Source organism: Podarcis raffonei, chromosome 1, assembly GCF_027172205.1.
Source record: "Podarcis raffonei isolate rPodRaf1 chromosome 1, rPodRaf1.pri, whole genome shotgun sequence".
Lineage (NCBI taxonomy): Eukaryota > Metazoa > Chordata > Lepidosauria > Squamata > Lacertidae > Podarcis > Podarcis raffonei.
This window is the reverse complement of record NC_070602.1, coordinates 120,522,848-120,586,604: the sequence shown is the minus strand read 5'-3', so window position 1 is coordinate 120,586,604 and position 63,757 is coordinate 120,522,848. Positions and strand designations below refer to the sequence as shown.

General features: G+C 44.4%; 1 protein-coding gene across 2 annotated transcripts; it reads right to left on the bottom strand.

Annotated features, from left to right (window-relative positions):
* Positions 1-11,584: 11,584 nt before the first annotated feature.
* Positions 11,585-60,925, bottom strand: NAB1 (NGFI-A binding protein 1). Of its 2 annotated transcripts, XM_053360409.1 has the most exons (8): positions 60,673-60,925; positions 47,480-48,313; positions 32,529-32,662; positions 31,600-31,651; positions 21,923-22,039; positions 15,058-15,199; positions 13,429-13,578; positions 11,585-12,258 (listed from the first exon to the last, which is right to left on the bottom strand). In XM_053360409.1, the coding sequence occupies exons 2-8, from the start codon at positions 48,296-48,298 to the stop codon at positions 12,167-12,169; spliced, it is 1,506 nt and encodes a 501-aa protein (XP_053216384.1). In that variant the 5' UTR covers positions 48,299-48,313; positions 60,673-60,925; the 3' UTR covers positions 11,585-12,166. The 2 variants fall into 2 exon arrangements, with proteins under 2 accessions (XP_053216384.1, XP_053216386.1); XM_053360411.1 differs by lacking the exon at positions 13,429-13,578.
* Positions 60,926-63,757: the final 2,832 nt, after the last annotated feature.

Genomic DNA, 63,757 nt, shown 5'->3' with positions numbered 1-63,757 from the left:
GCCCTCTCAGCTTGGCGCTCTGTGTGTGTGGGATCTGTTGTTTGTTATGGATGCTGAGACTTGATAGGAGACCTCTATTTATCTCAAAGAGCTACAGTTTCCAGAGCTGATAGGCAAAAAGGTTTCCCTGGTAAACCACTCTGGAAATTGGACAGCTGTGAGTCCAAAATGACTCCCAGGTTGCGCACCTGGTCCTTCAGGGGCACAGTTACCTCATTCAGGATCAGGGAGTCCTCCACACCTGCCCGCCCCCTGTCCCCCAAAAACACTACTTCTGTCTTGTCAGGATTCAGGTAAGCAGTTGTTGTTTTGCTGCATTACATAATTTGAGATCTGTATTGAGTAGCAAACCCTTCGCAACATACAAATCCATTCTCTCTGGAAGAGTTCTCTTTTTATATAATTGTCATTAAAATTTCCGTTTTACATTTTAGCATATTCATTTAAACAACCTTAAAATATCAATGACTTCCCTTCTTCTCTTTCCATGGTTCATTTTGAATAACATAAATCCCTGCATGTTTTATATAAACTAAACAACTCAGTATTCCATTATTACAGCCATCAAAACTTATTTACACTGTTGAATTTATCTTAGTGCTGTCAACGTTTCCAAGTATACATAATTTCCAATCTTTCCAATTTCCAAACATCTTCCAATCTTCTCTAAATGTTTGTTCTTCTTGTTTTCTTGTTCTATATGTTAGATCTGCAAGCTGCGCATATTCCATCAGTTTAAGTTGCCATTCTTCTTTAGTTGGGACCTCAGTCATTTTCCATTTTGGGGCTAACAAAACACGGGCCGCAGTAGTGGCATACATAAATAGCCTTTTTTGAGACCCGGGAATTTCAGTCTGAATTATCTCCAGCAAAAAAGACTCTGGTTTTGGGGGGGGGGAAAGTATTTTTGAACATTTTCCTCAATTCATTGTAAATTATTTCCCAATACTCTTTTACCATTTTACAAGTCTACCACATATGAAAAAACGTACCCTCTACCTCATGGCACCTACAGCACTTTTTTCAGTCTTACACATCTTAGCAAGTCTACTCGGAGTTAAATAACACCTGTAAATCATTTTCAGGTAGTTCTCCTTCAGGGAATAACATGCTGTAAACTTCAGATCGCTCTTCCAAAGTTTTTCCTAGAACCTTGGGAGGGAGTAGTCCTGTGCCCTCCTTTAAACACCCACCCCCAACTTTATTCACAGACCCTCCCTGTCTTCAGCAGCTATTTGTGTGCCTCGCAAATGCCCATCCGAAACGACTGTGGGGAGCAATGAGATTCCACCTACATGAACACCACTTGGCATCGTCCTACGTGCTTGTTCCTGAGTGACCCTATCAGTCAGTGAACACCAAAAGTAATACAAGAACAGCTCTGCCTTCCCAGGATCCCGTGGGTGGGTAACACAGCACTTTTTGAAGCAGCTGAACTCGAAATGTATGAAGTGTAAACTTTTAATGGCAGATAAATGAGTCACTGCAGGATTTCAAAATGTGCAAATAGGATGCACCTCCTAATTCAGCTCCTCTCAAATAGCTTAATACTAATTTGTTGAGAAGTACTTACGAATTATGACAAGAATCCTCCTTTTTCTTTCTTGCCTTAAAAAAACCTCACAGGATTTTCCTGCCTTCTGAAAGTGGCATATATATAGTTAATAATTTTTCTATATTTTGGGTTCAGAAAGTAATCTGTTTACTTCTAAAATGGTGACTCGTCTTCTTCCGAGGACAATAAGAAAATGGGGGGGGGGGATTAATGCAAGGATTTAATTGAATTCAGGTTCTGTCCCCTTCTCCCCCTGCCAAAGCAATTATCTCTAATTTTCTACATAGCAAAGAGAATTAAGCCATTCTGGAATCCCAGAAGTAAGAAGAAGTTTAAATCACATATAATTTAGAGACACAATAGACTTAAGAAATAAATTTAAGATATTTAAGACAGCAAACACAATTCAATTAGCACCACTTATGTGTGACTAAAAGAGGAAAGACACAAATGTTTGAATGTCTGCGTTGAGCTGAATGGAGAGGTGCCGATGTATATGTGACACTGTTTGGAAACTGGATTGTAGAAAATGGGCAAATCTCAGCTTGACCCGGTGACTTCTTTATCCAAGTCACTATATTTATATCAGCCAGTTGAAAAGAGCTCAGGTTGTTTCAAATACAGAAGTTAATAATGAGTAGGCACAGATGCCTAGCTATATGCTTCAGAAGAATATTGTGACATGCCACCCCAATCTCCGCTGAGTGGCTTCGCAAGTTCCCTGGGGTTCCAGGCACTTATCTAGAGTTGTGGGAACATTAAGGCACAGTGGAGGGAAGTGTCTTTAAGAAATATGGTTTATTAATACATATTTACACATTGAAATGTGCAGTGGAGGGGTGCAGAACGTTATACCCCAGTAATGTTTTTCATTGCTACCCAAGATGCTCCTGGCCTGCCCAGCAACTAGTGGCCTTTGTTCTCCTTTTTCTTCCCAGCACACCTCTTGCCAAGAAGGCAAGCCCTGTATAGGGAAGATTTTCAACGTTTAATGTTTTGTTGTGTTTTTATATATGTTGGAAGCTGGCCAGAGTGACTGGGCCAACACATTCAGATGGGCATGGTATAAATAATAAATTATTATTATTATTATTATTATTATTATTATTATTATTATTATTAATTGAAAATGTAAAATACACCTGGATGGTTAAGTCTAGTCAAAGGCGACTATGGGGTTGTGACGCTCATCTAGCTTTCAGGCCGAGGCAGCCGGCGTTTGTCCACAGACAGCTTTCCGGGTCATGTGGCCAGCATGACTAAACCGCTTCTGGTGCAACGGGACACCATGATGGAAACCAGGGTGCACGGAAACGCCGTTCACCTTCCTGCCACAGTGGTACCTATTTATCTACTTGGACTGGCGTGCTTTCGAACTGCTAGGTTGGCAGGAGCTGGGACAGAGCAACGGGAGTTCACTCCGTCATGGGGATTCGAACCGCCGACCTTCTGATCGGCAAGCCCAAGAGGCTCAGTGGTTTAGACCACAGCGCCACCCGTGTCCCTACATTATTATTAAGGACGTCCTTATATTTATTGAAAAAATGCTGGAGGGTATGCTCTTTTGCACAGACCTGAGAACCTTATAAAATGTGTAAAATACCTGGCCATCGTTTCATAATGGCTAGCGAGGCTGATTTATGTAAGCCGGCCCAGGGATTCCTTGTTTGGCACAGTTCTGTAGCTTGAATTTTCCCTTCCTAGCCTGCTCCAGTATTCTGACATTCATTAATTTCTTGAGTTCAGGGGGGGGTCTCCCCTGTCAACTTATAACCATATCCCCCTCCCATTTTTCCCCATTTCCAACACCTAGTGGGCCAGAATGCTCCTATTCTTAGGTGTGCCATATTTTGCATGCTTGACACAGCAGGTAGGAGGAGTGCATGGGGGAATGTATACTTTCTCACCACTGATTCACCGCAGCACAAAAGGATCTAATGTTTCTCTATGTCTGCCCTCCTCCCCCTGTCTCAAGAGTCATCTGCTTGACGAAACAGAAGACACTGCGGCAGTTGTGCTAAATTTGAAGCAGACTAGCATACATCAATTAATTGAACAGGGCTTCTCCTCTGTAGGCTGATTCATAAAATAGGATAAAGAGGGGGAGGGGAACCCTCCCCACATGGGTGCAGCTATTTGCACACAGGTTGTTGTTTTTTTAATTTCAAATATGAATTACTTCCCACAGAATGTCCCAAAGCCAGTGTGAGAGCCAGTAGTGGTCTGGATTAAACCTGGCAGACTAGGGTTCTAGTTGCAGTTTCTTCTGAGCAATGAAAAAATCAGGTGACCTTGGTCCAGTCACCATCTCTCAGGTAAAGGATCCCTGGACAGTTAAGTCCAGTCAAAGGCGACTATGGGGTTGCGACGCTCATCTTGCTTCAGACCGAGGGAGCCGGCCTTTGTCCACAGACAGCTTTCGGGGTCATGTGGCCAGCTTCTGGCACAACAGAACACCGCGATGGAAACCAGAGTGCACGAAAACGCTGTTTACCTTCCCGCCGCAGCGGTACCTATTTATCTACTTGCACTGGTGTGCTTTCGAACTGCTAGGTTGGCAGGAGCTGGGACAGAGCAACGGGAGCTCACCCTATTGCGGGGATTCGAACCACCAACCTTCTGATCGGCAAGCCCAAGAGGCTCAGTGGTTTAGACCACAGCGCCACCCGCATCCCAAACCTACCATGTAATTTGTATGTGGATAAATGACAGGATATATATGATATAAATTTGGCAAAGGGCCTTCAGGAAGTCTCCTTTCGAATGCGGTGTGGAGAGTCGGAATCTCTTCTGATTTGTTTATTTTAAAAAAATTATATGCCACTGTTTGTCAAGAGACTCTGGAATTCTAGGTTCTACTACAGAGTGGTTTAAAACCACATAATAAAAGACATTCCAAAATCAGATATTGTGTGTGAGAGAGAGTACAGCATACCTATTTCTGCAAATAGGATGCTTTATGTTGTTACAGGGTCCCCCAAAATAACCTGGGTATTTATTTTATTATAAATTCCATTTCTTGCCTGCCCTTCGCCAGGCTTCAGCAAATCAAAAATACATCAAAGCAAACTACAGTGAGAATAGGGGTCAGTGTAAGTGTGTCAGAAACCTCACAATGAAGGTACCAGAGACATTTTTGTGGGGAGGGGATTCCACAACTTAGGGGCTATGGAGAAAATGTCCTCTCTTGCGGGGACCACCCTCTTCTCTGGGCATTTAAGGGCAATGGAGGTACAAAGAGGGCCCCCTTTCTTGATGTTAACACAGTAACAATTTCCCTACAGATTCTCAAGGATGCTTCCATTTGCAAAGGTCCACTTTCCCAGGTTTTATTTCCCACCTTTTATTAGGAGACAGATATAGATAATGGGTTGATGAGAGCATGCTTGTAAACCAAGCAATTACAACTGAAAGTGTAATTATAACTGAGCCAGAGGGCCAAGAATTCCAATTATTCCAATTAAGTATTCTATGCAAGTTTTATTTAAGGATTAAGATGCCTGGTTGTGGGTTGTATCTTGGCAGTTGCGTGCATTTGTGTGTTGGAAATGTGTGCAACCGTCTTCACTCTTCTGCTTAATTACTAAATGATGAAACAATAGGCTATGTTATGGTAAGTTCTGCTTCCTGATTAAAGTACACAAAAGGGTTACGTTCTGTGGGGCTCGGATGGGTGCAATCCTATGCGTGTTTATTCCGAAAAATAAGTCCCACTGTGTTAATTGGAGATTATCCCTGGGAAAGTGTGCATAGGATTGCAGCCCTTTATCTTGCTAGAAATCTTGTTGATGGCAGCTTTTATAAGGAGTCAGCAGGAACTGGAAAGAGGATGTTATTCTCTCAGCTAATGAATGGTTGAGTAAATCCTTCTAAAGAGGGAAGATGAATAAGATAACTTGCTTCTACTGCATGTTGTGGGGAAAAATAAATCCATTTACTGGCAGGTGGTGAGGATTGAAACCAGTTTTTAATCTGGAGTATGGAGTATTTTAGCGGGACGCGGGTGGTGCTGTGGGTAAAAGCCTCAGCGCCTAGGGCTTGCCGATCGAAAGGTTGGCAGTTCGAATCCCCGTGGCGGGGTGCGCTCCCGCTGCTCGGTCCCAGTGCCTGCCAACCTAGCAGTTCGAAAGCACCCCCGGGTGCAAGTAGATAAATAGGGACCGCTTACTGGCGGGAAGGTAAACGGCGTTTCCGTGTGCTGCGCTGGCTCGCCAGATGCAGCTTTGTCACGCTGGCCACGTGACCCGGAAGTGTCTCCGGACAGCGCTGGCCCCGGCCTCTTGAGTGAGATGGGCGCACAACCCCAGAGTCTGTCAAGACTGGCCCGTACGGGCAGGGGTACCTTTACCTTTACCTTTATGGAGTATTTTGCTATGTAACCTACAGTACAAGTGATGGCTTCTTGTTTCACCTGGCCTGTTCTTTTTCAGAAATCTGCAACCTTGCGAATGTTACAGGTTCCTAAACTCCCCACTCCCAACCCACAGAGCACTTGAAAATCACTAAGAGTCTTGGTGGACCCATTTAACGATTTCTCCGCATGTTGTAGCAATAGTCATTCTACAGAATCCAAATTGTAATACAGTTGTACCTCAGAAGTCAAACGGAATCTGTTCCGGAAGTCCGGACTTCCAAAACGTTTGGGAAGCAAGATGTGGCTTCCGATTGGCTGCAGGAAGCTCCTGCAACCAATCGGAAGCCGCGATGGACGTTCAGGTTCCAAAGAATGTTCACAAACTGGAACAATCACTTCCGGGTTTGCGGCGTTTGGGAGCCAAAACGTTCGTCTCGCAAGGTGTTTGACTTCCGCGGTACGACTGTACAATAAAATACAATATAAGAAACAAAAGAAGCAACAAAAAGATGATTGAAAATCCTTATGAATATTCAGTGGGATGGAGGTGTTGTCTCTCATCTTCAGCTACAATTCCATAGACGTGTCGTGGACCACATGAATGAAGCTCACAGACCACTGGTTGTCCACAGACCACAGTTTGGGAGCCCCTGTTCTATCAACCACATTATCCTGCACTGGTGAACTCTCTAGTTTGTTTACTCCTTTTTAAATAATTTCAGAATAAGATTACCATTCATACAAGACAAACCACCTGGTCTCCTACCCTTCCATCTGCACTTCACCACAGGTAACCCTCCAGACCTGAGGATGGACAGGCAGTGGAATTTAATAGCGGAGGAAAGTTTTGGATAGATGCCAACACTTACTATTTACCAGCAGTTTCTTTTTTCTTGTATTTTACCTTGGAAAACTCAAATATTAAGATAATAAGGAACAAGGCAACTGCTTACCCAATTTTTTGTTACTAATGCCCAGGTACCAAATACCTTACATAGTGCATCAGACAAAGTGGGCATTGACACATATGAATAATTCGTTTTCCCTTTATATGCATTTTTTAAATAAAAAAAGTAATAAATCTCATATATTCCCTCACTGCAAGAAGTGAGGTTACAGGGAACCAGGCAGAGGGCCTCCTTGGTAGTGGCACCTGCCTTGTGGAACACCCTCCCATCAGATGCCAAGGCAATAAGCAACTATCTTATTTTTAAAAGACGTCTGAAGGCAGCCTTGTTTAGGGAAGTTTTTAAATGTTTAATGCTGTATTGTGTTTTTAATATTCGGTTGGGAGCTTCCCAGAGTGGCTGGGGAAACCCAGCCAGATGGGCGGAGTATAAATAATAATAATAATTAAAGGGATTGAGTGGGGAAAGTGGGGCATACATTTTAAAGGAGGAAAGGGACACACAGGCTGATTTTGTAAAATGCAGGGGGAAAATGACAGCAAGATTAGAACTACCAATAACTTCTGGTGTTTGCAAATCTGCAGTTCTTGGGGGGGGGGGTGGAAACACAGTTCCTAAAAAAATAATACTGCTAAACCAAATGACCCATATGTTGTACACAGATTTCCCCACAAATATACCTTTAAGAAAAAGAACACAAGCGAGCCAGGTAGAAATTATGCAGCATAAAAATTACATGCCAGCATTTCTACCGTTGTATTTATGTGCATAAATCCAAGTATAATTTATGCATCCAACGTTCTGTAGAATCAGAGTCTGACTATGTAAATAAAACTGAACTGTAATCCCAAGCCATGTGAGATGTATTCATTGAACGGTACTGAAATTGGAAATATCAAAGCCTTAAACTGGTACCTACTTACCTTTTTACCTGGCGGGTAATCAATTTTACTGGAACCATGCCCATTGTGGCTGACAAAGCCAATGTTCCAGGAAAATATGGTCCTCAAAAACCTAGTGCCATCCCCTGGGAAGGATAGTTTGTTATGGGTACTTAAGAGTTGTTAGGGAACCGCTATTCCCTTCAGAGAGCTATAGTTCCTAGATTCCCCTTGGCAAAAGGACTGATCGTTAAGACACTGGGAATGTTTGAGGGCAGGAGGGAGCTAACAAATTTCAGAACCCTTAATAAACTACAATTCCCAGGATTCTTTGGGGGAAACCATGACTGTTTAAAGTGGTATGATACTGCTTAAAATGGATGGTGCAGATGGGTGTTACAAACACTTACGAATGTGCAGAGACAACTTGTGCCCGTGTTCAGTGTAACATGTGAATAGTCGTAAACTTCAAATTCACGCTCAAGTTAAGCTTCTCCCCCACCTTCTTTGCGCCAACACTGTATGGAAGTTACTTGCTCCTCAGTAACAACACAGAGCAAGGCACATCAGGAAAATCTGTGCTATCTGACGCCATAAATAGTTCATCTTCAGCTCGAGCCCAGAACTGAGTACCGTATTTTTCGCTTTATAAGACGCACCAGACCACAAGACGCACCTAGTTTTTGGAGGAGGAAAACAAGAAAAAAAATATTCTGAATCTCAGAAGCCAGAACAGCAAGAGGGATCACTGCGCAGCAAAAGCAGCAATCTCTCTTGCTGTTCTGGCTTCTGTGATAGCTGCGCAGCCTGCATTCGCTCCATAAGACGCACACACATTTCCCCTTACTTTTTAGGAGGGAAAAAGTGAGTCTTATAGAGCAAAAAATACGGTAGTTCCCGTAAACCGGTATGCAAACCAGAATTACCAGAAGAAACAAGGACAAATATGCAGTCTTTATTACTCCTGTAGCAGAATTACCTCTTTTTTCCTTCTGTTTAAAGTAAGACAAGGGGAGGGAATTCTTTGCCAATGAGACTTTTTATTTTGTATCCAACGAGGCACACAAACGCAGACAGACAAGAACACAAATGCAGACAAAGATCACACTTTGGTCAAAATAACCCTGCTGAAGCTAACAGCCAGGCTTCCTTAATATCCCGCCCCCCATTCGAAAGTTATAGAGACAAGACTTTTTTCTGCCTGTATTGCTGACAATCGGTGAGTCTTAATTATTAGCATTCTAGAAGAAGCCTGTGTACTGATTGCAAGATAGGCAAGATCTGCATCTTGGAAACGTCGTGAGGTAAGTCAGAAGGGCGTGTGATGAAATCAAACGCATCTGTGCATGGCAGGAGAGGGCATTTTGCATGAATCTCTCTCCATGTGTAAAGTTCTATAATTCATGAAGCAGCCCAAGCTACAAGGATTGACTAGGCTTCTAGTGAGATGAGTTTACCATGTGGGAGAAAGGGGTAAAGGTAAAGGGACCCCTGACCATTAGGTCCAGTAGTGGCCGACTCTGGGGTTGCGGCGCTCATCTCACTTTATTGGGCGAGGGAGCCGGCGTACAGCTTCCGGGTCATGTGACGAACCAGAGCAGCGCACGGAAACGCCGTTTACCTTCCCGCTGGAGTGGTACCTATTTATCTACTTGTACTTTGACGTGCTATCGAACTGCTAGGTTGGCAGGAGCTGGGACCAAGCAACGGGAGCTCACCCCGTCGGGGGGATTCGAACCGCCAACCTTCTGATCGGCAAGTCCTAGGCTCTGTGGTTTAACCCACAGCGGTACTTCCAGTTTCCCATGTGCTCTCTGAGGTGAATGTACTGTGTGCCCTTCTGTACCCCTGAAATCAGCTCTTATTTCTACAGTAGAAGAGGGGCATGGAACTTCTGGCCTTCCAGAACTACAACTCCCATCAGCTCCTAGCGAGCTTGGTGAATAGCCAGGGATGATGGGATTTAGCATACAGCAACATCTGGACTGTCAAAGGTAGGTAGGTAAGATGTTTAAGAGTGCCTTTCAGTGTTTCCCGAACTTGGGTCTATGGCTGTTTTTGTACTACAATTCCCATCATCCCTGACCACTGGTCCTGCTAGCCACGGATTATGAGACTTGTAGTCCAAATACAGCTGAAGACACAAGTTTGGGGAACACTGCATAGCTGCTTCAGCTTACTTTGTTAGGATTTTTTTTAAAAGGTTGTTTAACACACAAAACAAAATGCAAAAGCCCTGCTTATTGGGACTGAAATGATTTGCAGGACTGTTTTTTTTAAAAAAGTAAAAGTACCTTAGTACTTACAACACAGCTGTCTCAGGTCATTTACAACTGAAAATAAAAAAATAGATCTGTACCACAGATTTAAATTTACATTACATTGGCCTTTATAAAACAAGATGCTATATACTCTGGGTAAGTGGTATGTGCTTTCTTTGCTTGTAATTACTGTCAGAAATTATGAAACTGCTCAGATATCTGCTACTTGAAACCTTAGTTAACATGAAAACATACGTTATTAATTCACAAAACAATAAAATGACCCAATTTTAAACTACACATTAATCCATCTGTTTTGATCCATTAAGCTGAAGATTCTACTCTGTTGAATACATTTCTTCGTCAGTAAAGTAGTACAACAAAATTCCAAAAACAGTATTTTCTTCCTCTCTTTTTTTAAAAAAAGATTCCCCCCCCCGTCTATAATATTAAAAACATGTGCACTGGTGTTTCTACTATAAAGCTTTGCTCCACAAATCAAGTGATAAACAGTTATTAAACACATTTTACAATGATACCAGATAGTTGTGTGGACATGTCACCTTACACTTTACACAGAGTTTCAATATGGCATATGGAATGACTCGGTAAATCACTATTACACGGAGCAAAATCTTCAGAGATGAAGAGCAATATCCTATTATGGCAAATCGACAAGAACCGGTGGCGTTTTCATCACCCCCCTCCGAAAGTACTATAGGCAAATTCAGCACTTCAAAAAAATAAATAAATTATAGTTTTGAAAACCCCGTTTTTAAATGCAAACACACGATCCGAAGGAATGAAAGAGAGGAGGCTATTATTAGGTAGGTCCACATGTCACAATGATGTTGTGCATAACATGCAGACACCACATTGAAATACCCCGGAAATGTCTCTGTATTAGCCAGTTGTTACATTATGGACAAAATGGCACCCTTAAGAATCGAATCATCCTGCACAGCAAAAACTCCTCCAGAAAATAAATAATGAGTACAGTTGTTTATACATACATTTCCGTGAGACTGTAGCCAATATGCTGCCTTCTAGTTTTTGCTGGACTAATCCCTGACCATTGACCTTGCTCCCTGGGATTTAGGAGAGCTGCAGTCCAGCATTTTCTGAAGCATCAGATTGGCTACACCTGCTGTATGTGGTTTATATTATATTATATAGGAGTAAGCTACTCCTATAACAGTAACGTATTCCTCCTCTTATTTCTCCTGTGAGTATTGGTTGCTTCGGACAATACAAATTTCTTGCAGTGCTTTCCCAACTCTTCTGTTATCTGGAACATTCTGGCTTGAGAAAATGAGAACGACTCTAAGGATCATTCCAAAATGTTGCCAGCATTGCAGCAGTTGCCCTGGCAGGCTTAACCAGAGTGTCTTAATAAATGCAGGTGCATTTGTTACCCTGTTTGAAGTGTACAATATGAAGCAACAGTGTGCTGCTGCTTCTACCCATAATTCCCTAATAGCGGACAGGAACACAATGTAGATAAATACAGAAATGTGTCCAGGAAGTGCTTGAGAATGACCTTACATCAATAAGCATAAAAACGCCAGTTATCATACAGTCAGCTCTTGCGAGTGCTATTTCCCTATAAAATCGTATGTAATTGGTTTTTGTTTTTTGCTTCTAAAACTTAAAACATTGAAAACCTGCTGTTAAAATGCTTTCTTAAGAAGCTGTTCTCCCCTCCTTAGGTCTTCTGTCCAACTGCTTCAAAGTAAGGATTTTTCTTCTTTAAACCCACCTCAGTTATTGTTATATCTCTACATTTAAAGTAGACATTGAAAACTTCAAGTAAAAATAATGGCAGCCACATCTACTGGACGTAATACAAATCTATGACACCTATTAGTTGTTGGGGTTGTGGGTCTGTGTGTTTCTAAACTTTTAAGTTATACAAATACACAATACATTCTTAAATAACAAGGGCCCACAGTATTATGAGTTTGTGAGCCTTTCCCAAATTACAAAGCCGCTTTTTCATTTCATAAATGTTTGCACCCACTTCTCGTTGCAGCTGCAGTTTTCAACTGGTTATTTCGTACGTCAGTTCCACAACATGACAGTCCCAGTCCTTAGGCTTTGGCTATGAAATCGCTTATTTCAATGAGGCAACGCTGGTTATTAAGGCATGTTTCCGTTTCTCATTCAATGTTTTATTTTAACATTTTTTTTAAAAAAAGGGAGCATGGCTATCTTGTATCTTCTGGCTCTGTCTTTATCACCTTCCTTTCAAGGCTGTTGAAAGCAGAGTGAGGAAAATCTTTTAAGATACCAAGGCCTTCTGCAACAACAAAATGGATTCCTTTTAGAAAAATATCGACCCGAAACAACAGTGTTCTTTTCGACCAGTTGTAGTCAATAGACAGCATATAAAATCTTACACAAATGTACCCTTGTAGTACCAAACAGCAATAAATTCAGTTAACCACTAGGCAATATCTGTTTGTCGTCGTAATGTACTACCAGCGGTTTACGACAGTGTAATAACATAAAACCAAACAATAAGATTATAAAAAGTTATAAGCAAAAAAACAAAATTATAAACAATACTGATGTGGCATGCAGTTCTAGCACCCCATGTGGTTGGCCTTGCAGATATTTCTACTGTGATATAAACCCTGAGGCATGCTGGAGAAATGGAGAAATAACATTTGAATGAGGCCCGAAATATCACTAAGCACTTAAAAGGCTATACAAGATGCCTGAGAATCATTTCCCCTCTCCTGAAAGAAAGTGCCCCACAAATTTCACACGGTAGAGGTGGCCCCAAGACATTCCAGAAGGACACTGACAAACTGGAACGTGTCCAGAGGAGGGCAACCAAAATGGTCAAAGGCCTGGAAACGATGCCTTATGAGGAACGGCTAAGGGAGCTGGGCATGTTTAGCCTGGAGAAGAGGAGGTTAAGGGGTGATATGATAGCCATGTTCAAATATATAAAAGGATGTCACATAGAGGAGGGAGAAAGGTTGTTTTCTGCTGCTCCAGAGAAGCGGACACGGAGCAATGGATCCAAACTGCAGGAAAGAAGATTCCACCTAAACATTAGGAAGAACTTCCTGACAGTAAGAGCTGTTCGACAGTGGAATTTGCTGCCAAGGAGTGTGGTGGAGTCTCCTTCTTTGGAGGTCTTTAAGCAGAGGCTTGACAACCATATGTCAGGAGTGCTCTGATGGTGTTTCCTGCTTGGCAGGGGGTTGGACTCGATGGCCCTTGTGGTCTCTTCCAACTCTATGATTCTATGATTCTATGATTTTGGCACCTGAGGTAAACCATAAAATGGTGTCCCCTCACCAGCAGAAAAGAGGGGATGAGGGAAGATCTACATCTGAAAGATCTCCATTGGGATCTGCTGCCCCTGTGAAACCTGCTGCCTGAGGCGGTCACCTCACCTTGCCTCATGGGTGGGCCGGCCCTGGTCATAGTTGTTATGAGCAGGAAAGATTTTTACCTGAAGGCTGTGACTTTGCTTCAGCACTGGCGTACAATCTGCTCAAGTCACTGCAGAGAGGCTTCACGACGTGAGGCTCATCGTCTAATGAAATGTGAGGCATATGCCTATTTGGTAGACTCGACATGCGTAGATTTAAAGGCCTTTCCCCTAAAATATATTGACAAAGAGATATCCATTCAATACTATAACCGAGAGGTAGTCCACGCACAGTCCTGCTAATGGTAGCCCCAACAGCCCATGTCACCATGATATGATCATAACTTAATATGATCTCTATTTTATTAATTTGTATGTGCTTTCGTGTGTGTGTTTTTATGTTGCCGTTTTCCTGATTTTAGTGTGTACAGTGGAACCTCGGTTTCCGAGCACCTCAAAAGCCAAATTATTCAGAACCCGAACACCAAAAACCCAGAAGTGAATGCTTCCGTTTTCAAACGCTCCTCAGAAGTCAAACGGCTTCCAAGGCGAGTTTCTCCATTTTCTCCATTGACTTTGCTGACCACCCATTGCGCCTTGGTTGTCAAACGTTTCTGAAGTTGAACAGTCTTCCCAACGGATTACATTCGACAACCGAGGTTCCATTGTATTTGTTTTCATTTTAATGATCTATTGCTGTCTTTCAGACTCTACACCACTTAAAGATTTTTGAAATATTTGCACTCAAGTGCCTCAAAGTGACTTACATCGTAAAAACAAGACATTGCAAAAGGTAGAAAGGTAAAGGACCCCTGGACAGTTAGGTCCAAAGGCGACTATGGGGTGTGGCACTCATCTCGCTTCAGGCCAAGGGAGCCAGTGTTTGTACACATACAGCTTTCTGGATCATGTAGCCGGCATAACTAAACTGCTATTGGCACACGGAGGACTGTGACAAGTGCCAGAGCACATGGAAACGCCCTTTACCTTCCTGCCACAGTGGTACCTATTTATCTACTTGCACTGGTGTGCTTTCGAGCTGCTAGGTTGGCAGGAGCTGGGACAGGGCAACTGTAAATAAATAAATGTAAGCCCAATCCATTCCAATTAACTTTATTGTACTAGCCACTGGCCATGGCAAATCTGAATCAAAAATAAATATAAGCAAAAGGCTTGTTGTGCCAGAAATTATGGACTATTTTTAGATCTCCGCATCTCCCTTACAGTTCACTGTCCAGGGTCTTCTTTTGGGGAAATGTAAGTCAATAAACAATATCTCAGAGCTGTGGTAGCCCCTGCTCCTCTCTCAATCCTAAGGGCAACTAAAAAGTCTTCCACCCATGTGGCTTGACTACTTCCATATGGCGTGTGGCATGGAAACATGAAGCTCTTTTCATAGCAGCCATTGTAGGCATGGTCTGGAACTAGCAAAATGCTTGCGAGATCATGTGGATGACCCAAGCCAGGTGGGAACAACCGCAGGAGAGGCAACCACGAAGGAATCTAGGTCTCAGAGGGTTTATTTCTCCTAACACAGTATGTACACAGACTACATTTCTGCCCCCACAATATTCTCCCAAGAAATCATTAACCACAGGAAATTTCATTTCGTCATCATTTAGCAATCGTCGCTGTTGCACCAGTCTCACAAACGCTGACAATTCTAAAACAGATGTGTGATGGCAAATACATGCCTGGAAGCTACTGTACCTTGCCCAACACCATAATCCGATGTCAAGCCATTGGCACAATGCTCTTCTGAATTTTGTCTGTAGAGGCCCGTGGAAAGGCGTCTCTCCAAGCCAGCTTGGCTGCAAAGGAACTCCATCTGCTTGGCCATCATCTTCTCAGGCTGCAATTGAGACAAAGGCAGATTTAGGGACTTGCCACAATCACAATTACAATTACTAAGTACAGTCGTTTTACACCAACCAGACGCCAAGTGAAGTACTGTACACCGAAATGGCATAGTCTCGGCCAGGAATCCTACGAAGGCTGAATTATGGAGGGAGGAGACTGACAACCAGCAGTGGAGCTGGTGATCTCCAAGCAAAAAGAAATCAGGGAGCCAGCAAAAGGTAAGGATGACAGGATCTGAGAGTCGTTGCCTAGTTATTAATCCCTCTCAATGCTGACTGATAAAACACTCCAAAAAAGCAATCATAATGTGATAGTCAGGATTCTTTTCTTTTGGTGTTGTACCAGCACTCGGGAACACAGGTAAAACACAGCACAAGAAGAATCTCAGTACACTTGTACATCTGGTCACATCATGGTTGTTGGGTTGTTGTTTTTGCAGACTTGAGAGAAAATAACAATTAGCTGAAATCTACAGCAAGCTGCTTCAATTCAGAATTTGATTGGGGGAAATTCTCAAAGTTAATCAGAATTCACTACTCTGTTCCAAATTTCTCCCTCACATCCTACTGGGGTACCAAAATCAAACAAAAAACGGAAAGGAAAACAAATCTACAGCTATTTTCTTCTTCTTTTTTTTTACTAATCTTTTTATTGATATTTTGGAAACGACATCAAACAATACAAAAAAGAAGACTGAAAAGAAGAAAAGCAAACAAACAAACAAAAAACAACAACAACTATAAACATAAAACAAACAAACCAACATAACATCACTCAATTGACTTCCTTCCATCTCATTTTAGGCAAAATAAACTCATAGCTTATCTGCAGTTGTATTATATCAGCTCTTTACATCGCAGGTTTTAGATTCCACCCACTGTGATTTTGGTAATACCTAGATTGATTTCAATGTAACTTACAAATTTACTCCAGTCGTTCGTAAACTTAACGATTTTTTGATGCCTGATTTTTTGTGACATTCTAGCTAATTCTATATATTCATATAATTTCATTTGCCATTCTCTAATGGTGGGGATATTGGAAGTTTTCCAGTTTTGCGCTAACAAAATCCTGGCGGCCACCATTGCATATTGAAAGAATGTTTGGTCTTCATTTTTTATCTCCTCTCCGATCATACCTAAAAGGAACGCTTCAGGTTTTTTGGGGAAGGTGTATTTCAGTATTCTTTTTAATTCATCGTAAATTTGTCCCCAAAATCTTTTCACTTCGTCACAGGTCCACCACATGTGAAAGAAATTACCCTCTTTAGTTTTACATTTCCAGCATGTGCTGTCTCCGGTCTTATACATCTTCCCCAGTTTTGCCAGGGTGATGTACCAACGATACATCATTTTCTCCATATTTTCTCGGAGAGCAGCACATGCTGTGAACTTCATACCTTTCTTCCAAAGTTTTACCCATCTGTCAAACTCCAGATTATATCCAAGGTCTCTGGCCCATTTGACCATGACTCCTTTCACCTCTTCATCTTTTGTATCCCAGTCTAACAGTTGGTTATACATTTTGGATAAAAGTTTAGTATTACTTTCTAAGATTTCCACCTGGTACCTGGACTTTTTTTCACTCATTCCTATTTTTTTATGATCGTACCATAACGCATTAATTTGGTGAAATTGTATCCATCCAGTTAATTTATCCTTTAACTCTTCGTACGGTCTAATTTTCCACCCTCTTTCTGATTTAACTAGGAGATCTTCGTATGTCCATCTTTCACATTCCAGATTTAACTTTTTTGTTGTTAAGATATCAATTGGGTGGCAAGTTTCCTCCCCCAATGAAATGAAGACTCAGACACATTGTGTTGAGGTTAATGGGCGGGGGGAAAGAGGGTGGTCCCTGGGCGTGCCTGGCCTTAAGTAGCCCAGGCTGCGCCTCCCCTCACCCGCCGATTGGCGGGCTGGGTTGCAGGCACGCCCAGGGATTCCCCAGCTCTCGCGGGGGCAAGGGAAGCCCCCGCGAATGTGGGAGGGCCCTGCCCGCAACACCCTCTCCTCTGCAGGCTCGGAAAGGGCTTTGGTGAAAGCCACCAAGGGGTGTCTCTTTCAATCAGCTTTTTGTTCCTGTTCCAAACTTCTAATAACGAGCCTCTAATGATGTGATTAGAGAAGCCTCTGTGGATCTTTCCTTTATCATGCCACAAATAAGCATGCCAGCCGAATCTAATGTTAAATCCCTCTAGATCCAACAAATCCGTGTTTTTTAAAATGGCCCATTCTTTTATCCAACAAAGGCAAGCAGCCTCATAATAAAGTTTTAAGTTCAGAACCGCAAAACCCCCTCTTTCTCTTAGATCCGTGAGGAAATCTACAGCTATTTTCAACCCACTTAAACATTTTGGCATCTTTATGACCCTTCAGATCGAGCCCCTGCCCATTTTGGGTGCCTATTTCTAATCAATCAATCAATCAATTAATATTTCAACAGCAACTTTTTTTCCTTCTTTGAAAAATTGCAAATACAATTATGGCAAGATTTCCCTCAAGCTTTATGTTTGGAAATAGCACTATTCATTATTTTTTTTAATTCCAGCAATCTGCCATTCTGAAAAGTGTAGCATAGCAGTATGATTGTGGGGGGAAACAGTGTGAAAGTTTCGCCTGGAAAAGGACCAGGGCCTTATACACTACATGAGAAAGATAATTAACAACCTGCTAAAAGAGAGTGCAAAATTATCAATGCCAAGAGAATTATAAACTCTGAATGTGATCTATTTGCCATTACTGTCATGTAGATCATTTGGAAAAAGGCAGAATTGTAATTTTTGAAAATGTGTAGGTTAAATGTTCCATAGTAGGGGTGTGCACGGGATTTAGATGAGTCCTTAATCAAAGTCAAAGCAAGCTTTCAGATTTTGCTTTTCCCGTAGAAGAAGTCGTCATGTTTCCACAGGTGGTGGAAGTGCTTTAGCACTTTTGCTGCAGGACCATCTCATCCTCTATCACCGAAAGTTCCCCTTTCCAGGGGGTTAGTTACCCTCCTACCCCTGCCTATAGCAAAACTGTTTCTCTTGGTGGCTGGTATTTTTTATTTATCTCTCCCTTCAGATCCACATCTCCAGTGCATACACCAATCTGGTTTAATCTGCAGCCACAGCTGCAATGGTCTTTGCACAAGTTCTCTATGTATTTCCACACATCAGGCTTCAGATCCAGTAACAGCTGTCTCATTGCACTCCCCAAGCTTTCTGAGGTCAGGTGGACTGAGTTTTCCTTCTCACCTGTGAATACAATACAGGGGTACCTTGGTTCCTGAACAAATTGGCTCCCAGACACCGCAAACCCGGAAGTGAGTCTTCCACTTTGCAAACATTTTTTGGAAGCCGAATGTCCGACGTGGCTTCCAATTGAGTGCAGGAAGCTCCTGCAGCCAATCGGAAGCCGTGCCTTGGTTTTTGAACCGTTTCGGGAGTCGAACGGACACCTGGGACGGATTAAGTTCGAGAACCAAGGTTCCACTGTACTAGCTTCCTGACATTCTCTAGGCCTCTCCTTCAAGAAGTATGAATAGAAACTGGCATGAAGGTTTCTTGCGTTCCTCCTTGATGAGGAAAAACTCTTCCTTGGGACTTTTCTAGCTGATGTAATTATGGTCTTCAGCAGGTACAGGAAGCAGCTACAAGGAGATGAGCTCAGCATCCTCCACGTGAAGAAGCTACGCCAGTAAAAATTGAAGCTTTCAGCATTGAAAGAATGGCATTCAAATGGTGGGTGCGTCAGTGTTTTCAAGGATGAAGCCATTGCACAACTGTGATGGTAGAAGAAACTCAGCTGAGGAGAGAGAGCTCACAAACCCAATGCAAGAAATGCCATCAGTATGAATCTGATAGGAGACACATTGGTGCTGTCTGTAATGAAGTGGCTGACTCACTTGATAACTTCTTAAATAAATGTTTTGATGCCGTGAAGCTGCTTGCCACCTATTGGAAACCAGGTATAAGTTCACATGGTGCTAGGTGCAGACTTTTTGATCTAGCACAACTTTCCCTTGTACAACGTCAGCGATGTTCACAAGGAGACACTGTCCTGTTTGGTTTGTTTTCTTGCATTATCCGGTGCACAGAGACATGTCACGACACTCATAGCACATCTTCTGGCAGCCGAGCCTCATAATACTGATGCTGAACATCTCAAGGGTGACCTTGGAAGTCCATCAACAGAAACAGAGTCACCGCTGATTCAGAAAACAAATGCCTCCATATAACTACCACAATATGTTGCCATACTGTACCTACGGCACCGCCTCTCCTGGTATGTCCCACAGAGGAACTTACGGTCTTCAAACAAAAACATCTTGAAGGTCCCAGGCCACAGAGAGGTTAGGCTGGCCTCAACTAGAGCCAGGGCTTTTTCGGCTGTGGCTCCGATCTGGTGGAACGCTCTGTCACAAGAGACTAGGGCCTTGCGGGACTTTCCGCAGGGCCTGCAAGACAGAGCTGTTCCACCAGGCCTTTGGTCAGGGCACAGCCTGACTCCCTCCTCTGGCAATCTTCACAGAACTCTAGCCCAATGGTTGCCATCATTTTGATTTGAATTAATTTTATAATGAAATGATTTTAGAATGTTGTATTATTTTATTGTTGTTAGCCGCCCTGAGCCCGGCTTCCTCGGAAGGGATCCGAGGATATCAGTGCTCCTATGGATTAAAAAAATGTAAGCGCAGAACCTACGGGATGGCTAAACCAAGAGAGCAGGTGTGGTTTCAGGGATTATTTTTTTCAGAGGCCTGAAAGTGAAACTGCTTGTGATGCCCACTCCCAGATGGTGAGAATCTAACCAGCTCGAAAGTAAAATGAAATCGAACATGCTCAGCCTGGTGTGGAAGGAGGCAGCATAGCACAACAGAGTAATCTTCTGTTCTGTGTTTGTTGTGTACTGCTCTGCAATGACTGTATACCTATATATACCATTTAAGTATAGTTTTTGTTTTGTTTTTTAATTTTATTTATATCCCGCCCTCCCCAGCCGAAGCCGGGCTCAGGGCAGCTAATAACAATAAAATAATACAACATTCTAAAATCATTTCATTCTAAAATTAATTCAAATCAAATTGATGGCAACCATTGGGCTAGAGTTCTGTGAAGATTGCCAGGGGAGGGAGTCAGGCTGTGCCCTGACCAAAGGCCTGGTGGAACAGCTCTGTCGTGCAGGCCCTGCGGAAAGATGTCAAGTCCCGCAGGGCCCTAGTCTCTTGTGACAGAGCGTTCCACCAGATCGGAACAACAACCGGAAAAGGCCTGGCTCTAGTTGAGGCCAGCCTAACCTCTCTGTGGCCTGGGACCTTCAAGATGTTTTTGTTTGAAGACCATAAGTTCCTCTGTGGGACATACCAGGAGAGGCAGTCCCGTAGTTCAATTTGAATCAATAAATGCCTTGGACTGGCCAAGTAATTAGTCCTCATAATATACTGCATTGACCGGGGGGGGGCGGTTTGAGCAGAAATTCGGGGGAACTAAGTTCCCTTACCTTTTTAAAATTAAATAATATTTTTTTTGTCTGGGAAGTTGAAAGAGATAAACACCCAATGCCTGGGCCAAAAATCCACCTATATCTGTAATCAATGAAGTCGTGGGCATTTTTTAATCCAGATCATTGTCTGCTTGGGTTTATTAATCACACCTTACATTTAGCCACTGCCCGGGGCGTGTGGCACTGCAGCTGGGCCCACAACAGACAAACAAACAAACTTTGTGACGAGTTCCCCCACATTTTTTCCATAAAAAAGAACTGTGTATTGATACAAGGTTATGAAAATTTGAAAGGAGCCAGTATTTATCTTCATTTCCTATTTATTTTTATCTTTTCTCATCTGTTCCTTTTTTAAGGGATTGCTTAGTTCCTTTTTAAATCCCACACAAAAAATGTATCTCACACTGCACAATCGCAGCAGGCAGCATTTGAGACTGGAGGGCTTCTGACGAGGGCTAGCTAGTCAGGTGTAGAGGCTGAAGTGGTGGAGATCTCAGAGAAGCATAATTGTAGAGGATATCACCATGTTCAGCAGCGCAGAGAGTTCCCTCTAGCAAGGCAGCGGCACTCTGGTAGGGATTATCCCCTCTGCTATCTGCGCTGCTCATCTTGCAATGGCCCAGAGAACTGCTGGGTCTCCACTGAAGTATCAGCACAACACACTTTCGAGGCTGCACAAGATCTGCGCTATGTCACCTGCCTACACTTCACGAAGCAGGTGAGCAGGTGATAAGTTCTAGCACACCAGCCTTAGAAGAGGCAGAGTCTGAGCAGTCAGGGAGGAAGGACAATAGGGGGTGAAGAATGAGAGCGCTCAGTCTCAAGTTTCCTCCATAAAGTCGAAGGCAGCACAGCTTAGACAGGTGATTATGGGGGCTCTGGTGCGGTTATCTGCCCAGATGCCAAACTCTGTACTGACAAAGAGGCAGAAAACACTGAAAGATGCCCCTTGCTCCGGTCAGTTAAAATCTTCATCCCCTTACTATGAATGAAGATAAAGCTGTAGCTGTTACGAGTGTGTGTTCGTATGAGCATGCCGTTTTCAAAAAAACCCACACCAGTTGTGAGTCATACCACCTACACTGGAAGTGAAACGATCGCAGCCAGGTCAGAAGGACCCCTTGATCTGCAGAACGGGGACAGAGTGTCCTGTAAGGAAAGAACTGTGATTGTTCTGTAAGAAGCATTAATACGAGGAAGCCTTTTATTGCAGCCCCTAGGTTGTTTACCTGTGAGCCAAGCGCTGCCAGGTCTTCACACTTTCCTTTTGACAATGCCTGTTGTATTTTGACTGAATCCTGCTGGTAAAAACTCTGGACCGCGTCGTGGAAGTCAGGGAAGCCATCCTGCAAACATGAAAAAGCAGGGAAAGGAGCTGTTACTATTTCAGAATGTTTCAATTCACAAGACTAAAGATATTTTTCCAGTCTTAAATCATCACTACAGCCAATGGTGTGTGTGTGGAGAGAGAGAGAGAGAGAGAGAGAGAGAGAGAGAGAGAGAGAGAGAGAATAGTTCTTCCGCAGTTATTTTAAGGGCAAAAATAAACGTTTCAAGGTTTTGAAGCTGAGCAAGTGCAGAACAAAAGTAGGTTCTTTTAAAGGCACAAAGAAATGCTTTGAGTGCAAGTTGTTCTACCTAAATGAAAGCTTGTGGCACAATAAATGTGCTGGCTTTTAAGGTAGCAAAAGACTCCTTGAAGTTTTATTTAGGAATTTCAATCAGGAATATCAAAAGGTCTGCTTTGTGCAAGTTAAGACATTAGGATGGAAGGGAAATAAATAAGTAACCTTATCAGCAAGCAGTTTCCAGACACAGCCACGGTGCTTTCATTCTGTTGTGAAAGCACGAAAACGTACAACAAAACAGAAGCCCATGTTGCATAACGTCACAGGGACATCAAATTACAACTCCTTTTTCTGAATGACAAACCAACACCACTGGTGAGCCATTGCTAAACCCCCACCCCCCACCAAAGACTTGGAACTGTAATGGGAAGCAAAGTGGACCGAAATCAGCTGTCCCTCACAGAGCGAAAAGCTGCAAAGTTTGCTCCCTAGAAATTCCTGATTACCATAAGCTCACATTTAAGAAGACGTGGTTTAAATATGCTTGGTGCTCATCAGCCTACAAGGGCAGCTTTCGCAAAACAGGCACCTGCGACAAGCCTCATTTGGGTGCTCAAGCAACAGGTAGGGAGGGGATGGTGGATGCCCCGCCCTGCCCCAAAATCATGGGTGCTGCCCAAACCTTCCATTGCTGAATGAACTGATGTGGTTAGAAGCTTTCTTCAGATTTCCCTGCTCAATGGGGGAAGGCTTTGCTGAGAGCAGGGCTTGCACTAGTGACTCTACCGCCACCTTTACGTGAATTCGGTATGAATACCTGAAGAGCGCTGCAGTCTTGCTCACAGCACTGTGAACGCAGTTGTCCTAAGTGGCGAGGCAGAGCTTCTCTGACTTTCCATCCCCACCGCGGCTGCAGCGGCAGAGAGAGGAGAGGAGGAAGGTGGCTGCGAGCTGCAGTATTTAAACCTTTAACCCAGAGTTTTTCAACCTTTTAAAGTCCACGACTCTCTTGACCAACTGCATTCTTTCTGCAGCACCCCTGTGGGGCTCAGGAGCCCATTTACGTCACCCTCTTGCCTGCAGAGCTGCCAGCCTCTCACCCTTTTCTGAAGGGACATGAGTGGCGCTGTGGTCTAAACCAAAGAGCCTAGGGCTTGCCGATCAGAAGGTCGGCAGTTCAAATCCCCACGACAGGGTGAGCTCCCGTTGCTCGGTCCCTGCTCCTGCCCACTTAGCAGTTCGAAAGCACGTCAAAGTGCAAGTAGATAAATAGGTACCGCTCCGGTGGGAAGGTAAACAGCGTTTCCATGCGCTGCTCTGGTTCGCCAGAGGTGGCTTAGACATGCTGCCCACATGACCAGCTGTCTGCGGACAAACGCCGGGCCCCTCTGCCTATAGAGCGAGATGAGCGTGCAACCCCAGAGTTGTCCACGACTGGGCCTAACGGTCAGGGGTACCTTTACACCCTTTTTCGAACACCCACCCTTGTGGAGGGTTCCCTCAGCCTCCTCTCCTTGGGAGTTCTCTGGGCAGCCGCAGCTGCCGCCCCTGGTTTCTGAGCTGCTCCCAATGCCCCAAAGAGAGGTGCCTCCTCACACTGCCCCATAGGGGCCTGGGAAGCACCCCCCGTACAGCCCCAGAGGCGCCATTTGCCTGGAGAGCTTGTAGCCAGGGCTGCTGCAACAAACAACTGTGCAAGCCTTTGGGAGGCAGAGACGCAAGAGGGCATCAGAGAAAGGAGGAAAAGAAGAAGAAGAAGAGTTTGGATTTGATATCCCGCCTTTCACTCCCTTTAAGGAGTCTCAAAGCGGCTAACATTCTCCTTTCCCTTCCTCCCCCACAACAAACACTCTGTGAGGTGAGTGGGGCTGGGAGACTTCAGAGAAGTGTGACTGGCCCAAGGTCACCCAGCAGCTGCATGTGGAAGAGCGGAGACGCGAACCCAGTTCCCCAGATTACAAGACTACCGCTCTTAACCACTACACCACACTGGAAGAGGGACAGAGGCCAGTGTTGTCCACGGCACCCCTGACCACCATTCAAGGCACCATTCAAACCACTGCTTCAACCACATGTTTCACTGATAATTGCACAACGATAACACTGCTTATTTGGAGGAAGAATGAAAACAAACACAGAGGTCTGGGGTGAACGTGACTGGGATTTCCTATAACCGTTCCTACCCAGCTGGTCTCTTCTACCCCTGCTTTTTGGGAAGCTGCCCAGGGTTGTATATGACTCTTCCTTCTGAGCCCAGGTGGCTTGGAAGAAGAGTTTGGATTTGATATCCCGCTTTATCTCTACCCGAAGGAGTCTCAAATCGGCTAACATTCTCCTTTCCCTTCCTCCCCCACAACAAACACTCTGTGAGGTGAGTGGGGCTGAGAGACTTCAGAGAAGTGTGACTGGCCCAAGGTCACCCAGCAGCTGCATGTGGAGGAGCGGAGACGCGAACCCGGTTCACCAGATTACGAGACTACCGCTCTTAACCACTACACCACACTGGAACAAGCATTGCAGCTCATCACCCAGAAATGCCACTACAAGCCCTAAGTCCGAGTGGCAACTACTTAACATGCTTTTGCGCTGCATCGCAACCACCCCACACAAAAAAAGAAAGGAGTAAAATCTGTAACCGCCTACTTCTTCCTGGGATGTCACTTTGAGAGAAAAGTGTATGTTTTTTTTTAAAAAAAGGAGAGTACTTATTTTTTTCTCTTTCTTATTAAGTTTTTGATAGGCTTTAAAAATTAATATTAATTAATATTTCTTATAAGTATGATATGAAGATGATACGAAGATGAATTCAGAGAGAAGATGGATAGAAAATATCTGTGTGAGAGACAGGGTGGTTTTTGTCAGGTGTGAGGCCGAAAAAGATGGGAGCTGGGAAGACGTGGATCTCATGTTTGTGAACTGAAGATTAAGATTAAGGTTGATAGAATATACAATTTTGTGTTGGTGTGGGTGTGGTTTCTCACTCTTTTCTTTTCCTTTTTATTATTTTGATCTTTTAAGGTATTAGCTTTGCTTGGGTTTTTTTTAAATATTGTACAGTCATGCCTTGGAAGTCGAACGGAATCAGTTCCAGAAGTCTGTTCGACTTCCAAAACGTTCAGAAACCAAAGCGCGGCTTCTGATTGGCTGCAGGAAGCGCCTGCAGCCAATCAGAAGCCCCGCTGGACATTCAATTTCCAAAGAACATTCACAAACGGGAACACTCACTTCCGGGTTTTGATAGTTTGGGAGCCGATCTGTTCGGGAGCCAAGGCGTTTGAGATCCAAGGCAAGACTGTATTATATGTTGAAAACCTTTAATAAAATTGATTTTTTTTAAAAAAAATTAAAAGTCTATAAAAAGGAAGCCTAACGGAAGAAGCAGGGGGTGAAGAGTGTCTTGATAGCCAAATGTTCTTTTCTCCCCGTTGCTCTCTGTGGCCTGCTCTATCAAACACACCCAGTGTGCTCCCTTCCAACTTGGCTGTTCTTAAAGCGATTTCTTTGAGCAGATGTTCCCAAGCCCCACAGGCGCTTTCTTCCCCTCCGCCAAACACTTCTCCTACACGAACACCAGATTGCACCACTTCTGTTCTTTGTGATCTTCGGGGAGAGAAAGAAATCCCACACCCTCTTGCTTTTCAACCCTGCTTGGCAGCAGCGTGGGCATACCCTCGTTCTTTTCCCCTCGTTCTTTCTCTCCCACCTTATAACTCATGCTGACATGAACGCCGAACCTCTCTCCCCCCCCCCCTCCAGCCCTCCCAGCTACCCACCCACCCCTTCCATTTCCCTCTAGGTCTCTTACTCCCACTGAATCTTTCAAGTTTCGCCCTCTCATCCATCTTCCCGCCACCTCCGCTTACGGATGTGCTGTTCAGCGGCAGGATGCCTTTGTACTGCTTAGTCCATAGGACTGTAATGACTCTGTTGTCTGTCTCACATGCCCTGCCAACTCTCAATCCTGTATTTTTTTTGGGGGGGGACACCCCTAGCCACACACCCTTTTCTGCACAAAATTAACAGCGCTGGAGAGAGCAGAGCTTTCCTTCAATCACCAGTGATTTTGCTGTGCTTCCTCTGGGACAAACACACAAAGCCTTGTGTGCTGTCGGTGTCATGGTCTCGGGGGGGGGGGAGTGAGGGGGCGCCCACATCAAGTCCACACTTACACACCCACCCACGGATCAAGGCAGCTGCTGAAGAGGGAGGCTGTGGGAACTTCATGTAACTAAAATATTGCTTTTGTTTCGTCGCACGTGAGAAGGCATTCAGGGACCTCGCCGCAACTCATTAATAGCTACTCCCAAATCCGAACCTAATTGCTGCATTCCTTCTCCCGCCCACTCGGCTCCCAGCGCTTGTCATTTTCCCGGGATTCCGCCCCCGCCTCTCCCTGCAAACTTACACACCCACTCCATCGAGAAAAGGGAGAGGTCACATGAGGGAAGGGGGGGAGGCTTTCACAGGTAATCGGGTGTAATTTGTGATATGCTTTGCCTCCACACACACCCTCCACCCTTTTTCTTTTGTGTTGCTTATGCAAAACTCCTTCACCCTGCAGAGGTGATGTTTGCAACGTCGTCCGTAGGTTTGCTTGCCCACGCAGTCCTGCTCTCAGGCGCCTCCATCTCCGAGAGGGAGGGAGGAAAACCCTCCTCTTTATTATACCGGGGAAAACCATTTCACATCACGCCCGGGGTGTGTGTGTGTGCAATCATTTCCACCTGCGGAAAAGAGGCGTTAAACGTTAAACGCCTCCCGAGATCAAAATGGCAGTGTTTTACACGCACTGACGTCGGTGGAAAGGCTGAAGGGGACTCATCAGTACAGTCGTACCTTGGAAGTCAAATGGAATCCGTTCTGGAAATTTGGAAACCAAAGCGCAGCTTCCGATTGGCTGCAGGAAGACCCTGCAGCTAATCGGAAGCAGCGGAAGGCCCCGTCGGACGTTTGGCTTCCAAAAGTAGTTCACAAACCGGAACAGTCACTTCTGGGTTTGCGGCGTTCGGGAGCCGAAACATTCGAGAACTAGGCTGTTCAAAAACCAAGGTATGACTGTAGTGACAATCTGGGCTCCTGCGTTTCAGTCCTCGTCTAAGCAGGAGAACTGAGGTGGCAAGAGAAAAAATAGTTTGGCGTATATATTCAAGGGTTAAGGAGCCATCTATAAAAGTTTCTGGCTCATGCTTCAGCAAGCTGTATAGCACTTCCAGAACTTAAGCTTTTTTAAAAAGGGGGTGGGGGACCACCTGCTGCTGTATGGGATGTGTTTGCAAGAACAATACCAGACAGGCTGAAATCTTGAAAAGTTACTATGCCTCAATGAGGAAAACCATATTTCCCCTTGTCTTTAGCAAACAAACGGCACAATATAACTATCTGTAAACAAACACTGAACATCCATAAAAATGGCAAAAGTAATTTCTTTCCCAAATAGGTTTTTTCTTAAACAATATCAAGCGCAGTAAGTAAAGAGTTCGCTTGTAATATATCTGTGGTTCAGTGCTCATTTCTTCTCTTTCCAAAATAGATATTATCTCGAACAATTGCAAATGCAGTAATAAAGAGTCCACTTATGATATAAATCAGTGGTACAGTGCTTGGACATCGTTCTGGTAATCTGATGCTTCGTTGCTAAAGAGCTTAGTCATCGAGCTTTGTAGTAAATAATACACAAGAGAAGGTGGTATGTAAACGACTTAAAGTAGGGTATATCTGTCCCCATCTGCATGTTTCCATCGGGAGGAACATAGAAAGAGGACGATGTCCTTCAGTTTTAAACCTCCTCCTCCTGTGTTTATTGCAGTAGTCATTGCATCACCGCCCTGTTTATTGTTTTACTGTTTAACAAACAAACAGCAAGCATTCTCTGTTTCAAGCATTACCAGGGGTAAGGATTATTTGCTTGCTTGCTCCATAGAGACAGGTATTGGCAGATTGAGCGGGCGAGATCAATAGTTGGTCCAATAGTTGGTCAAGAAGGCAGACTCTGCACGTGCCGTAGAGGGAAGTGAGGGGCAAATGGGGCTCCTCAACCTGGGAAGGTAGCCCATCTAGTAAAGGTAAAGGGACCCCTGACAGTTAAGTCCAGTCTTGGACGACTCTGGGGTTACGGCGCTCATCTCGCTTTATTGGCCGAGGGAGCCGGCGTACAGCTTCCGGGTCATGTGGCCAGCATGACTAAGCGAACCAGAGCAGGGCACAGAAACGCCGTTTACCTTCCCGCTGGAGCGGTACCTATTTATCTACTTGCACTTTGACGTGCTTTCGAACTGCTAGGTTGGCAGGAGCAGGGACCGAGCAACGGGAGCTCACCCCGTCGCGGAGATTTGAACCGCCGACCTTCTGATCAGCAAGTCCTAGTCTCTGTGCACCCCTAAGTGCAAGTAGATAAATAGGGACCGTTTTATAGCGGGAAGGTAAACGGCGTTTCCGTGCGCTGCGCTGGTGTCGGCTCGCCAGAGCAGCTTCGTCACGCTTGCCACGTGACCCGGAAGTGTCTCCGGACAGCGCTGGCCCCCAGCCTCTTAAGTGAGATGGGCGCACAACCCTAGAGTCGGACACGACTGGCCCGTACGGGCAGGGGTAACTTTACCTTTACTAGTTTTGGGACAGGGCTATGTGTACAAGAACGGATCGCAGCAATTACCTTCCTTTTCCTGCTGCACAAAAAGGAACAAGACTTTCAAAGTCCCCTTGCAAAATTCTCACTGGCTTTTATAGGAACATGTAAGTCGCTAATTATTCCCTCGCCCTGTCTCTTCACTTTTAGTCCACCCAAAACAAGCAGTTACAGAATAAAAATGTGCCCTCGACATTTTCCCAGGGTAGTTTAAACACACACACAAAAAATAGAATTGTACAAAGGAATTTTTGCATCCAATGGGACCATTTCCTGAAATGCTCCTTTACAGGGAAATATATGCATCCAATTAACTACTGGCCTGCTGCATCACATATCCCTCAACACAGAAGGGAAATTATGGTAAAATTGACAGCCTATTTACTTAGTCTGCAAGCTACATTATTTAAAACTGGATCTATTTTTAAAAAAATACCAAATGAAAAAATACTGAATATATTTCCATGTTTTTGCTAGGTTTAGTCATTACCTCCATAAGCCAGAGTGTGTGTATACATGTGTTCATTTTTCTGACTATCAGGAAATTGTTCCCTAATGGCAACAAGATCCATTAGACAGGGCAAGAACATTCCAGAGCTACTGGCAGGAGTTTCTCTCCGTGCTATTTCCCTCCATTAGGAAGATCCGAACAACAAAACACAGTTTATGAGGCATCTGAAAACAGCCAAAAATAAAATAAAAATTCCACCTACTCGACAAAATTATTTGTGTTTAGGTCAAACGATGCTCTAGCGCACAAAAAGACCCAAACCGTATAACTGAGCAAGACGTGCAGAAAATTGTTGCCAGTGCTTCTCAAATGGAGGTAGAGAGGATCATGATTTGCCTGAAGAAAACCATGATGGAATAAAGGGCAACATCCAATGTCAGTCACACTTAAGTGAGGCATAATTTATTTCAATAGGTTTACTATGAGCATAATGGGAACAGGTCTTCTCTGTGGTGGCTCCTAATCTGTTGAATGCTCTCCCCAGAGAGGCTCGTCTGGCGCCATCATTATATGTCTTTAGGCACTAGGCAAAACATCCCTCTTTACTGAGGCCTTCAGCCATTAAATAATCTATGGTCTGTTAAAGAAAGGGGACTGTCGTTATGATTATTTTTATTATTATGCTGTATACTACGCAAACTATATACTATACAAGAACACAGTCATACCTCAGGTTAAAGACGCTTCGTGTTAAATCTTTTCAGGTTGCGTCCCGGAATGGGTTACTTCTGGGTTTTGCCGCTCAGGCATGCACATAGCTGTCAACTTTCGGATTTGAAAATAAGGGATCAGCAGCCTCACCTGTCCCGGGGACAGTCTACGGGATATCTAACAATCCGGGATAGCAGCTGGAAATGGCGCTGGAATAAGGGAATTTCCCGCCAAAAAGGGAAGGTTAACAGCTATGCGCATGCACTCAAAATGACGTCACGCGCATGTGCAGAAGCGGTGAATCGCGACCCACGCATACGCGTGTTGCATTCTGCTCAGGTTGCGAACGGGGCTCCAGAACGGATCCCGTTCGCAACCAGAGGTACCACTGTACTGTACACTTGAGTGTTCCAGTTTGTGAACGTTCTTTGGAACCCACACCTCCGACATGGCTTCCAAACGTTTGGGAAGTTGAACAAACTTCCGGAATGGATTCTGTTCAACTTACGAGGTACCACTGTACTACTATGCTTTTTAATTATGTTTTTATTATTATGCTCCATAAAATGCAATTTGAATGTTCTACACCACTCTTGAGATCTTTAATAAAGGGCAGTATAGAAATCAATTTTTTAATAACAACAACAACAACAACAACCTAGCCTGATAAACATTCAGTGTTTATCTAGCATGGCACTGAGGCTGCACTCAGCAAGCCCCATTTAACACAACGGAATAAGCAAACAGGCACAAGATTGTGCTTCAATTAACTGATCTACAGCTGAAGCTAGACAGGAGCCTTATGATGAGGATGTAACATCAGTCAAATTCCACTCCTAAAAATATTCTCCAGTAAAATGAGCCCGATATTTATAAAGTGAAATATTTAAATTCAGATCGGTGTTTTCTCCCCCTGGTATTCTGCTGAAATAATACCTGCTGATCTTCTCAAGGCAAAAAAAAATTAAGTAGAGACATCCTGGTCTCATAAGCTTTTTGGGGAAAAGTTCTCCCCCATCCTCATGGGCCGGTATTTTCCTTTTACTTATTTCAGGGAAGAACATGTGTAACTGTGCAAAAGGCCAGCTGTGTGTGTTTTACTGCTACTATAACTAAATGTAAAAGAAAATCTATATATGCAGGAATTTATTGCGCCTGTTCCACTGTAGAAATGCTGTGAAAAGGGTGAACACCAATTTCAAACTGCCCATTGAAAGCAATAAATAAATAAAACTGGGGCAGTGAAGGGGGAGATGGAACATATATCTATTTTATCCTGATTACTGGTCAACTTTTCCTCTCCAAACTCACAACTTCACAAGCTCCACTATATTGTTTCAACTGCCCTCATATTTTAAGTGACTACTACAGAACCTTTGATAAACCGGACCATATTTATTCAGAATGCATTGTATTTTAAGGGATTTGTTTTTCAGTTGGGAGAGTGAGGCAGAACATAGCCGTTCACCAAATGAAGCCTTAATGGTTCTTTCCTCTCTCACGCAAGTCGGTTTTAGCAATGACAACTAAACAGAACAAATTAAAATACAGTACCTCTATCTTAATTCTCTTTGGTGACAGTTCATCCCTTTCTCCACATTTAGACCTAGGAGATGAAAACACATTTTGTTTTGTTTTTACTAGGTAGCGCACACTTATCTTCAGAAAAAGAAACACCTTGGAAAAATCCTTGCCTGCAACAGAGAGATAGAAAACTGAAATTTCTCATTTAAGCCTCGATTTCCAGATAGGTTCACAAAGCATGTCCTGTAGTTTAAGAACCTGACGTAAGGTTCAATCTTGCTGGACTACCATTAGAGATTATGGGCGGTGGAGAAGGATTTGAATGTTTAAATGCTCCTTGGTATAAAAAAACCTCCCTGTACAAAGGAAGCTAGCGTGTCGGGGTTGGGGTCAGATTTTTAACTTCAACCCTGTTGAAGCCACCTGATCTACGAAAAGTACAATTTTCTGCAACAACTAGGAAAAATGTGGTGTGGAAATGCCAAGACTCATGGGCTCCCAATAGGTGGGGTGGGGTGTGCACAATTCAGGGTCAGCAAACTTTTTCAGCAGGGGGCCAGTCCACTGTCCCTCAGACATGGTGGGGGGCCGGACTATATTTTTTTTGGGGGGGATGAACGAATTCCTATGCCCCACAAATAACCCAGAGATGCATTTTAAATAAAAGCACACATTCTACTCATGTAAAAACACGCTGATTCCTGGACCGTCTGCAGGCCGGATTTAGAAGGCAATTGGGCCAGATCAGGACTATGAGTTAGGGAGGGAATGGGACTCTTGATGTCAGGGTCGTGGGGGTTGGACTAGATGACAGGGTCCCTTCCAACTTTAGATTTCTATGATTCTATGACCCTGACTGCCGAACAAGAAAAATAAAAACAGGTTTTCTGATACAATAAACCTCATTAAAGCAATTAGGATCTCTCCCTCCCTTTTTTTTTTAAAAAAAAGCAGCTTACTTGGTAGTCCGGTAAGTATATTTGTAGGTAACTTCTCGGGATATTTGTCGCGCCAGTGCAAAGAGTTCGTCCCTCCGGGTCAGCAGTGCGTTATCCTTCACACACAATTGAGCAGCGGCTTCGTTAACTGTGAGCTGGAAAACAAAAGACAAGGGATGCTTCGTTGCCTTAGCTGTATCACTCTTTTGAGGAACATGGAACCCTATGTATCGCCCATTACTGTTGCAATGTACCGTATTTTTTGCTCTATAAGACTCACTTTTTCACTTCTAAAAAGTGAGGGGAAATGTGTGTGCATCTTATGGAGTGAATGCAGGCTGCGCAGCTATCCCAGAAGCCAGAACAGCAAGAAGGGATTGCTGCTTTCACTGCGCAGCGATCCCTCTTGCTGTTCTGGCTTTCGAGATTCAGAATATTATTTTTCTTGTCTTCCTCCTCCAAAAACTAGGTGCGTCCTGTGGTCTGGTGCGTCTTATACAGTGAAAAATACGGTACATAAACAACATTATAGAGTTTCACAGAGAAATCTGGAGGGCTTTCTTCAGATTTCTGGCATCATGCTCAACACAGTTGCCACAGTTTTATAAAGATATGCACACGCACACACCCCGCAAAAGGAAAACAACTAAGTTTTTAAATGCTGCTAGGTACCTTTTATTTCCCCCCCAAAAAAATTTGAAGATACTTAATTCCCTCGGGAGTAAGTTGGTACTTTTAAAAAACAGTTATTAGATCAGGGACAAACTATTTTGTTTAAAACCAATGCATGCTTTTAAAATGAACTCAGGCAGACCTCAGGGATTCTGCTTTAATAATAATAATAATAATAATAATAATAATAATAATAATAATAATGGTCCTGAGGTCGACTCAGGGGGCTGGCTGTGTAGCCAATCCCTTACTGCGCCCTGTGAGCACCCACTGGGATGAACTGCTATGACAAACTCCTACATTTTGGTGTGATCTAATGCGATCCCCCAGAGTGTCTGGAGATTTGGCTTCCTCTGCAGCGAAGCTTTAATAGGCTGCTAACTTGGGTTTTATTTCTGAGCGAACCATCTCAAGTTAATAGTGTTTGCACAAAATGGCCAAGTGGCCTAAACCAGAGGTTTTCAACCTTGCTGAATCCACGGCTCCCTTAACCAACTACATTCGTTCTGCTGCACCCCTGTGGGGCTCAGGAGCCCAGTTACGTCACCCCTTGCCTGCAGAGCTGCCAGCCTCTCACCCCTTTTTTTGGACACCCTTGTGGAGGGTTCCCTCAGCCTCCTCTTGTTTGGGAGTCCTCTGGGCAGCAGCTGCTGCCATCTCTACGATAATCTTTATTGTCACTGTCCCATACAGAACAACGAAACTGAAAATCTACAGCAGACATTCAGAAACCAACAAGCCTGCTATCCCAGCCTGGTTAGCCCCCTAAAAAACTCTGATACCCCATAATTAAATACAATATACGCCCATAGAGACTACCTTACACTGCATTTAAAACCAAAATCGCATTTGAATAGAAACTTTCTCAGGCGGCTAGTCCTAGTCTTTATAACCCTGTACCTTCTTCCAGAAGGCAGAAGCTGAAAGAGATCATTTCCGGGGTGCGCACTATCCTGCACTACCTCTGCAGCATTCTTATGGCACCTGGAAGCATAGATTTGATCCAAGGTAGGGACGCGGGTGGCGCTGTGGGTTAAACCACAGAGCCTAGAACTTGCTGATCAGAAGGTCGGCGGTTCGAATCCCCGCGATGAGGTGAGCTCCCGTTGCTCGGTCCCTGCCAACCTAGCAGTTCGAAAGCACGTCAAAGTGCAAGTAGATAAATAGGTACCGCTCCGGTGGGAAGGTAAAGAGTGTTTCCGTGCGCTGCTCTGGTTCACCAGAAGCGGCTTAGTCATGCTGGCCACATGACGCGGAAGCTGTACGCCGGCTCCCTTGGCCAATAAAGCGATATGAGTGCCGCAACCCCAGAGTCGGCCACAACTGGACCTAATGGTCAGTGGTCCCTTTATCTTTAGGGATAGTGCAGCCAATTATTCTCTCTGCAGTCTTTACAACCCTGGACAACATTGTTTTTCCCCTGACCATGCAGCTCCCAAACCACACACACAGGTCTCTGGTCTGCCCCACCCCTGCCCCAAAGACAGATGCCTCCCAGAGGCACCGTTCGCTTGCGGAGCTTATAGCCAGGGCTGCTGCAATAAACAGCTGTGCAAGTCTTTGGGAGGCACAGACGCAAAAGAGCATCAGAGGAAGGAGGAAAAGAAAGAGGGTCAGAGGCCAGGGTTGCCCATGGCACCCCTGACCATCATTCAAGGCACCCCAGGGTGCCACGGCACACTGGTTGAAAACCACTGGCCTAAACAGACTAATGGGAGCTCGGAATCATTAAGCAGGTGGAACGAACCTCAAAGTAAGTTTCTGATGGGTTGCCCAGACCATTTATATCAGAGATGGAGCTACTGTTCCAAAAACCAATCCGTATCCATCAAGAGGCTGGTTTTTACTGGTCTGAGATTCCCATAGAAATGGGAGACTTCACCCTCAGCCTTCATCGTCTCCTCAGAAGACAGTGATGGATGGATGGATGGATGGATAGATGATGATGATAAAAGGAGAAGGAAGAGGAGCAGCTTGGGTCTAAAGATGCCCAGTTATCATACTCCCTGTTCTGCTTATGAGAGGGCTGTTTGTGAGCTGGAATAGGAATGTTGCGTGAGAAAAACGCTCCAAATTCAGATTAAGTTTCCATTTGCACAAGGTGTTGTGCAAGATTTTATACGGGCTGCTAGAGTTCATATGCTATGGCCTATATATTCCTTATTTGCCATATTTTTCATTCTTTTAACACAACACCCATTGCACTGTGTGCATATAACTTTTGGACCCAAGCCAATATAACCTGTATTATTAAAAATGGAGAAGTGAAAGTTGCCAGATGTACACTTTCTGTTATGACATTCCCAACTGGTGTGTGTGTGTGTGTGTGTGTGTGTGTCCCACCTTTCCCCATCTAACCACTTCTCTGTGAATGAAAAACAGAATATAATGTCACAGACTGGCTCCTGACATATTATCTGCATTCACTCGCTGGAATAAGACTGACACTATAGCTGCCAGTTCCAAGTCACAACATGCTCTACATTTGCCTGATGTTAAGTAACCTCATGCATGAGAGAGAACTGGTGTCAACTAGGGTTGCCATCAAAATTTCACCTGAAGTAGTTCAAAACAGATTTGGGGTTCCCTGGTTAGGCAAAACACCTGAGGAATTTTGAGGGAAGTCCAAAGTATCTCCATAAGGCGAACAAAATTCCTCAAGGTTATTCAGGCCAACATCCCCTAGGCCTAGGTTATAACTGAACTTCCACAAATAGACGTTCTCAAGCAAAAGAAATGAGTATTTTTTTTAAAAAATCCCAATAGAAGACTGCCAATTTTTCCTCTGAGGGCTCATATATCAGGGATGTCCAACACGTCGATCGCGATCTACCGGTCGATCTCTACGAGGTTTTTGTAGATTGCGGTCGATCGCTGGCCCCTTTCCGGCCCTGCCCTATCTCCCTGCGCTGGCCTCTATTATTGCAGAAGGGAAGCCTGAGTTTAGAAAAGGAGGCTGTTATCTGGCCAGCAATCGTAAAGTTAGTGGCTGCTTCTGTTCCTCCTCCCTCAGAAGAGCTGCAGAAAATTCCCTGACCCCCTAAGAAGCGGGGGGTCAACAACTTTGAGCTGACCCCCCCCCCAAATGGGGGTAGATCACTGCCAGATTTTAATTTTGAAAGTAGATCGCAGTCTCTCAGGAGTTGGCCACACCTGTCATATATGATAAATGCTGAGGTTTATTTCATTGCTGGCTACTAAAATGATATGGCCCTTTCATTTCAACAAAATACCAAGGTGGTTGATGGAACAGAACAACAATGTACAGTGGTACCTCTGGTTGTGCACAGGATCCATTCCGGAGCTCCAGTCGGATCCTGAGCTGTGTGTATCTGAAGGTGCTGCTTCTGCACATGCACATGGCGTGGTTTAGCACTTCTGTGCAAGCGCACAGCGTGTAGAGCGCTTCTGCACATGTGCACGGCACGTAAACCACTTCTGCGCATGCGGCGAAACTCGGAAAAATACTTCTGGGTTTGCCATGTGTGTATCCCGAAGGATACAGAACCAGAGGTGAATGTAAGGAGAGGTACCTCTGTACCTTGGATCTTGAACGCCTTGGCTCCCAAACAAATCGGCTCCCAGAAGTGAGTGTTCCTGTTTTCGAACATTCTTTTGGAAGCCGAATGTACGACGGGGCTTTTGCGGCTTCTGATTGAAGCCGCGATTTGGTTCTCAAACATTTTGGAAGTCAAACGGACTTCCGGAACGTATTCCGTTTGACTTCCAAGGTACAACTGTATCTTATCAATAAAACAGTGAGGTTTTGGTAGCCAGAGATGGCAGGAGCAGGGATTAATAACCAGGAAAAGCTTAGGGTAAAGAGGAATGCTTTTAATGGCTGGCAGAAGCACCCAGCTGTTGGTGCCCACCTGATCTCTAGGGGGAGATGATTTCCCAAGGTGGGTGACCCCAGAAAGACAGCAGTTCTCCATACCACTGTAAGGTGGAGACCTCCAGGCACCAGGCGAAATTTTGCACTTGGCTTATGACCACTTGCGACTAAGTGAAGATACCTGGGCATCAGGATGGCGCCTGACACCTCCACCATCTGGGGATCATTGGATCGGGACTGTTTTCACACGCTAATGCCCCATCTGTAGAATTACCTATCAGTTCTATTTCATTTGCACAATCGGAAACCTTCATCTGGTTGTAAATATTAATAATGAGTCTTTCTGTAAAAAACCACACGATTTAAATCAAGTCTTACTAATTGGATTGGATCAATTGGATTTAAATCAAATCCCCCTGCCCTGTGACAAAGTCATTCTCCCCTCTTTATACTTTATAATATTCAACACGTCAAATGCCTATGTACATGCAGCAATGCACAGAGCTAGAGGATTCTAAATTTTACGGACCCAGCAGCCCGAAACCTTGTCCCACTGCAACATAAAGAAATTACATTAGCCAAGGCTGAGCCCAATATTCTTTCCCCTCTTCACAATTTCCAAAGTGCCACACTCAAGACCAACAGCCATGAATTCCTCTCAGTGACTATAAAGACCTTGGAATGAATCTTCGCATCAGGAACAAAAGCTAAATGAAGTGAGAATGTGGTGGCTTATGCTGACATTCGCTACATATTGTTCTGTCAGTCTACAAGAAGATAAGATTTGGAGAATCAAGCAGGTATTATAAAAGTCTCTGAACACTGAGAACTTCAGAAAGAATGGATTTCATATGAATTAACACTATGGCAAAACTCTTGCTTACTCAGCAGAAGCTGTCTTAGAACACTGCAAAAGGATCTTTGAAGTAGCTCACAAGAGATCTGCTTCAAAAGGTGCTTTTGCACAGCTTCAATTCCCTCAAAGCTGACAAGCGGGGACTAAATTCTGCTGCCTTGGGCAGATATTATTTCTGCATATCCTCCATTGCCTGCAATCATAAAACAACATTTAAATCAGTGGGATTCACCTCCAAATGAAGGTATTGTCTCAATATAAAAAAGTGGATATAAGATTTAGTCCTATTCACTGACATACATCCTTTTTAGGTCAGACTAATTACATATCTCCTTTCTCCGTGGATGCAACGCATCTTAAACACACACACACACATTATGGTTGTTGATTTAAAATCACATACTTTTATTTCAGTATGTCAGGGCATTTCGTATCCCATCTTTTAAAAATCTCTCATCAGAACACAAATCCATACAAAAACAAAGAATCTGTTTAGGTCAGATAGATTTTATTGCTTCCTTGAGTAAGGAAGATTTGGTTTTCACATGCTGCCATGAAAGGACGAAACTAGTACCACAAATAATCAAACCATAGATCTGACTCATTCTATTAAGAGCCACAACATTCAAATATATAACAAGAATGTGATCTAGTTTCATTTACATTAGATCTTATACCAGAGTAATGCATGCAGTTACTAGGGCCCTGCGGGACTTGACATCTTTCCGCAGAGCCTGCAAGACAGAGCTGTTCCACCAGGCCTTTGGCCAGGGCACAGCCTGACTCCCTCCTTCGGCAATCTTCGCGGAGCTCTGGCCCAATGCTTGCCATTGGTTTGATTTGAATTAATTTTATAATGAATGATTTTAGAGTGTTGTGTTGTACTGTTGTACTGTTTTATTGTTGTTAGCCGCCCTGAGCCCGGCTTCGGCTGGGGAGGGCGGGATATAAATAAAAATTATTATTATTATTATTATTATTATTATTATTATTATTATTATTATTATTATTGCAAAACTCTTGTAGGTTGATTGGTGCCTCAAAAAAAGGAAAGGAGATGGAAATTGAACTACCACCAGTTTAGACTTACAATGCCATAAATAGAGGGTAGAGAATCCTTTCCGGCTCCGCAAGGCAAATGTGACAGGTGGGTAGGTGCACCCATCTGGTGGAATCCCACACGCTTTGCATGTCTCACAGAAGCCATCTTAGAACATTGCAAAAGCATCTTTGAAGTAGCTCACACAAGAGAGCTGCTTCAAAAGGTGCTTTTGCACAGCTTCAATCCCCCCCCAGCTGATGAGCGGGGACTAAATCCTGCTGCCTTGGCTACGTGATCTTGTTCTCTACTGGCCAATGCAGGATTAAACCTTAACCTCCCACCCATCAGATGACATCACCAGTGATGTCAGCTGAGGAGTGGGTGGACACAGCTTGAGGGAAACGACATTGGGGGCCAAACTGTTCCCCCTGACGGACCAAGAGTGGCTTGCGGCCCAGAGGCTTGCGGCCATAAACCCACAGGTAATCCAGTCATGTGACAAATTAAATGCTATAATTCGGAGGATACTTTTTTCAAATAAAACATGAGCAAGTTAAAACGCATTTCACTGCTCTTACCAGTGAAATTCTGCACCTCACAGCTGGCTGATAAGATGCTGGTAGTGGGGTTGTTTTATAAATAACCGTAGCATTTATAGTTTTAAAAATGGAGTGCAAGTGATGTTTGTGGGGCTCTAGAGTGCTATACACAGGACACGCAAAAAATAATCATGGCCACTGGTCCCATCACCTCCTGGCAAATAGAAGGGGAAGAAATGGAGGCAGTGAGAGATTTTACTTTCTTGGGCTCCATGATCACTGCAGATGGTGACAGCAGCCACGAAATTAAAAGACGCCTGCTTCTTGGGAGAAGGGCAATGACAGGCCTAGATAGCATCTTGAGAAGTAGAGACGCCACCTTGCCAACAAAGGTCCGTATAGTTAAAGCCATGGTTTTCCCAGTAGTGATGTATGGAAGTGAGAGCTGGACCATAAAGAAGGCTGATCGCCGAAGAATTGATGCTTTTGAATTATGGTGCTGGAGGAGACTCTTGAGAGTCCCATGGACTGCAAGAAGATCAAACGCATCCATTCTTAAGGAAATCAGCCCTGAGTGCTCACTGGAAGGACAGATCGTGAAGCTGAGGCTCCAGTACTTTGGCCACCTCATGAGAAGAGAAGACTCCCTGGAGAAGACACTGATGCTGGGAAAGATGGAGGGCACAAGGAGAAGGGGGCGACAGAGGACGAGATGGTTGGATAGTGTTTTCGAGGTTACCAGCATGAGTTTGACCAAACTGCGGGAGGCAGTGGAGGACAGAGGTGCCTGGCGTGCTCTGGTCCATGGGGTCACGAAGAGTTGGACACGACTAAACGACTAAACAACAACAACAACAACAACCTCCAAAAATAGTAAAGAATAAAAAAAATACAAGGTTGTTGATACTGAATTCTTACCATCTGGGGTGATGGTCTTTTGGATTTCTCTTTCTTCTTATCACTGATATATTATTGGTGTATGTTTTAATTATGGTTTGTAATCCGGCAAACTGTTATGAAATTGTCACACCCTTCGGCTAGTACAATAAACTTACTGATGATGGTGATGATTTATCTTGTTACTGCAGTCCTTGATCAGCCCAAAGGCAATCATTATGAGTGATGGCACTCATGAGTGAAGCAGCAGGTCAAACACTCACAATAGCCTTTAGACCAGGACTGGGGAACCTGTGGCCCTTCAGACTCCCATCAGCCCTAGTCAGCATGGCCAATAATCAGGAATTATGGGAGTTGTAGTTTAGTAACATCTAGAGGGCCACAGTCCTGTTTTAGACAGTCAGTCGGTCAGTCACCAAGGAACTTCTCTCTAGGAATCAAATGATTGCAGACACCCAATATCCAGAGCAGAGGTGGGGAATCTGGATCTCACTGGCAGATCCACCTGGGCAAAGCCTGAGTGATGTGTGGGGCCACCCTCCTGCCACACACTTGATGTCACAAGGACTTAAGTAACTCATTTTGCCCACACAATTCTCAATCAGCCAAATGCTCCTCCTTTTATCAGTATTTGCATTTTTTTTGCCTAGATATTCTTGGAATTGAAGAGCCCCAAAGGCATTTTCTAAACAATGATTTAATTTTGCGAAAGTATTTGCTCAGTATGTGAACTGGAATTCCTCTTAAGATATAAGAGGGATAAAATATAAACTAGTCTGGGTATCACATTCATTTTAAGAGCATTGGCTTTTCCCCACATGGTCAGGTTCAATGACTCCCATCTGTCAATCTATTGATACCTCATGATATATTTGTTGATGTTTCATGACACTAATTTAGATAAGTCTCGTGGCATTAACATGCCTAGATATTTAATGTTGCCATTGCAAATATAAACCTGGTATCGTTTAAATGTTTGAACCAAAAAGTTGTTTCCTATTAACATCAACTCCCGATTTGGACCAGTTTATAGTGTATCCAGAGATATTGCCAAAAACATCTATTTTGCCCACACAATTCTCAATCAGCCAGTTCACTCAAAGGCATAGCCCGCAAACCTCAGAACTTGCCACGTCAGGCACAGCACTCCACAAGACCAGACAAACAGTTGTTTGCTGGGCCTTGGGTATATGGCCTCGGCCCAGTATACCTGAAGGAGCGTCTCCACCCCCATCGTTCAGTCCAAACACTGAGGTCCAGCGCCAAGGGCCTTCTGGTGGTTCCCTTCCTGTGAGAAGTGAGGTTACAGGGAACCAGGTAGAGGGCCTTCTTGGTAGTGGCACCCGCCCTGTGGAACGCCCTCCCATCAGATGTCAAAGAAATAAACAACCATCTGACATTTAGAAGACATCTGAAGGCAGCCCTGTTTAGGGACGTTTTTAATGACTGATGTTTTAATGTATTTTTATCTCTTGTTGGAAGCCACCCAGAGTGGCTGGGGAAATATTATTATTATTATTATTATTATTATTATTATTACGCACAGGGCTTGGCAATTGTGGGCACAGCGCTTCCCAAGCACTGCGAATCAGCTGACTGCCTTCCATGCAAGCCCCACTATTGCCTGTCCCATCATATATGACATCAGCTGGCAGACCTTATTATGTTGGAGGTTCTGCATTCCCACTCAAGGGACAGAAGACCTTACAACAGTCAAGCGTTAGAAACTGAGATAGAAAAGCTATTCACCACATGGCTCCTGACGTTTTGCAGGCGCCAAAACAAAATATCTAGTCACTTTTTTTTATTCTTCTTCTTGAAAAGCACGAACCACTCTAGTGCTACGTGAGCCAGGTGATCTGAGGCATGTTGCATGGGTCAGTGCCAGCTTAAGTCCTCGTCTTTTGCCATTGGCGTTACTACAGAGGGCCTTCTCGGTAGCGGCGCCCGCCCTGTGGAACACCCTCTCATCAGATGTCAAGGAAATAAACAACTACAGTGGTACCTTGGGTTAAGTACTTAATTCGTTCCGGAGGTCCGTTCTTAACCTGAAACTGTTCTTAACCTGAAGCACCACTTTAGCTAATGGGGCCTCCTGCTGCCGCCGTGCGATTTCTGTTCTCATCCTGAAGCAAAGTTTCTGTTCTCATCCTGAAGCAAACCCAAGGTACTATTTCTGGGTTAGCGGAGTCTGTAACCTGAAGTGTATGTAACCTGAAGCATATGTAACCCAAAGTACCACTGTATCTGACTTTTAGAAGGCAGCCCTGTTTAGGGAAGTTTTTAATGTCTGGTGTTTGGTCATGTTTTTAATATTCTGTTGGGAGCCGCCCAGAGTGGATGGGGAAACCCAGCCAAATGGGCGGGGGTATAAATAATAAATTATTATTTAGTGGGTCCAATGGCCAAGAAGGCAGTTTTCTGCACATGTCAAAGAGGGTAGGGAGGGGCAGATGGGGCTTTCTAACCTGGGAAGGTAGCCCAACTCTGATATTTTGGTGCCACGCTGCCCTGCAGACCAGCGAGGCATTGCAACCATGTCATCCAGATGATGTTAGGCCCCAAACATCTCCACTTCCTCGCAAAAGGCGGGTTGCCTGTCGCAAAATGCACCAGGCACCCGGCTAATTGTGAACGCTGGCTTACAACAAACCAAAGCAGCCTGTATGCCCTTTGAATAACACTGGCTACTTTCTTATAGGTCTTAGCGATAGAACCTAGGACACACAAGATTCCTACAACTGCAACTCAACATGATGTTTTATGCAACACTGAGTACTATCAGCAGTTGCCAACATCTGCCAGACATAACCTGCTTAAGGGAGAGGATGATCTGGCTGAGGTTTGCCATTTTACAAGACAATAAAGATTTTAGTCTCTTTTGAAATATTGCCCAGGAACTCTAAGTTGGAAGTTCCACCAAGGTCAAGGACACAGTCCCAAGCAAAAGCATATAGGATTGCATCTTAAAGCGTTAATTTTATTAGGACAAAAAAAGTTGGTCATCCACAAGTTGGGTGGTTATGTTAACTTCTGAAAACAAGTTAAGAAACCACGAAACAATCAGACAAACTTTCTATATCATTCATTACAATGCATCAAAAGTTTTTACGGTGCTAAGAAGGTTTCTATAAATACGAACAATTCACTGAACAGTTCTTCTCTTTGGCTTTTTTCCATTGAACACCAGTTAAGTCTACAGTTAGAATTAAGAAAAAAGTAAATTGAAAAGCAGAAATGAAGAAAATACCACCAACTATTAAAAACGTGTGTCGGCTCTTGAAGGCAGCTGTTCTAATTAGTTAGCAAGCCAAATTTAAGCAGCGTCTGAGTCAACTTTCACTGGTTTTTCACCTAGGCTGCCCTAGGGAGAGACCTTTCGCACCAGTGACAGCTTTGCATTCCAACTTGGGAGGTATAGGCAGTCATTGCAGGTAGGCGATGGAAGAAATTTGCTGTGTTGCTGTCATTGCTGCCCTTGTTAGTCAATTACACCATCATGAAGGGGGAGGAGTAAGTAAGATCCACATAAACATTGGCATTCTTTGCTTAATTGAGTATTTGACTGCAATCAAGTAATAGGCAGTCAACTGATTTATCTTTGGCCAGTCAAACCGATTACAGTGGTACTTTGGTTCCCGAACAGCTTAGTTGTCAAATAAATCGGCTTCCGAACGCCGCAAACCCGGAAGTAAGTGTTCCGGTTTGCGAAAATTTTCTGGAAGCCAAACATCCAACGCAGCGTGAGTGTAGGAAACTCCTGCTGCCAATCAGAAGCCGCATCTTGGTTTTCAAACGGTTTCGGGAGTTGAAGGGACTCCCGGAATGGATTAAGTTTGAGAACCAAGGTAGCACTGTATAACCTAAATCTGACCAAAAGAATAAGTAAAGATAAAGGGACCACTGACCATTAGGTCCAGTCGTGGCCGACTCTGGGGTTGCGGCACTCATCTCGCTTTATTGGCCGAGGGAGCCGGCATACAGCTTCCGGGTCATGTGGCCAGCATGACCAAGCCACTTCTGGCAAACCAGAGCAGCGCACAGAAATGCCGTTTACCTTCCCGCCGGAGCGGTACCTATTTATCTACTTGCACTTTGAACTGCTTTTGAACTGCTAGGTTGGCAGGAGCAGGGACTGAGCAACGGGAGCTCACCCCATCGTGGGGATTCGAACCACCGACCTTCTGACTGGCAAGTCCTAGGCTCTGTAGTTTAACCCACATTGCCACCAAATCTACAGATGAACACTTTAACCTTCCTGGCCATGCTACTGGTAGATCCCTGCGAGGTTTTGGTAGATTGCGGGTCGATCTCTGCCTCCCTTTCCTCAGCGTCGTTGAAACTGACTCCTGCTCCGCCCTCCATTGTTGTCTGAGCAGTAGAAGGGAAGATGGAGCTTTCTCTCTGTGGCTATTTTCATTCAAAGCTATATTATTGAGAGTGACACTTTTCCTTTGACCCTTGCCTTTAACCCCCACCAAAAACAGAACATCCCTCCTAAGAAAGTATTTGTATAAAAACGGGGCTTTTCTTCTCCCTTAAAAAAAAGCGGAGGTAGATCATTGCCAGATTTTAATTCTGAAAGTAGATCACAGTCTCTCGGGAGTTGGCCACCCCTGTCCTAACCAAATCAATTTAGGTGGGAAATTGGAACCAAATAGAAAAACCTATGTGCAAAGCCTATTTTTTTCAACTATGGATTTCACTCTCATTTAAAAACTTGATGGAAGAAACAAAAACGCATCACCGGATGAAGATTCCACCTCAAAGTTTTCTTCTACAATCTAAGCAACCATAACTCAAAATATGCTTCCTTCTGTTCAATCCATTTCAGCATCTGACTATAGCTCATGCTCTTAAAAAAAAAGTGCTAAATTTTTAGGTGGTGCACAAATCAAAACCTTTTTTTATCTTAAGGAAACCATGGCTTTGAACCCAACTTTTGTACCTTCCTTATAAGGGAAGCAAAATCTTTTAATAGCATTGGATTAGCGTTTCACATCACAGTGCAATTTGTCTGCATCCCTGAAATGGCCACACTACTATTCAGACATTTGTTTTATCTGAAGGTAAAAGAGAGGATCTCTTTCGTTTTAGACTATAGTACACACATTGACACGATAAATTTATATCCATCATGTGGTACAGGAGAAAATGTGTTTGTCTAAACGAGTTTTTTAAAAATCCACAAAACTGCTCAGGAAGTTTTTCGTCGAGAAGAAAAGAGTTTTGCAGCTTTAAAGTCAGAGGACACTGATTTTCACAGAGCTCCAGCCAGTAATTTAACTCTGGTGGATGGAAGTACTATTACAACTCCCTTCTTTTTTCATCTTGCATTTTCTGAAAGGAAATACTTCGCTAAGTGTTCCCCAAATTGTGAGGGGGGAAATGTTGCATCAACTGTAAAATGAAGAAATGCTGACACAATATTTGCTTTGTGTTGCATGTACTGTAACTGTTCATCAATAGTACCCAAACAAACAAGGATGGTTAAACCTGGAATTTAAAGCTACAATGTGCAACATAGAAACATGCAATTTGGTAAAGAGATACTCCTGAAGCGAATGACAGGATTCATTCCTTTGTGAATTGAGGGACTTAATAATTTAGAGAATTCGGCCTATAGTCTGCTAGACCCTTCCTTAGAGATGCAGCTGTTCTTTGCTTGGACAATGATCAAGATTAATTTTAAGACTTGTGTATTAGGCCTTTCCTTAAGTGCCCACGGTTCCTTTGGTCAAACTCAGGGTTTCCTAAACTTGGGTCTCAAGCTGTTTTTGGACTACAGGTCCCATGAGCCGTAACCACTGGTTCTACTAGCTAGGGATTTGTAGTCTAAAACAGTTGGAGGCTCAAGTTTGGGAAACTCTGGTCTAGCTTAACGGAACAGGCTACTTGCACTGCCAATCTTTACCAACCAACCAGAGCAGGAAACAAAATGTTTAGTCTAGGCAATATCACTTTAGTTAAGATGTCAGACTCTGCAAGATCACACAGCAACCTTCAACAATTTTGGGCCAGGATATCTGAAAGACTGCCTTATCCCAAATAAAGCTGATTTAAGAGCTAGCTGTTATGCCCCACCAAGAGTTTCTGTTGGTGAAAACAGGGGCAGAGTCTTTTTTGTGTTGGCACCCTGGTTATAGATCTCCCTTCCTAGGAAATTTAGACTGACTTCATCTTTGTTTAGCTTTAGGAAGGCCACTGAAACTTTCTTATAACACCCAGTTTTGGGTCAGTTTTTAAAGGCATCCAGCAGAACGCAGGAGACAAATTGACTTAAGCCATGCCTATCTTTAAGGTCATTGATATTGCTGGTTGTATAGTTATATAATCCATTAATTCCAGACTGTTTTTAAAGGTGATCCACACCTGCCCCAGTTTTTAATCTGTTTCTCTCATTATTATTTTTATGCTGAACTGGGGACTTTCTTTGGGTTAAAAGGCAACACATAAATAACTGCACAGGAAAAAAACAGCAGCTTTCCATTTAAAGTGCCATTTTAGCTATGCAGCCTGTTCTTCAGAAAGACACCTGACAACTTTCAGGTTAGATGATGCATCTTTTAAAATGTGCCCTATTATTATTATTATTATTATTATTATTCTTACTACTACTACTACTACTACTATACCGCCCTATACTCGCAGGTCTCACAAGATAAAATCAAAATATAAAAACACAAAATACATAATCAATATTTTTTTTAAAAAAACTAACCCAATAACACCCAACACTTTTTAAAAGGGCATTGGATGTGAATCAGCCAAAGGCTTGGTTAAAGAGTTTGTTCTTGTCTGGCACCTAAAGGTGTATAATGAAGGCGCCAGGCGAACCTCCCTGGGGAGAGCATTCCACAGACAGGGAGCCACTGCAGAAAAGGCCCCGTTCTCATGTTACCATCCTCTGGACCTCTTGTGAAGGAGGCACACAAAGAAGTACAAATATTATGTTATAAGGTCCTGCTTGCTGCCTTAACAATTATTACTGGCCTGACAAGATTTGGATTTTCTGTGCTTCCCCTAAGAAAAATGTAGTATCTGGGCTGGTGCGGCCTGAGGACGAGAGAACCTCTGAGAAGAAGACTGGAAAAGAACAGGGAAAACTGATTCTTGCTCACGCCATTTTACCTCGTGGAGGGTGAGATGTTTGCCATCTTTCCTTTTCGAGTCAAACCTGCCATATATTGCACTGAACTTCCTGATCTCCTCCTCTTTGTGAGGGTCCTCGTCGCTCATCTCAAAGATGTGGCCCACCATCTTGGCCAGCTTTTTGTTGATTTTCAGCAGTTCCTTCACTTCGTTCAAGTCACTTTTGGGGAGGGTGGGAACCATGCGCTCGACGCACTCGGTGACTGACAGGGCCGCCGCCACGTCCAGGGTTTCCGTGTTTTCCTTTGGTGAGGCCGGAGAGCCGACGTCAGCTGGGGAAAGGCTGTGTTCGCTCTCTGTAGTGTGGTGGCCTTGCCACAGTCTCGTTTCGCTGCCGCTCTGCAGCGTCAAGTTCCCCACCCCGTCGGACTTGCCCGCACCGACGCTCTGAACGCAGGTGGTGGCGGCACATTTTGGAATCTTCAAGTGAGGCTCCCGGGTATTACTGTTCCTTTCGTAACTATTGCATGAGATTCCCAACCAAGCAGGAGATCCTTCCGGTAACTTATATATTGGGATGCTACTGACCGGTAAGGAAGTAAGAGGCTGGTTAAAAAGGCCTGGGTTTGTCACCCAGTCTCTCAAAGCCTTCTGCAGTCTTCGGACGTGAAGAGGTTTGCTGGCCATGCCGACGAGCGCCATGATCTCCAGGAACTCCTCTTCCCCGGCTTCACACAACTGCTGGACATCATCCCCTCCCTGCTGAATGAAGGCATCGAAGTAGAACAAGAGGTTGGCTTTCTGCAAGATTCGGTACAGCTGCAATTCTCCAAGGGTTCTGGGTAATGCTGTGGCCATGGTGGGTGGAGAGCCCTGCAAAAGAAGAAGAAGTAGAAGAAGAATAAGGGTAACAAAATGAATGTCCACTTCCAGATGCGTTTTCCAACCCTCGTTGGTTCTTTCAAAACGTCTGTGCTTTGGGTGGCAAGGGAGGTTTGCTGGTGAACAAACTTATTAGTTACAGGATCTTGCATGGTACAACAAAGAGAGTACAGTGGTACCTCGGGTTAAGTATTTAACTCGTTCTGGAGGTCTGTTCTTAACCTGAAACTGTTCTTAACCTGAAGCACCACTTTAGCTAATGGGGCCTCCTGCTGCCGCCACGCCACCGGAGCATGATTTCTGTTCTCATCCTGAAGCAAAGTTCTTAACCTGAAGCACTATTTCTGGGTTAGCGGAGTCTGTAACCTGAAGCTTATGTAACCTGAGGTACCACTGTAGTTACAGGATCTTGCATGGTGCAACAAAGAGAGTACTGGACCGGGACCTGGTTCAATGTTAAAAAAATCCAAAAAACCCTAATCATCTTCAGTGTTTGAAATTAGCCAGGAGCCAGGCGCATTTTGCACCTGGCTATTGACCACATGCGACCAAGCAAATATGCCTAGGTGCGAGGATGGCATCTGACATCACCATATGGAGGTTCATGCCTATTCGCATAATCGGAATGAATTTCAGGAAGCAAAATGCCTTTCCTGTGCAATTCTGAGCAGTCAGAATAGGCCAATATGTATGTAGTATCTGCCCAAGTCAAATCGTAACAGGCCGCTTTCTGTGAAACATTAACATTTATTAATATTTACAATTTTAGATCCAGGGAGCAACAACAGACTGGTTCTGCCATAAAAGGCATAAATCCCCCCCCAAAAAAAAATAGATACCCCTTTTGCAAACTAGTGTTAAAAACAGGGAGCTGGGGACTAATCGCTGCTACATAAAATTATTAAGAAGTGTATTTGTATACAGAAAGTAAAATCGAGCTGCATATTGTGAGGGCCTTCGATTACATCTGAACTCCTGTTTCTGCGTGTGTGTGTGTGTGCACATAGGAAACCAAATGACACGTAGCAACAGTTCTCTTACTGTCCCTGAATCAAGTGACTTTTCCTCTTTAAGCTCTCCAAGTTCTTAACCTAGTTCAAGGCTGTCATCTGCTCAGACTGCACAGAAAAAGCATCTTCGGTTCCAAAAATTCATTCTAACTATACAGATAAAATATAACTGATAGAATTCTACAGGATGTGGTGTTAGTGTGTGAAAACAAGCGAGATCCAATGATTCCCCCAGCCATGTCCCTCCAGATTGTGGAGATGCCAGGGACCATCCTGGAGCCAGGTTGTAAGTGGTCGATAGCCAGGTGAAAAACGTGCCTAGCTGATTTCAAAACACTGATCAACAGCTACTTTGAACCACTTCAATTTAACTTAAGGGCTAGGGACGCGGGTGGTGCTATGGGTTAAACCACAGAGCCTAGGACTTGCTGATCACAAGGTCGGCGGTTTGAATCCCCGCGATGGGGTGAGCTCCTGTTACTCGGTCCCAGCTCCTGCCAACCTAGCAGTTCAAAAGCATGTCAAAGTGCAAGTAGATAAATAGGTACCACTCCGGCGGGAAGGTAAACGGCGTTTTCGTGCGCTGCTCTGGTTCGCCAGAAGCTGCTTAGTCATGCTGGTCACATGAACCGGAAGCTGTACGCCGGCTCCCTCGGCCGATAAAGCGAGATGAGTGCCGCAACCCCAGAGTCGGTCAAGACTGGACCTAATGGTCAGGGGTCCCTTTACCTTTACTGAAGGGCTATTCCTTTAACTTTTTGACCATTTAAACTAAGGGTAGAGAACCTTATGCCCAAGTGATGAATGTGGCCCCGCTATCTGACTCGAGAACTCCCCGGAAACTGTATCCTTGATTAGCCCTGCCGCTTCACAACCCAAGTGTTTTTGCCTGGCTGAAATGTGTCCTTGGGCTCAGGATAATGCTCCTTGCCTGTCCAGATGGAGAGAAGATGGGCGTTTGAGAGAGCTTATGTACAAGTAGCCCACTGTGCAAAGGTAAAATTAAAGATTTGTTGCTTCGCCCACGTGCAAAAGCACGAAGAGCTCTGGCTGATTCCCACACACAAAAGTAGTTTTGCTGCCTGTGAACTTATAATCAACAGAAAACTTTCTGAAGCAAGCACAGAATGTAAATCGAACGGTTAAACCTGAATTTTTTTAAGACAAGGATGTATCTGTTAAGCTTTAAATAGTCTCTGGCTCCTACAGATCTCCAAAAATCACACAAGAAAACTAATGAAACTAATACATTAAATTAAAAAGACATGAACAAGTTAAATTAAGCCCATTTTCAGCTCATCACTGATACATTAACTGCCTATTTCTAAAAGCTACACCAGGGGTGTCCTAACTTTTTTCAGAGGGCCAGATTTGATGAAGTGAACATGCATGAGGGCCGACCAAAGTTGATGGCCTTTTTTTAGGACTGAAGTTGTTGAGCTTTTTGTGGAATTTAAGTGGTTCAGCTTTTTTTAATAATTTTACCCCAATAAATAAACTACCACAGGAGCAGGATTAAATATACCGGCGGGCCAGATTAGGCCCCCGAGCTGGACTTTGGATGTGCCTGAGCTACACACTATATCTGACCAAGACAAATCGTAACAGGCCGCTTTCAGTGAAACGTTAACATTTATTAATATTTACAATTTTAGATCAAGGTGGCAACAGAGTGGTTCTGCCATAAAAGGCATAACCCCCTCCCAAGAGATGCCCTTTTGCAAACTAAAGCTAAAAATGGGGAGCTGGGGACTAACCACTGCTACATAAACTTATTAGTAAGTATATTTGTATATAGAAAGTAAGTAAAATCGAGCTGGATATTGTGAGGGTCTTCGATTACTTCTGAACTCTTGTTTCTGGCTGTGTGTGTGTGTGTGCGCGCGCGCAGGAAACCAAATGACACATGCCAACAGTTCTCTTAGGTGCTATGCAGATTCCACGTTTGGTCTTGGGTTCTAGGTATAACCTGAAGCCCACATAGCACCTAAATGAGTCCCTTTTGGAGGTCTGCTACCTCTTCCCATAAGAACAGAAAAAAGCTAGCTGATGGCCCATGTAGTCCTGCATACCTTTCCCACAGTGGCCAACTAGAGATTGATGGGAAGCCAAGAAGGTGGGCCCAAGGGCAACAGCACTCTCCCCACTTATGAGTCCCACACTGCTTCCAGAAGTGGAGGCAGAACCTACCTGTTTTGGTTTGTACCTATTGATAACTTCACCCTCCTTGAATTTGTCCAACAGTCTTTTAGAGCCATCTAAGTTGGTGATGTATGGAAGTGAGACCTGGACCATCAAGAAGGCTGATCGCCAAAGAATTGATGCTTTTGAATTATGGTGCTGGAGGAGGATCTTGAGAGTCCCATGGACTGCAAGAAGATCAAACCTATCCATTCTTAAGGAAATCAGCCCTGAGTGCTCACTGGAAGGACAGATCCTGAAGCTGAGGCTCCAATACTTTGGCCACCTCATGAGAAGAGAAGACTCCCTGGAAAAGACCCTGATGCTGGGAAAGATTGAGGGCACAAGGAGAAGGGGACTACAAAGGACGAGATGGTGGGACAGTGTTCTCGAAGCTACCAGCATGAGTTTAACCAAACTGTAGGAGGCAGTGCAAGACAGGAGTGCCTGGCGTGCTCTGGTCCATGGGGTCACGAAGAGTCGGACACAACTAAACAACAAAAGATGGTGGCCACCACAACACACACATTTCACCTTAAGACTGTAAACAGAGGCAGACTCCAAGGATTCCCCATCATCCAACCTTTTCTCCAAACACCCACCATCCCTGAATATGGGTTGGGTCCAGAAATACATGAGCTGTATGGGACTAGCAGAAGGTGACTTTCCCAACCCACCTGCCCAACACTTAGAAGAAGCATGGGAAGGTGACTGGGGATCGGATATAAGAAAGTCTGCTTCTACCAGCCAGCTTTGCATGCTCATCTCTGAACTTTTCAACTTTAATTTTTTTTGGTACACTGCCTCAGGTGTCCAGAAAGGCAAAGTAGGTCTATTTTAAATAAAAACTGACTCCCGTGGGAAAGTCTTAAAGCTTGTGCTTAGTTTCCCTACTGCAAACAACGAAAATGTGAATGGTGCAATTCAATAGACGTCTGCTCAGAGGTTGGCCGCGCTGTGCCTAGGCCTGACTCCATCATGACCCAAATTATTAATGTGCTAAACCTGAACCTGTTCACAAGCCAAAAGATCTCCACCTGTTGTTTTGGTCTCGCAAAGTATTAAGTCAGAATGGCGTTTCTCAAAGGGTGTGGCACGCCACACTGGTGTGGCAAGAGCGGACGGCAAGTGTTGCAGGAAAGTTCAAGAAGAATCAAAGAAACATTTAAACATATCAGTGCAGTAAAGTATAGTGTATGTTTGTGTTTGTGTACACACACAAACACACAAAAGCTAGAAACAGTATCCATGCTTCTCTTCAAGAGCATTGGCTATTATTCTACAGTTCTCCATGGCACAATATATTGTGAATGGAGATTTTCAACTCTCGACAAGTATGAAATATGAAAAAAGAGAGAGAAAGGCTTCCTTGTGTTGATGAGATGAGATTCTGCTTGCCTCAAGTGCAAATGCAAATGAGATTAGCCAGCAGAAGCAAGCTCACACCTCTCATTGAGTTTGTAGACACACTTAAATGTATTTATGCAAGCGGCTCGCTTATAATTATACGGTGGGAATGGTTCATGGCCTTATGTAGCTGCATTGTTTTATACTTTGTGGATGTCCCATGATCATATTATAAAGTAGCTGTGTTCTATGTGGGGACTCTGGGGGTGTCAAGGCCACAGCTGACATTATTATAGGAACCAAATGCATGCCAGTGAGTATATCACAGTAGCTAGAACTCCCAACACACTAAGGAAAAACCAATGCCAAGTTTCCAAAATACGTCTCCCTGGATTCAATCACACTTTTAAGCAAATCTAGGGAGGACGGCATTGCAAGTCTGCAAACTTCTGAATAGCTACTTTCAGGGTGGGGGAGCCCAGCTGCAATCAGTAAGCCTTACCTCTGAGTAAACACCAGTAGGATTGTCCAGTTTACATCCCTTAAGGAGCCTGGCACAATGCAATACTCTGAGCAACTTTAAACAACACTACTACCCTACCGGGCCTGAGCTTCCCCAGATTTTGGGGCCTGGGTTTCATTTCATTATCACTCCATGCCCTCCCGGAGGCTGATTGCTAGTCTTCCACTCAGTGTTAGAAACTCAGATATATAAAGCTAGGTGCCAAATGGCTCCTTAAACCAGGGTTACAGGTGCCAAAATGGAACATCTAGTTGCCATTTAGGGGCCAGGCAGCTCAAAGGTGGTGATTTTCAATAGGACATTTTGGTTCCTGAAATTCGTCCCGATTGTGCAGATTAAAATATCGCAGATCGAATTCTAAATGATGTGTTGCTAGTACAGTGGTACCTTGGTTCTCAAATGCCTTGGAACCCAAACACTGCAAACCTGGAAGTGTTCCAGTTTGCAAACTTTTTTTGGAAGCCGAATGTGCTCTGTTTTAATTTTTACGCTTACGATTTGAGTGCCACACTTCCATTTTGAGTGTTACGCTGAGGTCTGTCTGTTTTTGTGGCTCTTTGTGTTTTATTTTTGTGACTGTGTGGAACCCAGTTTAGCTACTGATTGTGTGTCTGCAGTACATTGTTTATTGCTTTCATTTTATGGATCAATGGTCTCGTTAGATAGTAAAATTCATGTTAAATTGCTGTTTTAAGGGTTGTTTTTAAAAGTCTGGAACGGATTAATCCGTTTTGCATTACTTTCCATGGGAAAGTGCGCCTTGGTTTTGGAACGCTTTGGTTTTGGAACGGATTTCCGGAATGGATTCAGTTTGAGAACCAAGGTATCACTGTATGTGAAAACAGGCAAGACCTGAGGATTCCAAGGCATGCACCTCCAGATGTATGCAAGTGGCCTATAGCCAGGTGCAAAATGCACCTGGCAAATTTCAAACTCTGATTCCGCTCATAACAAACACCTTTCCAGTGGAAAGTGCAGCACAAGACAGGAAGCAGCAAAGAACAGAGGAGCAATTCGAACTCAAGCTGCACCTCAGTACGTACTTATAGTTTGCCTCCCACTTTTTTTCCTCGCCAATCCAACAAGCTTCTCCTTTGCACACAACATATTAATTAGTGTTGTACATGTATGGCTTGCACGTTTCTGAGATCACCAAGGCCGCATGTGCTCCCATAACCACGTACATCTGATCAAGGCCCAACAACAGCAGCACGGCGGCTAATCCAAATTCCAAGCGACAGGGCTCACGTGAAACCATGCACCAAGTGGAAATCCAAGATTTCACCCTGCCACCTGAGACTTAACAGGGAGGGAGGGAAGCAGATACTCCGGATGGAGCGTGGCCTGTCTGCAAATGGCTCCCGTGCACTAAAGAAAAGTTCCTACAATCATGGTTCGAAATTAGCAGGGCACCAGGCGCATTTCGCACCTATGGATTCTCCATTTGCAAGCACCTCAAAAGGTCTGGGTGCCATTTTTTTTCACGTGGACGACACTCGAGGATTACTGAAAGGTATGTGCTTTGAAGCCTCAAAGTATATGTTAAGGATAAACAGTATGCTAAGGAGTCTAACAAGAAAGACTAGAGTGTTTTGAAATTTGAAGTACGGTGCCAATATTTTTATTGCGAACACCAAATTAAACATGTATTAACCATTTCTGCTAAAAATGTGATCCTAACAATGTGTCACTTATGTGAATTGTGTACAGTGGTACCTCAGGTTAAGTACTTAATTCGTTCCGGAGGTGCGTACTTAACCTGAAACTGTTCTTAACCTGAAGCACCACTTTAGCTAATGGGGCTTCCTGCTGCTGCCGCGCTGCCAGAGCCCGATTTCTGTTCTTATCCTGAAGCAAAGTTCTTAACCTGAAGCACTATTTCTGGGTTAGCGAAGTCTGTAACCTGAAGCGCCTGTAACCTGAAGCGTATGTAACCTGAGGTACCACTGTACTAGTTCATGCCTATCAAAATAATAAATAAAAAATTTTGCCGACCCCCTCTCCATGGCAACTAGACATTCTGTTTTGTCACCCACAACCCAGGTCGCAGGAGCCACTTGGCTCTTAGCTTTTCTATCTCACTTTCAAACACTGCATACAATGCATTTTTTGTTGTTGTTCAACGGCCACAGCTTCACAGATCAAAAGGCACGGGTCGAATTCTGGGTATCATCTCTGGGGCAATGCCGGTCAATAGAAGCTAAAGACATATTTAGCTGTGAGTCGTCCACCATCAAATTATTAACTGGCACATGTGAATAAGCGGCTGTTCAGATATTTCCCTTTCAGCACCTACAGGTTTGCACATATGAACATGCAACCAGCCTCAAGAGGCTTTTAAAATTCCCTCAACAAGCTTTAAGCTGTCTGAGGAGTTGAAGCCAGATCTGATGACAGGGAAACTGAATGATAAACTACATATGTTGAATCCTCTCACTGAATCATCAGGGTGAGTGCAGCCTTAACTTTGAAAGTTGTAAAAACCTTCTGGTAGAAGCAGTGACACCAGGGGGAAGTGTGTAAGAGAGAAAATTTTCAATACATTTTCAATATTTTGATTTTTCAAGTAGGGTCTGGAGTGATGGGGGGAAACACCAGACACCTTTTATATCCAGGGATTATTCACCATTTCCCCCCTAAGTATACGTCTTCCGTTTCCTGCTTCTGTCTTGTGCTGTTTCTTAAATAATTGTTGCTGTATTTGTATTGTTTTATGCTGGTAGTCTGGCAGGCTGAACTTAACAGCAGGGTTTAAATCCCCTAAATAAAAAATAAGTTACTAAGGCCAGTTACTAAGAATTGGGGTGGGGGGCATTTTTCTAAATGGGATTGGAAGGGGAGTAGCAAGAAAGAAAGGCTTTGTTTTCCACAGCACCAGATGAGTTTGCATCCTTAATAACAAAAGCACAGTGCTACTAAGACTGCAATCCTAACACCAATTACCTTGGACTAAGCCCCACTGAACTAAATAGGATTTACTGGCAAGCAGGCATGGTTATGGTCACACTGTAAAGCCAATTGTTTTAACTTACAATTACAAGATGTGATATGTGGCAGGCATTAGAGGAACAGCCTGGGGAATGCTACAGAAATAATAATAATAATAATAATAATAATAATAATTTATTATTTGTACCCCGCCCATCTGGCTGGGTTTCCCCAGCCACTCTGGGCGGCTTCCATAGAAACCAAAAATACACTAAAATATCACAGATTAAAAACTTCCCTGAACAGGGCTGCCTTAAGATGCCTTCTGAATGTCAGGTAGTTATTTATCGCTTTGACATCTGATGGGAGGGCGTTCCATAGGGCAGGCGCCACTACCGAGAAGGCCCTCTGCCTGGTTCCCTGTAGCTTTGCTTCTCGCAATGAGGGAACCGCCAGAAGGCCCTCGGCGCTGGACCTCAGCATCCGGGCAGAACGATGGGGGTGGAGACGCTCCTTCAGGAGCTAAGAAGTGTGGAATTACTGTACAGTAGTTGTTTTAACTATCAAACAAACGACAAGCCAGAAATCTTCAACATCTCCCTATCCAAGTCAACATCTTGGGATGACCAACTTTTAAAATAGAAATTCCTGCCCAGAGCAGAAGATGGAAATTGCAGGTTTTCTGTGAAGGTTACAGAGAGGAGGCGTTTCTGCTGCTGCTGCGAATGTTGTTCATGTAGGCGAAGCAGGATAAGAGGAGAAGTCAAGAAAGTGTGGGCTGTGAGGGTGGGCTTAGCATGCATTAACCAGTTCCTTCCCAGGCTGTCTGCAGGCTGCCTTGGTAGCAAAGGCAACTGGGAACGAACGTTCGCCTAGAGAGATGCTGTATGGAACCGAGCAATCAAAATTTCACAGTCAATCTCTGGGCAGGCTGCGCAGAGGGGAACCAGCAAAGACCCAAATTGTCGCCTTTTAAGGCACACTCCGTGCCCTCACAAAACACCCCTCCTTGCCCCAATTAAGGCTGAATTGAAACAGCAAGCCTTGCTGCATTTTTTTCAGCAGCGATACTCTGGCATTATGGGGTGTTTTCACACGAGACTCCCACCCGCATCTGTAAGACAAATGACTAGCGGGGGATACCTTTGAAAAAGAAGGGGAAGGAAGAGGAAGATAACTGTTTTACATTTCCCCCTATATTTGCACAGACGTTGCTTGGTTTTCAATGCCCCCCCTCCATTTTAAGTTCTCTTTCTGTCTCTCTTCACGTGGCTAAGGAGCGCTCCCATTCAGCGAAAGTTAAATGGCAAGGAATGAAAAGCAAAAATAAATATAAAAAATGATCTAGTAACAGGGGCGCCAGCTTCTTGTGCAAATTTTCAGATACGGTTAAAGTGGGTTGTATGCAACAGAAGGTTAATTCAGGAGTTGGTGCGGGGCTTCTTTTTAGGTTTTGAGTGTCAGCAATTCCTTCCTGGCCCCCGCCACAAAAGAGAAAAAGGAAATCCCAGGCTTGAAAACTGGGTTGCAGTAGCACAGATCTCAAAAGCCAGCAATAGTGAGAATTCTATAGGTACAGAGGACTGCCTATATTAAGACAGAATGGGGTGGGGTGAGGGGTAACATCTCTCGCCATTCCCACTGGCACTGGGCACATGTTTAGATCTCTCACTTGCAGGAAAAGCAATAGAATACATTCTAAAACGATCTCTTCAGACATTCCAGAGGTGGGCATAAGTTCAGACTGGGATCTGCTAGCGGACCTCTGGGTTATTTTATGTAGGTCAGCAAGGGATTTCTGGCTTCCAGTCATTAACAAAATGGAAGCAAACCAAATGAGAGTGTTAGTTACAGATAGGTAGCCGTGTTGGTCTGCCTTAGTCAAAACAAAAAATTTTTTTCCTTCCAGTAGCACCTTAAAGACCAACTAAGTTAGTTCTTGGTATGAGCTTTCGTGTGCATGCACACTTCTTCAGATACAAATGAGAGTGTGTTTGTGACCTGCCTCCCTACTCATTATAATGCTGAAATCATGAAACCTAAGGGACTGGGAGACACCAGGAGCGGATTTGGTGTGGAAGGAATGTGAGCTCAGTTCCTGGGCTTGTTAATTCTTTCATTCTAAATGTACGGATCTCAGGGGTTTCTAGAAAAAACAAAGTACATCCTGAAAGCCTGCCCACCCACTAGACTTTCCAAAAGATTTCTTCAAAAACGACTGAACGAAGATTTGTGCAGCTCACAGAATCACTGTATTTTCAACAACACTTGATTTATTTTGAAAGGCTCTGTATCTTTCTGAAGCCTAGCATTCCGGTACGAAAGATTAGTAGATGGCTATTTCTTTTTTTAGCAAGCAGGGCTTAAATAAACAACTGTATCAGTGGCATCTTGATGCTAAACTCTGTTTGCTCTGATGTAAGTCTATTCTAATTTGATACAGATTTACTTTATTTATGGTTTACTGCCTTCATTGATGTACCGGGAAGAAATGTTAAAATCAACAGGGCTTCTTTCCAAATTCAGGATGAGGGTGCTAACAATACAATCCCAATATTTTCCCAAACAACCAGCTATTTAGAACTTTTTTTTTTTGCTAACTAAACAACAAGGATGGTGTGTTTTTTTCTTTCCCAAACTAGCATTTCTTTCAAAATATGCAATCAGTTCTGCTCCCCTACCAAAATGGCATTTAAGATCTACTGATGATTTATTAAGGATCTCTACCTTAAATTTATTATGTTTTGTTCTGACAATCCACCAGCTTTTCAGTACAGTATTATGTTTTGGTAGTAGAATATCTTCAGCACTCCCCCCCCCAACCACCTTGGAGGCAGCTGAATTATTAAGTTACAAAGCAAAACAGCCTCTCATCAAAGTTGGTAAATAAACCTAAGTCCTTTATTAAAACAAATTGTTGCTTTCAGTAAAATAATTTGGATCACCTACCTACGCTTTCAAAACCCTACAAAGTGCATCATTCTTTTGAGGGGGCGGCAGAAAGAAACAGGAATCCTCCCATTCAAAAATATTAAGCTGACTTTAGTTTACAACTAGGGTGTGTCTGTGCAAAAAAAAACACCCCAAAACCACACATCATGTACAGTATTTCCACACACATGGGAGTATGCCTGCAGCCAAATGAAGGGAAGCTGTTAAAATATATTTGCTGGAGGGCAAATATCGTGAGGACAAGTGTCTAAGAGGGACAAGGAGCAACAGCTAACAAAAAAAGTCTCAGAAATCTGTAGCATAATAAATTTTCCCAGCACTTAAAAGAAGTTCACAGACGTAGAGAAAACATAGTAACAAAAAATCCCACCCAATGTAGTGTTTGGATTTGCACTCCATCCCCCAAACTTTTAAGCGAAGACAATACATGGACGTTTCAGTACTTTCCTCCCACGCCCTCACCCTTTTCTGCTCCGGATTTCTCTGGGAATCATCCACACTCCGCCTACATATACACGAATCCGCCCTCTCCTTCCGGCAATCTGCAGCAGCAGAATGAATTGTACCAAGCAGCAGCTAAGAAAACACCCTGCGGGACGGGGCAGAAACTTCTCCTATTTTCCCTTTATCCCATTCGTCGCATCAGCCTCAAGGCAGCATGGCCAAAGGTCAAGTAGTGTGATGTGATGTTGGGGAACCTGGATACCTCCAGATGTGGTTGGGGACTCCACCCCTGCCTCAGTTTCTCCCAGTTACACTCCCCCCCCCACTTTACCACCATCGCAGCCTCAGAGCGCCAGCGAGGCTGAACCAGAACTTGCAGTAGAAGCCTCGCGCGCAGCTAGCATTCTTAAGATACTCGCCTACCGCACCAACACGCGGAGGCCTTACACTCGCATTCACACGTGCGTTTTTGACGCGCGAGATTGTCCGAAGCACGCAGGCAAGTTTCAGCCGCTGAAAAGCCAAGCGGGGGGAAATGCCTCCCGAATCGCGAGCAAGAAAAAAAAATCCATTGCGGTCTCTCCAGAAAGGCTTTTTTTGTGTGTGGGTTAGAAGGGGCGCGGGGAGAAAACTTAGGTCCTGCATTGCAGAGGGGGCTGGACTGGATGACCCTCGGGGATCCCTTTCCAACTCTGCAAAAGCTGCAGCCTTCAACCCGAAGAGCGGATCCCATGCCAAAGATCTCGCTTTGCCGGGAAGCAAAGGCGCGCCCCTCTTTTAAGATAACTCGACGGCAACCTGTTCTCCAGGCGCCAACATTTCGCAGCCCCGTCTCTCCATACGCTTCCTCGGCAGCCAGGAAGAGAGAAAGGATCCCCGCGATCGCGCCCGCACAGCCCCTCGCGCGTCTCGCCCCCCCCCCGGTCCTGCGCGCGATCCAGTGCCCACGAGGGTCCCCGACTTACTTCTTCCTCGCAGGACGCTGCTGCCGCTGCCTGCCCGGCTCTTCCCTTCTCCCGGCGGGCGCGAAGTTATGGCCAGGGTCGCCTGCGGCCGGCCTCGTCCTTCTGCTGCTGCTGCCGCCTTCCCATGGGTGGGCGAGCTGCCTCCCGCCCCCTCGGCCCAGCTCTGCCCGGCAGCCCCGCGACAACCCAGCACTGGCGGCGGCAGGGCTGCAGGGAGGCACCGGCGGCGGCGGCGGCGGCGGCGGCGGCAGCCTCGCCTTGCCTCCTCCTCCTCCTCCTCCACCGCCGCCTCCTGGCCTTCCTGCCCGCGCGCACATCCAGGGCCCCCCTCCCGCGCCGCCGCCGTCACGTGGGGAGATTCCGCGCGCCCGCCCGCCGACGAGCCTGCGCCGGGCCCACCTCCCACGCGAGGCCGCGTGACGCAGAGCGGGGAGGGGGGGCGGAACGACACGGCGGCGGAGAGAGCGCGGCGGCGAAGGAGGGAGGAAGGAATGGGACGGAGGAGCGCCCGGCCCGGCGGCGAAAGGGAAGCAAGGAGCGCGGAAGGGGGAAGGAGGCGCCTCCTCGCTCGCGCCCGCTGCGCTGCTCGCGGGGCAAAGCTTTAGGCGTCGGAAGGGAAAGGGAGGCTCGTTGGGAGGTTGGAAAGCTCTCCTTTTCTTTCTTTCTTTCTTTCTTTCTTTCTTTCTTTCTTTCTTTCTTTCCCTCTCCCCCCGTTCTCTTTCTCTCCCTCTTCCCCCCCTTTCTCGTTCTCTTTCTCTCCCTCTTTCCCTTTCTTTCTTTCTTTCTTTCTTTCTCTCTCTTTCGCTTTTCCTCTTTCTCTCGTTCTTTCTCTCTTTCTCTTTTTCTCTTTCTTTTTCCTCTTTCTCTCCCTCTTTCCCTTTCTTTCTCTCTTTCTCTTTTCCTCTTTCTCTTTCTCCTGTCCTTTATCTCTCTCCCCCTTTCTTTCTTTCTTTCTTTCTTTCCCTCTCTCCCTTTCTTTCTCTTTCTCCCTTCTTTTCTCTTTCTGTCTCTCTCCCTTTCTCTTTTTTCCCTCTCTCTCTCTTTCTTTCTTTCTTTCTTTCTCTCTTTTTCCTCTCTGTCTTTCTCTTTCTTTCTTTCTTTCTTTCTCTCTTTTCTTTTCTCTTTCTCCCTTTCTATTTCTCTTTCTTTTTTTTCTTTCTGCTTCTCTCCTCTTTCTCTCTCTCGCTTTCTTTTTCTTTCTCTTTCATTCCGGGGCACAGAATGTTATATGAAGTGATCCCATCCATCCCTGCCTGTGCTTTAAAGGCAAGCTTATCGGGAGCCCGTTCTGTGAACCACCCTGAGATCTATGGATGAGGAGCTGTATAAAAATGTAATTATCTGCTGCTACTACTGTTATTATCAGAAGTTTTCTTCTGTGTACCCTTGAGTACCCCCAGAAAAAAGCACTGATTATTATTATTATTATTATTCTGTGCTCCTCATTCCCACAGGTTTTCCAAATGGACTTCATTGAAGTTGTTTTTTTTTATTATTATTATTATTATTATTATTATTATTATTATTATGCATTCTGCGCTCCCACAGGTTTTCCAGATGGACTTCATTGGGCTTTTTCCCAGCCAGAGCTGAGCTCCAGCACCTCTCAGGTGGGCGTCATTGCCATTCTAAGGGAATAAGGGAGAAGTTTGTGGTGAGCTACAGCCCCTCTTTTGGTAGAAAAATAGCTCTTCTTCTTCTTGTTACAGTGGTGCCCCGCAAGACGAATGCCTCGCAAAACGAAAAACGCGCAAGACGAAAGGGTTTTTCGGTTTTTGCGTCGCTTCGCAAGACGATTTTCCCTATGGGCTTGCTTCGCAAGACGAAACATCTTGCGAGTTCTTGCGAGTTTGTTTCCTTTTTCTTAAAGCCGCTAATAGCCGCTAAGCCACTAATAGCCGCTAAGCCACTAATAGCCGTGCTTCGCAAGACGAAGAGACTCGTGGAACGGATTAATTTCGTCTTGCGAGGCACCACTGTATTTGGCACTTAACAAAGTGAGTTGTCTGTCACAGCTTCCCTGCTATTCTCCCATCCCCATCCCTACATAAAAGGCTGCAAGCCTGCACCTGCTTTTCAACCAGGAGCTCAGCGTGGTTTCTGCCATAGAACTGCAATGTTGGAAGGGATCCTGGGGTTCATCTAGTCCAACCCCGAGCAGTGCAGGAATGGCCACAAAAGTACACCTGGCCTTCCAACCTCAAAGGGTAGCTTCATTGACTTGGAACCCCAAAATTTGGGACCCCCTCCCAACCTGTGCCCAAGTTTTGCAGTTGTTTTTTGCAGCCATCTTCCGCCTTTGCCGGGTCTCTGGAACACTTCTTCAGAGCTCTGGAGGCATGCGACGTGGGCAGCCGAGGAGTGTGCTGCTCTAGATGTAGCCCGATCCTCTGAATGCAAGGCTGAACTGCGCCCAGAGGGACTTGCACTGAAGCAAGTCAGTGACTCAAGCCCTTTGCTAACTGCACAGTAGCAAAACCATGCCCCCACCTCTCAGATTTATTATTTGTTTGGGGACTGTGTTGTGGACTGAGCTTTACATCCTTATTCCACTTTGATTCTGATTTGATTTTAGGATGTCTTTTAATTGATTGCTTAATTTTATGGTAATATGTTATATATTTGATGTTAGCCGCTCTGAGCCCGGTTTTGGCCGGAGAGGGCAGGGTATAAATAAAATTTATTACTGTTACTGTTGTTAAGATTTTGTTTTCTTAGGCACCTTGAGTTTATTTTGCAGTTTAAGAAGATAAGTTTTTAAAATGAATAAAGGACTGTTACGGTACCTGTTAGCTTCAACAGTTCTGTTTTAATTCTTTCCTGGTTTTCCTTGTGTCAGCTTGTCCTTTTGATGTACTTAGAGCCTCTTATTTCCTTCTCCTTTTCAATGTTGTCTCTTATAATATGCCATTGTATGAAATGCATACTCCTCCAATTAAACTTTCTTGGGGGGAAACCCCAGAAACTACATACATATTTGCCCTTTTCGAGTGGAGAGACGCTCCAGCTCAATAGACTTCTAGTGGGGAAAGCTGTTAAGGAACTTACCTCTCATTCTGAACAAGCGACGTGGGCTCCGGTTTGT

Excerpts from the sequence above, each read along its gene's own strand:
- NAB1 (XM_053360409.1), bottom strand. The coding sequence starts at position 48,298 with ATGGCCACAGCATTACCCAGAACCCTTGGAGAATTGCAGCTGTACCGA. Across the intron at positions 15,200-21,922 it reads TGGCAGCGCTTGGCTCACAG|CCTGAGAAGATGATGGCCAA; the intron begins GTAAACAACCTA and ends TCTCAATTGCAG. Across the intron at positions 13,579-15,057 it reads GGATTATGGTGTTGGGCAAG|GGGAAAGGCCTTTAAATCTA; the intron begins GTACAGTAGCTT and ends AATATATTTTAG.